The sequence below is a fragment of the Triticum urartu genome, chromosome 2 (assembly GCF_003073215.2).
Source record: "Triticum urartu cultivar G1812 chromosome 2, Tu2.1, whole genome shotgun sequence".
Classification (NCBI taxonomy): Eukaryota; Viridiplantae; Streptophyta; class Magnoliopsida; order Poales; family Poaceae; genus Triticum; species Triticum urartu.
Genome location: NC_053023.1, coordinates 690104533 through 690166432, shown reverse-complemented (window position 1 = coordinate 690166432; position 61900 = coordinate 690104533). Strand labels below are relative to the sequence as shown.

The 61900-nt window shown below is 48.3% G+C and overlaps 5 protein-coding genes across 5 annotated transcripts; 2 read left to right on the top strand and 3 right to left on the bottom strand.

Moving 5' to 3' along the window:
* Positions 1–13167: 13167 nt before the first annotated feature.
* On the bottom strand, positions 13168–14148 carry LOC125537918 (probable protein phosphatase 2C 48). Its single transcript, XM_048701241.1, has 2 exons — positions 13518–14148; positions 13168–13433 (listed from the first exon to the last, which is right to left on the bottom strand). Exons 1-2 carry the CDS (start codon positions 14146–14148, stop codon positions 13168–13170), a joined length of 897 nt encoding a protein of 298 aa, XP_048557198.1.
* Positions 14149–22197: 8049 nt separating this feature from the next.
* LOC125539777 (probable phospholipase A2 homolog 1) lies at positions 22198–24236 on the bottom strand. The gene is made up of 3 exons (XM_048703290.1): positions 24024–24236; positions 23804–23923; positions 22198–22635 (listed from the first exon to the last, which is right to left on the bottom strand). The coding sequence occupies exons 1-3, from the start codon at positions 24136–24138 to the stop codon at positions 22457–22459; spliced, it is 414 nt and encodes a 137-aa protein (XP_048559247.1). The 5' UTR covers positions 24139–24236; the 3' UTR covers positions 22198–22456.
* Positions 24237–24532: 296 nt separating this feature from the next.
* Positions 24533–26002, top strand: LOC125539775 (homoserine kinase). Its single transcript, XM_048703289.1, has one exon. It carries the CDS (start codon positions 24591–24593, stop codon positions 25722–25724), a length of 1134 nt encoding a protein of 377 aa, XP_048559246.1. The 5' UTR covers positions 24533–24590; the 3' UTR covers positions 25725–26002.
* Positions 26003–31262: 5260 nt separating this feature from the next.
* On the top strand, positions 31263–32633 carry LOC125534137 (26S proteasome regulatory subunit 6B homolog). The gene has a single exon (XM_048697429.1). The coding sequence runs from the start codon at positions 31263–31265 to the stop codon at positions 32631–32633; it is 1371 nt and encodes a 456-aa protein (XP_048553386.1).
* A 2372-nt stretch (positions 32634–35005) lies between these two features.
* On the bottom strand, positions 35006–36606 carry LOC125534136 (benzyl alcohol O-benzoyltransferase-like). The gene is made up of 2 exons (XM_048697428.1): positions 36134–36606; positions 35006–36047 (listed from the first exon to the last, which is right to left on the bottom strand). The coding sequence occupies exons 1-2, from the start codon at positions 36575–36577 to the stop codon at positions 35151–35153; spliced, it is 1341 nt and encodes a 446-aa protein (XP_048553385.1). The 5' UTR covers positions 36578–36606; the 3' UTR covers positions 35006–35150.
* Between the last annotated feature and the right edge of the window lie 25294 nt (positions 36607–61900).

Genomic DNA, 61900 nt, shown 5'->3' with positions numbered 1-61900 from the left:
ATAAAGACAACTCCTATGGCTCCTGCCGGTTGTCATACTCATCGACATGCAAGTCGTGATTCCTATTACAAGAACATGATCAATCTCATACATCACATATCATTCATCACATTCTTCTTGGCCATATCACATCACATAGCATACCCTGCAAAAACAAGTTAGACGTACTCTAATTGTTGTTTGCATGTTTTACGTGGCTGCTATGGGTTTCTAGCAAGAATGTTTCTTACCTACGCAAAAACCACAACGTGATATGCCAATTGCTATTTACCCTTCATAAGGACCCTTTTCATTGAATCCGATCCGACTAAAGTGGGAGAGACAGACACCCGCTAGCCACCTTATGCAACTAGTGCATGTCAGTCGGTGGAACCAGTCTCACGTAAGAGTATGTGTAAGGTCGGTCCGGGCCGCTTCATCCCACAATGCCACCGAATCAAGATTGGACTAGTAACAGTAAGAATATTGAACAAAATCAACGCCCACAACTACTTTGTGTTCTACTCGTGCATAGAAACTACGCATAGACCTAGCTCATGATGCCACTGTTGGGGAACGTAGCATAAATTCAAAATTTTCCTACGTGTCACTAAGATCTATCCATGGAGTCATCTAGCAATGAGGGAGGAGTGGATCTACATACCCTTGTAGATCGCGCGCGGAAGCGTTCAAGAGAACGGGGTTGATGGAGTCGTACTCGTCGTGATCCAAATCACCGATGATCCTAGCGCCGTACGGACGGCACCTCCGCGTTCAACACACGTACGAAGCAGCGACGTCTCCTCCTTCTTGATCCAGCAAGGGGGGAGAAGAGGTTGATGGAGATCCAGCAGCACGACGGCGTGGTGGTGGAAGTAGCGGGATTCCAACAGGGCTTCGCCAAGCGCTGCGGAAGGAGGGAGATGTGTCATGGGAGGGAGAGGGAGGCGCCAGGGCTTAGGTGGTGCTGCCCTCCCTTCCCCCCACTATATATAGGGCCAAGGGAGAGGGGGGGGGGCGCAGCCTTGGCCCTTCCTCCAAGGAAGGGTGCGGCCAGGGAGGAGTCCATCCTCCCCAAGGCACCTAGGAGGTGCCTTCCCCCTTTAGGACTCTTCCTTTCCCTTATCTCTTTGCGCATGGGCCTCTTGGGGCTGGTGTCCTTGGCCCATATAGGCCAAGGCGCACACCCCTACAGCCCATGTGGCCCCCCGGGGCAGGTGGACCCCCTTGGTGGACCCCCGGACCCCTTTCGGCACTCCCGGTACAATATCGATAACGCGCGAAACTTTTCCGGCGACCAAAACAAGACTTCCCATATATAAATCTTTACCTCCGGACCATTCCGGAACTCATCGTGACGTCCGGGATCTCATCCGGGACTCCGAACAACTTTCGGGTTACCGCATACTAATATCTCTATAACCCTAGCGTCACCGAACCTTAAGTGTGTAGACCCTACGGGTTCGGGAAACATGCAGACATGACCGAGATGACTCTCCGGTCAATAACCAACTGCGGGATCTGGATACCCATGTTGGCTCCCACATGTTCCATGATGATCTCATCGGATGAACCACGATGTCAAGGACTTAATCAATCCCGTATACAATTCCCTTTGTCTAGCGGTACGATACTTGCTCGAGATTCGATCGTCGGTATCCCGATACCTTGTTCAATCTCGTTACCGGCAAGTCTCTTTACTCGTTTCGTAACACATCATCCCGTGATCAACTCCTTGATCACATTGTGCACATTATGATGATGTCTTACCAAGTGGGCCCAGATATACCTCTCCGCTTACACGGAGTGACAAATCCCAGTCTCGATTCGTGCCAACCCAATAGACACTTTCGAAGATACCTGTAGTGTACCTTTATAGCCACCCAGTTATGTTGTGACGTTTGGCACACCCAAAGCATTTCTACGGTATCCGGGAGTTGCACAATCTCATGGTCTAAGAAAATGATACTTGACATTAGAAAAGCTTTAGCATACGAACTACATGATCTTGTGCTAGGCTTAGGATTGGGTCTTTGTCCATCACATCATTCTCCTAATGATGTGATCCCGTTATCAATGACATCAAATGTCCATGGTCAGGAAACCGTAACCATCTATTGATCAACGAGCTAGTCAACTAGAGGCTTACTAGGGACATGGTGTTGTCTATGTATCCACACATGTATCTGAGTTTCCTATCAATACAATTCTAGCATGGATAATAAACGATTATCATGAACAAGGAAATATAATAATAACTAACTTATTATTGCCTCTAGGGCATATTTCCAACAGTCTCCCACTTGCACTAGAGTCAATAATCCAGTTCACATCGATATGTGATTAACACTCAAGGTCACATCCCCATGTGACTAACACCCAAAGAGTTTACTAGAGTCAATAATCTAGTTCACATTACCATGTGATTAACACTCGATGAGTTCTGGGTTTGAACATGTTATGCTTGTGAGAGATGTTATAGTCAACGGGTCTGAATCTTTCAGATCCGTATGTACTTCGCAAATCTCTATGTCATCTTATAGATGCAGCTACTACGCTATATTTGGAGCCATTTCAAATAACTGTTCTACTTGGAACTATTCTAAATTGTTGCTCCATTATACGTATCCGGTATCTCTACTCAGAGCTATCCGGATAGGTGTTAAGCTTGCATCGACGTAACTCTTTACGTCGAACTCTTTATCACCTCCATAACCGAGAAACATATCCTTATTCCTCTAAGGATAATTTAGACCGCTATCTGGTGATCTACTCCTAGATTACCTTTGTACCCTCTTGCCAGATATGTGGCAAGGCACACATCATGTGCGGTACTCAGCATGGCATACCGTATAGAGCCTATGACAAAAGCATAGGGGACGACCTTCATCCTTCCTCTTTCTTCTGCCGTGGTCGTGGTCGAGCTTTAAGTCTTAACTTCATACCTTACAACTCAGGCAAGAACTCCTTCTTTGACTGATCCATCTTGAACACCTTCAAGATCATGTCAAGGTATGTGCTCATTTGAAAGTACCATTAAGCGTTTTGATCTATTCTATAGATCTTGATGCTCAATGTTCAAGTAGCTTAATCCAGGCTTTCCATTGAAAAACACTTTCCAAATAACCCTATATGCTTTCCAGAAATTCTACATCATTTCTGATCCAATATGTCAACAACATATACTCATCAGAAATTCTATAGTGCTCCCACTCACTTCTTTGGAAATACAAGTTTCTCATAAACTTTGTATAAACCCAAAATCTTTGATCATCTCATCAAAGCATACATTCCAACTCCGAGATGCTTACTCCAGTCCTTAGAAGGATTGATGGAGCTTTGCATACTTGTTAGCATCTTTCAGGATTGACAAAACCTTCCGGTTGTATCACATACAACCTTTCCTCAAGAAAACGTCGAGGAAACAATGTTTTGACATCCTATCTGCAAGATTTCATAAATAATGCAGTAATTGCTAATATAATTCCAACAGACTCTTAGCATCGCTACGAGTGAGAAAGTCTCACCGTAGTCAACTCCTTGAACTTGTCGGAAAACATCTTAACGACAAGTCGAGCTTTCTTAATGGTGACATTTACCATCATTGTCGTCTTCCTTTTAAAATCCATCTGCACTCAACAGCCTTACGACCATCGAGCTGTTCTGCCAAAGTCTACACTTTGTTTTCATACATGGATCCTCTCTCGGATTTTATGGCCTCGAGCCATTTATCGGAATCCGGGCCCACCATCGCTTCTCCATAGCTCGTAGGTTCATTGTTGTCTAGCAACATGACTTCCAAGACAGGATTACGTACCACTCTGAAGTAGTACGCATCCTTGTCATCCTCACGAGGTTTGGTAGTGACTTGATGAAGTTTCATGATCACTATCATAAGCTTCCACTTCAATTGGTGTAGGTGCCACAGGAACACTCCTGTGCTGTGCCCTGCCACACACTAGTTGAAGAGACGGTTTAATAACCTTATCAAGTTTCCACCATCCTCCCACTCAATTCTTTCGAGAGAAACTTTTCCTCGAGAAAGGACCCGATTCTAGAAACAATCCCTTATTGCTTTCGAATATGAGACAGGAGGTATACCCAACTGTTTTTGGGTGTCCTATGAAGATGCATTTATCCGCTTTGGGTTCGATCTTATCAGCCTGAAACTTTTTCACATAAGCGTCGCAGCCCCAAACTTTTAAGAAATGACAGCTTAGGTTTCTCTAAACCATAGTTCATACGGTGTCATCTCATCGGAATTAAGTGGTGCCCCTTTTAAAGTGAATGTGGTTTTCTCTAATGCCTAACCCATAAACTATTGTGGTAATTCGATAAGAGACATCATGGTATGCATCATATCCAATAGGGTGCAGTTATGATGTTCGGACACACCATCACACTATGGTGTTCCAGGCTGTATTAGTTGTGAAACAATTTCCACAATGTCTTAATTCTATGCCAAACTCGTAATTCAGATATTCATCTCTATGATCATATCATAGACATTTTATCCTCTTGTCACGACGATCTTTCAACTTCACCTTGAAATTACTTGAACCTTTCAGTAATTCAGACTCGTGATTCATCAAGTAAATATACTCAACATCTACTCAAATCATCTGTGAAATAAGAACATAACGATATCCACTACATGCCTCAGCACTCATTGGATTGCACACATCAAAATGTATTACTTCCAACAAGTTGCTTTCTAGTTCCATTTTACTGAAACCGAGGCTTTCAGTCATCTTACCCATGTGGTATGATTTGCATGTCTCAAGTGATTCAAAATCAAGTGAGTCAAAACGGTCCATTTGCATGGAGTTTCTTCATGCATATACACCAATAGACATGGTTCGCATGCCTCAAACTTTTCAAAAACGAGTGAGCCCAAAGATCCATCAGCATGGAGCTTCTTCATGCGTTTTATACCGATATGACTTAAGTGGCAGTGCCACAAGTAGGTGGTACTATCATTACTATCTTTTGGCATGAACATGTGTATCACTACGATCGAGATTCAATAAACCATTCATTTCAGGTGTAAGACCATTTGAAGGTATTATTCAAATAAACAGAGTAACCATTATTCTCTTTAAATGAATAACCGTATTGCGATAGACATAATCCAATCATGTCTATGCTCAACGCAAACACCAAATAACAATTATTTAGGTTTTAATACCAATCTCGATGGTAGAGGGAGCGTGCGATGCTTGATCATATCAACCTTGGAAACACTTCCAACACATATCGTCAGCTCACCTTTAGCTAGTCTCCGTTTATTCTGTAGCCTTTTGTTTCGAGTTACTAACACTTAGCAACCGAACCGGTATCTAATACCCTGGTGCTACTAGGAGTACTAGTAAAGTACACATCAACACAATGTATATCCAATATACTTCTATCGACCTTGCCAGCCTTCTCATCTACCAAGTATCTAGGGTAATTCTGCTCCAGTGGCTGTTCCCCTTATTACAGAAGCACTTAGTCTTGGGTTTGGATTCAACCTTGGGTTTCCTCACTAGAGCAGCAGCTGAATTGCCGTTTCATGAAGTATCCCTTTGTTCCCTTGCCCTTCTTGAAACTAGTGGTTTCACCAACCATCAACAATTGATGCTCCTTCTTGATTTCTAATTTTGCGGTGTCAAACATCGCGAATATCTCAAGGATCATCATATATGTCCCTGATATATCATAGTTCATCACGAAGCTCTAGCAGCTTGGTGGTAATGACTTCGGAGAACCATCACTATTTCATCTGGAAGATCAACTCCCACTTGATTCAAGCGATTGTTGTACTTAGACAATCTGAGCACAAGCTCAACAATTGAGCTTTTCTCCCTTAGTTTGTAGGCTAAGAAAATCGTCGGAGGTCTTATACCTTTTGACGTGGGCACGAGCCTGAAATCCCAATTTCAGCCCTCAAAACATCTCATATGTTTTGCGACGTTTCAAAAACGTCTTCGGTGCCTCAATTCTAAACCGTTTAACTGAACTATCATGTAGTTATCAAAATGTGTATGTCAGATGTTCGCAACATCCACAGACGACGTTCGAGGTTCAGCACACTGAGCGGTGCATTAAGGACATAAGCCTTCTATGAAGCAATGAGGACAATCCTCAGTTTACGGACCTAGTCCGCATAATTGCTACTATCAACTATCAACTAAACTTTCTCTAGGAACATATCTAAACAGTAGAACTGCAGCGCGAGCTATGACATAATTTGCAAAATCTTCTGACTATGTTCAGGATAATTAAGTTCATCTTATGAACTCCCACTCAGATAGACATCCCTCTAGTCATCTAAGTGATTACATGATCCGAGTCAACTAGGCCGTGTCCGATCATCACGTGAGACAGACTAGTCAACATCGGTGAACATCTTCATGTTGATCGTATCTTCTATACGACTCATGCTCGACCTTTCGGTCTTCTGTGTTCCGAGGCCATGTCTGTACATGCTAGGCTCGTCAAGTCAACCTAAGTGTTTGCATGTGTAAATCTGTCTTACACCCGTTGTATGTGAACGTTTGAATCAAACACCCGATCATCACGTGGTGCATTGAAACAACGAACTGTCGCAACGGTGCACCGTTAGGGGGAACACTTTCTTGAAATTTTAATGAGGGATCATCTTATTTACTACCGTCGTTCTAAGCAAATAAGATGTACAAACATGATAAACATCACATGCAATCAAATAGTGACATGATATGGCCAATATCATATTGCTCCTTTTGATCTCCATCTTCGGGGCTCCATGATCATCAACGTCACTGGCATGACACCATGATCTCCATCATCATGATCTCCATCATCGTGTCTTCTTGAAGTTGTCACGTCATCTATTACTTCTACTACTACAATAACGGTTAGCAATAAAGTAAAGTAATTACATGACGTTTATGTTGACACGCAGGTCATAAATAAATTAAGACAACTCCTATGGCTCCTGTCGGTTGTCATACCATCGACATGCAAGTCGTGATTCCTATTACAAGAACATGATCATCTCATACATCACATATATCATTCATCACATCCTTTGGCCATATCACATCACATAGCATACCCTGCAAAAACAAGTTAGACGTCCTCTAATTGTTGTTTGCATGTTTTACGTGGCTGCTATGGGTTTCTAGCAAGAACGTTTCTTACCTACGCAAAAACCACAACGTGATATGCCAATTGCTATTTACCCTTCATAAGGACCCTTTTCATCGAATCCGATCCGACTAAAGTGGGAGAGACAGACACCCGCTAGCCACCTTATGCAACTAGTGCATGTCAGTCGGTAGAATCAGTCTCACGTAAGAGTACGTGTAAGGTCAGTCCGGGCCGCTTCATCCCACAATGCCACCGAATCAAGATTGGACTAGTAACGGTAAGCATATTGAACAAAATCAATGCCCATAACTACTTTGTGTTCTACTCGTGCATAGAAACTACGCATAGACCTAGCTCATGATGCCACTGTTGGGAAACGTAGCAGAAATTCAAAATTTTCCTACGTGTCACCAAGATCTATCTATGGAGAAACCAGCAACGAGGGGAAGGAGAGTGCATCTACATACCCTTGTAGATCGCTAAGCGGAAGCGTTCAAGAGAACGGGGTTGATGGAGTCGTACTCGTCGTGATCCAAATCACCGATGACCAAGTGCCGAACGGACGGCACCTCCGCGTTCAACACACGTACAGCCCGGTGACGTCTCCCACGCCTTGATCCAGCAAGGAGAGAGGGAGAGGTTGAGGAAGACTCCATCCAGCAGCATCACAACGGCGTGGTGGTGATGGAGGAGCGTGGATGTCCTGCAGGGCTTCGCCAAGCACCACGGGAGAGGAGGAGGTGTTGGAGAAGGGAGAAGGAGGCAACCAAAGGCATGGATGAAAGAGCCCTCCTTCCCCCACTATATATAGGAGGGCCAAGGGGGGGCGCCGGCCCTAGGAGATCCAATCTCCTAGGGGGGTGGCGGCCAAGGGAGGTTTCCCTCCCCCCCAAGGCACCTAGGAGGTGGTGCCTTACCCCTTGGGACTCTTCCTTAGGGTTCCCCCCACCCTAGGCGCATGGGCCCTAGGGGGAAGTGGCGCCCCAGCCCACTTTGGGCTGGATCCCTTCCCAATTCAGCCCATGGGACCCTCCGGGATAGGTGGCCCCACCCGGTGGGCCCCGGGGACCCTTCCGGTGGTCCCGGTACAATACCGATGACCCCGAAACTCGTCCCGATGGCCGAAATAGGACTTCCTATATATAAATCTTTACCTCCGGACCATTCCGGAACTCCTCATGACGTCCGAGATCTCATCCGGGACTCCGAACAACATTCGGTAACCACATACAAACTTCCTTTACAACCCTAGCGTCATCGAACCTTAAGTGTGTAGACCCTACGGGTTCGGGAGACATGCAGACATGACCGAGACGTTCTCCGGTCAATAACCAACAGCAGGATCTGGATACCCATGTTGGCTCCCACATGTTCCACGATGATCTCATCGGATGAACCACGATGTCAAGGACTTAATCAATCCCGTATTCAATTCCCTTTGTCTAGCGGTATTGTACTTGCCCGAGATTCGATCGTCGGTATCCCTATACCTTGTTCAATCTCGTTACCGGCAAGTCTCTTTACTCGTTCCGTAACACATCATCCCGTGATCAACTCCTTGATCACATTGTGCACATTATGATGATATCCTACCGAGTGGGCCCAGAGATACCTCTCCGCTTACACGGAGTGACAAATCCCAGTCTCGATTCGTGCCAACCCAACAGACACTTTCGGAGATACCTGTAGTGCACCTTTATAGTCACCCAGTTACGTTGTGACGTTTGGTACACCCAAAGCATTCCTACGGTATCCGGGAGTTGCACAATCTCATGGTCTAAGGAAATGATACTTGACATTAGAAAAGCTTTAGCATACGAACTACACGATCTTTGTGCTAGGCTTAGGATTGGGTCTTGTCCATCACATCATTCTCCTAATGATGTGATCCCGTTATCAACGACATCCAATGTCCATGGTCAGGAAACCGTAACCATCTATTGATCAACGAGCTAGTCAACTAGAGGCTTACTAGGGACATGGTGTTGTCTATGTATCCACACATGTATCTGAGTTTCCTATCAATACAATTCTAGCATGGATAATAAACGATTATCATGAACAAGGAAATATAATAATAACCAATTTATTATTGCCTCTAGGGCATATTTCCAACAATATAAATAAATAAAAAATTATTAAGGTTGTCTTCGTGGACGCCCTTGATACCTCTAAACCCGCCACCAACTCTGGCGCTCGCGACTTTCCGCCTAGCCACACTTGAATATGTTAACCCCTGCCTCTCCTCCGTCGGCAATGACCCGATGTTATTGTTGTACTTTTTCCTCCTGCCACTCCTTTTTTTATCTACCCTGTAAAACCGCCCACCTCTCTTTGCCTAATCCCCAGCCTGCCACCCATAATTGAGAAGTGTTGATGCTCGTTGCTTCCCGGCCCGAGTCGCCGCCTACGCTACCCACAATTGAGGAGTCCTGATGCATCCCCCCTTGCCGCCCCTTGCCCAAGTCCCCGCCTACATCATGCATTGGTACGAGAGACAAAAATCGTCGATGATCGTCACATTGTCCACCTATTCTTGATGAATATGATCAATCCCAAGTCAATGAGTGGCGGAGCTTCACATGAATGCTTGGAGGGGCAAAAGACTTTTAGGATCCCATGCACATCAAGCGACATTGTAAATTTTGTTATCATTATATGACATTTTCTCCTTTCTTCCTTCTCCAAGTAACTAATTCTGGTTAAACATAGTAATTTACGAAATTTTATATGATTTGCAAGAATGCCAGTGACCGAGACATTCTAAGAATGCCACTTTCTGTGAATAATCTCAAGCAACTACTCCATCTGTCCCAGAAATCTTGTCTTAAATTTGTGGATACGGATATATCTAGACATGTTTTAGTGTTAGATTCATCCATATGTAGATAGATCTAAGACAAGATTTTTAGGACGGTGGTAATATAACTTTGTGAATTTAGTCCATGTACATAACCTTTTCAGCATGCATAGAGCAATGACACACATTACGCCACTAAACCTCAACCGGATCATCTTTGTGTGCATGTTGAACTTAGTATATATAGAGAGCTAACATGAATGATAACAAATATTTGCATACAAATAAGATGGATGTTTTAGTAGAACTGAAGTATACCCGACACGAAAAAGAGAACTGAAGTATACTAATGCCCATCAGGAAAAGCGCACTTCTATTTACTTGGCAGAAACTCCTAAATAGTTGTATCTTAACATAAGTAGGCAGAAGCACTAAATTGTACTACATAGGAGAGGAGAATGACACTTAAAAATTTGGATAGTCCCAAACCGCAGCTAATGAAAGCCCAGGTGCAGTGGAGAGTAAAAAAATGGAAGGATTTTTTCTCTAGCACACATTTCTTATCCTCTCTCTTTTGCTTTTTCTTTCTTTTACTCTCAACTTTTATTTGAGAGAATCTTTTATTCTCAACTTAACCACACCAAAACTGAACTGCAACTCTGCAAGCCCAAACTGCAAGCCCAATTTTCTATCTCACACAGGAGCAGGTCACGCAAGTCATCTTCGTTCTTTCATTGAACTGAACCATACCACAGACTGAACTGAGCCCCCAAAAAAAGACTGAACCACGCCAAAGTTTCTGTCTCACAAAAGAAGGTCACGCCGGTGCAGATAGTTCAGGGGAGGTGAGGCAGAAAGGAAGGCAGCAGAGGTTGGGCTAGCCTGCGAGCTGTGGCATAGAGATGGGGAGGAGCGAGAAGGATGGTAGAGAGCATGGCAGTTGGTGGTGAAGGTCCGTCAGAAGCGCAGACTTTGCACACTCTGCCGCTGTCCAATGTCGGCATCGCCCATGCGCCGATGCGGATGCAGTCTACCGCGGGTCCATTTTCTGATGGAGTCTTGCAATGCTTCTTCACTATGTACAAAAACACCATCTATTTAGAAACAGATGAAAGTACATACTGCATGATCAGTTGGTCACACACCTCAAGAATCAATACATCAGGTCACCAAAACATCAGAAAATTGTCTATTAAACATGCCGACAGGTGAAAATGCAACAATACATTGATCTTCTAAATTCTGCAACAAACTCTGAAATTGATTTTTTTTTCATTCTGAATCTGTAGAGAAAACAGGAAGCTCAGGCTACTTACCAAAACCTGACATTGAAGTCCATACCTATGCCAAGCTTATATACACCATCAGCATGAAGCACCTTCTCCCCCCGAGTCTGAATACAGAAAGATAGATATGGAAACAAATCAATTATCTCCATAGCTTTCTACCCCATTGGCTTTCTAACATTCATAAGACGTTTTCAGTACCGATTCTTTTAACTTGCAGCCCAGAACCGTCGCAAGTAACCGAAGCTGGGTAGAAAGAAGGCATCCAAATATGGATTGTTACTGAAAATAAAGAATCACAAGGGTACTTTTGGCTGTTGCAAACCCACATATACGAGGGAAAGAGAGAGGCTACCTAGCAGCTAGCTCAGCCAGCAATGGTAGCTGTCGCTGCTTCTTGCTCCTACTGGTCAATGCTAGTCACTGCTCCTGCCTCAAGCAGCTGCGCATGCAGCCAACAACAATTCAGAGATATAAGATGACAGATAACAAAGAACCAGAAAGCAGGATGACGACACAGAGAAAAACGTTCAGATTGCAATTCGTGTATACCAAGCTATGTTATGCATTTTGGCATAAGTTGGTGGAATCACGCACATATTTCCTTTCAAATAAAAGTAATACTCAAGGTCTGAATTCAGTTTCAGAGAACAAAGCACGCATACTGAAGTTCGATGACAGGTCGACGGAGGTTGTCCGTTTTCTAGCCTTCTCACACTGCATGATACGCGCCTTCTCCTCTGCGATTCAGATTCGAACGTGGGTGAGCAATGGCCGTGTCAGGTTGTCACTGCAGGGCACCTTGTCAGACAGCGATGAACTTGTTGCCGGTGATGCTAGGCACTGGGGGGACGGCATGAACAACAGCATCAGCGGGAACGGCCTGAGAAGCATTGTTAAAAGCATTCATACAAAATCTAATCTTCTAGATGATAAGAATAAAAAATACAAATGCAATAATCCACCAAATATAGGAAAGCATTGTTACAGAATATAAATTCTAATCCGTGATAAATAGAGATCTGAAACCATTGATCACATGCAAGAAAACAGGAGGAGGGGGTGCACAACTACATGTAGGGCATGTAGACGCCGCTGAACTCAAGATTTGTGGGCTCCTGTTGCTTCCGTCGATCTCGTCATCCCCAAAGTCAAGTATACTGTCATAACATCAATCATATATGTGTTGGCATATTACTGTATCTGTTATGACAGGGATGACCTTGCTTTAAATAGAGCATGTTCAAAGTGTGAGAGTTCAATCAAACTCGACAAACTCATTGATGATGTCCAATTTACCAGGAATTGGGTTCTCTCATCCAAAGCTGCCACAACTACTTAGTTTTACCTAAACAAGGAAGGCATGGTCAAACAATTTAATTCCACGCGTTGCACATTCGTAAATCACATGACAGATGTACCACACCTCATGAATACATGGGTTTCAGATGATGGTGCATGGATCTGATCCCAGCAATTACTACTCCATGTCTGTCAAAATATAAGGTGAATTAAATTTCCAAAAGTCAAAGTTTCCTATGTTCGATCAAATCTGTAACAAAATACATCTAACACCTACAATACTAAAGGCCTGTTCGGACTCACTCCCACTCCACAGCTCCGCTCCGGTGCGGAGTGGCATGCAACTATAATCTACGGAGTGGCCAGAAGGTCGCTCCGTCCGATCCGCTCCGGAGCGTGGAGGCTTTCTGAACAACCCCTAAATAATTCAAATATGGAAATATACTTCATCATGAATCTAATGATACTAATTTTCTATAGTAGATATTTATGTTTTATTCTACAAACTTGGTCAAAATTAGGTAAGTTTGAATTCTTTAAAAATTAGTACACCTTACAAGATCAAACTGAGGGGGAATTGAACATTTCTGTAAAGACATGACCTTTTCTTGAATTATCAAATGATGCATCATCCTAACCATTAGATCATATTATCAATGTACGGTCCATAATCATTTGGGCACATCATGAAAATACTTGGTGACTGTGCGAGAATCTGTCGCTTACCCCGTCGGTGGCCAGGATGACGAACTGGTCCCGGGCGGTGATCCTCCTCTGCGTCACCTCCGGCGCCGAGATGACACCGTAGTCCTTGACGCAGTAGTCGCCGAACGCACGCGACATGGCCAGCCCCGGCGCCTCCCGGTGGGGCACCCACACCCGGTGCACGCCGGGCTCGTCGTCGAGGCAGTGCACGCGGCCCTCGCACAGCATGATGCGTGCCTTCTCCTCTGCGATTCAGATTCGAACGTGGGTGAGCAATGGCCGTGTCAGGAATGGACTGTCCGTCTTCTAGTCTTGTCACGACGACTTACGGGGTAAGCCGGGCTTGAAGTCGATGGTGAGCTGGACGGCCGTGACGTCCCCGTCGTCCGACGTGGTCGCACGGACGGCCCACGAGTCGCCGACGTTCGCGACCACCATCAGGTCGCCCTGCTTCACGATGGACAGAGCCGTGCAGCCGCTGTTGAAGGCGTCGAGGCGCCGGCTCCGGTGGAGCTCCTCGTCCACGGCGGCGGCGGCGGCCAGGTAGGACTGCCTCAAGAGGTCAAACTGGCAGTTGCTGAGCCTCTTCTCGCCGTCGATGAGCGACGCCAGCGCGACGGCCTCCTGCCAGCGGCACAGAAGCGACTGCGGTAGCGACTCCCGGACGGCCTTGGCGGCGTAGTGGCCCGACTGGTCGTGCCCGTGCAAGACGCCGCAGAAGATGGTGTCGTCCTGGCACCCGTATCCCTGGACAGAGAAGAGAGCGACATGAGAAATTGAGAACAAACACGAATAACCCAATAACCAACTGTCTGTTTTTTGTCCAACAAAAAAATGGGTATTCACATGGAGTATGAAATACAATGATTTTTGCAGTCTGAAAACAATCAGCAAATCTGATCCTACTATGAAGATGTTGGAAATAACATTTTTGCGTACGTAATTCAAGTTTTCTCCCATCACAATCAGTAAGTTTTAGGCGTTTAACTGTCCAAAGCAACTTTGGATTCAGATACCAAGAAACCCAACACCTTTTTGCTCCGGCAAATCAAGAAACGTACCATCCCTTTTTTTGGCAGATACTACTCCTACGGACTGAAACCCCTACAGGAAAAAGGCAAGCGCCGTATCTAAGAAACTTGTAAGTCCGTCCGCTTTCACGCCGGCCACGGTGGTCAACCTCGCCCCGAGCATCGACTTCTTCAGATGCGCGATGGCAGATGCCTCGCTCCCCCTCGGAAACACCATGATGGACACAATCGACCTTGCCCTGCCCACCGGCATGGTCGCCATTGCAAGCATCACCTTCCCGTCTTGCCCGTGCTCGCCGACCGCCTCTCACACAACCCGCTCAACAACTACCCGGCTCCTGCTTCCATGAAAATGCAATATATTTCATAGTCACCAATAGGCAACAGAAGTAAGATCACCAATTAAATCCTAGTATGATGAACCATTTATGCCGAAATAGATACAAAGCAACTCATAGATTAAACTTAAATCTAGCAATATAGTACACGTGGCACCAGAGTAAACCCTAGATTAAACAATGTGGTAGATAGTGTTTACCTGAATGCTGACAGAGGTATACCAAGTAACAAAGCTAGTTACAGCCAAAGCTCGATGCCTCCAAACCAAAGTTTAACTCCTAACAGGAAATGTCTCCATATCAAGCTAGCTGCGGCCAAACTTTGGAACCTGAAAAAAATGGAGGGGAAAACGAAATCAGGAAAGGCAAGAGAAAGAAAGTCATATAGGATAGAATTATCTCACTGCTCCAAACATATACAGTACTGCTAAGAAATCTCCTTATTAGTTCTTCTATAGAATTAGCCCACTGATGAGAGAAGAGAGTAAATGTAATTATTTCTTACAACAATCTTTGGAAGATTAGTATTAAACATATACATCGGGAATTCGCAAAAAAAACATATACAACGGGAGAATAAGTGGTTTTTTTTCAGAGAACTAATTGAACAAAGAAACTACAATTAATAAAGTAGCACATAGTCCGTGATGTAATTCGTAGCAGTACAGGTTCGCTGATGTTACCACACAAACACAAATTACCTGAAGCCCTCCAATCAAATCGAGTACGGTACGTATTAAAAGAACTACTATGTGAGCTAAGGAAGCAGCATCGAGGACGCAAGGAAATACGATTGTCACTTGTCAATACATTCCCCTAATCTCCCCAATTATACGGTACATGCTCATACACTTATATTTTTTTCTAGGTCTGCTGGCTGTGAAAACTGAAGTATGTGGGTGTTTTTGACCTGTAAGTGCAGCTAGGGATGAATGTAATTCAGAAAACTAAAATACAAAGTAGATGTTTTCTGCTTGTAAGATAGATCTGCTACCAACCATTCACAAGGATTAAGCTAGATGCTGGCAAACCTTGTTCAGGAGGTTGCGATGGCTAAGACAGGTGACGAATTCTCATGTTTTTTTACTGGCTCCTTAGTTCTATGAAGAAACCACCCAGCTCTGCATCCAAAACTTTTTGCTGTAGCCAAAAAGAATCAATAGTTTTGTCCTTCAAGAAGTAATGCTAATCAAGCAACCAATGCTATATTCAGTAAGGCATTTAATACAGGCGAATCCTTCCATGAAAAATCATATCAAACTTTCTCCCAAAAAACGGTAACAATCTGACGGTGCATCACAATGGGATGTCGATCACGTTGAAATAGAGTTCAAATTCCTTGCAAAGAATAAGATTGCTGTGAGGAAATTGAAAAGAAAGTTACAATTCTCATAAATGGATTGGCTGAAGGCATGCAGTACCTGAACACAGCACACATGCACCTCCTTTTCCTACCTCCAGATTGCGATCTGCACGAGGTCACCACCCAGCCACGCCTGGCCACCCCCCGCGCTCTTGATTAGCGGCGACAGCGTTATCCATCTACATCAGCTAGCTGGAGAAACAAAGCCATATGCTACACTGAGAGTCAAATCGATGATCCCACAATTGTAACAATAGAACAAATAACCGAACCTTAAACCGGAAAGCTGCTACTTGGCTCCAGGCTCCATCTTCATGGCCATCGATCTGCTGATTATAGATCATCAACCCTCCTATATTAGCCGTGACCCTCGATTCTTGATACATCGGATGATAGGGGAGGGGGTGGGAAGACCATGGAAAAAAGGGTATATCAGATCGAACCTGCTCTGATCAGGTCGCCTGGGTCAGTCCTACGGCGTAGGATGGCGGAGCTTGGCCACAGACAGCCGTCTGGATCCTGCAGGTGCACAGGGCATCCACGGGACAAACACGCCCAACACAGCACACTCGCGTGCCCGCCATGGACAGATCACGTATGCCCACTCGCACGCACATGCAGAGACGCACGCCATCGATCCAACGGTTCAGCCATGCGCGCTGGAGAAGGGGGATGCAATGGAGGAGAGTGCACACGCAAAAAAGGAATGGGCGTTGATGCTGGGCTTTGGCCGCCCGACGTTGGTGCCGTCGTGGGAGGCTCTGACGGCCGCGGCGGCCGCCGCCGCCCCAAGTCATACGCGCGAGAGGTAAGCAATCTTATTCTTTTGGTGAGGCGAGATGTGCGCCCAAATTTCTTCGCCGGTCTGTTTCACGCAGGTGGGTCGGAATCGAGGGGCGGACGAAGATTGTGCAGGATGCGGTCAGTCTTGGCCGCGGGAGGCGAGCAGGGAGAGACAGAAGAGCGGCGGCGTGGTGGCGTGCTTCAATGACGGCGAGTCCCCGACAGCGGCAGGGTGCCCCTCCGATAGCGACGTAGCGCGGTCGATGGTGGGAAGGCGTGACCAGATCGACCTCTCGCGTAGCCGGCCGCCACCGCTCGCAGACAGAGAGAGATGTGAGAGGGGAGGGACTTCCATGGGAGAGAAGAGAGGATGCGTTGACCTGTGGAGCTCGCCGTCAGATGCGTCATGTGTGCCGCCGCCGCCGCAAGGGAGAGAGGTCATGGAGGAGATCGCGCGGGCGCGAGCGCCGTTGCGATGCGCGAGTTGTGGGAGAAGACCGGAGCGATGCAGGCGTGGTGGCGCGTGATCCGGCAGGTGGTCGGACGGGTGTGGCTGGAGGTGGGGGGAGGGAAGGGAAGGAGGAGGCCGAGCCGAGCGGTGGCGGCGCAACCTCTACGAACCCTAGCATGAGAGGGGATCGAGCGCATAGGAGAGGGAGGAGAGGAGCGTGTCCTGGGTGCGGGCTGAACGATAAAATAACTCTACGATGGTTAACCAACGAAATTGAGGACGAAAAAAAAACCGTCTCTGGTGGGACGAAAATTAACCGGCGAAGACTACCAACTGCTCCATTAGGAGTAGAGATTAACCAACGAAATTGAGGACGAAAAAAAACCGTCTCTGATGGGACGAAAATTAATCGGCGAAGACTACCAACTGCTCCATTAGGAGTAGAGATAAAGGAAAACATCAGTCCATCGAAGATGAACTCAACGAGCAATGAAACTAACACAAAATTAAGCAATAATTTTCTTAATTTGTTTTGTAAACACCGAGCGGCTCCGTGGTCTCCACATAGGCGAACGCCTCATAACTTATGTAAGAGCTGTCTTCACACAGCGCCATGTTTGCAACAAGTGTCCCCTTATCCCAATGGCCAACACGCACCGCCTCATTGCTCGTCGGTGTCCGGCCTAAAGACGACATGTGCTTATAATACAAGAGTCGTTCATATGTTAGGACGTACTTGCCATACACAAAGTGCCACCGTGGGATATCTTGCTTGAAGTTGTACCTGTGGCTCCACCGTTGTCCTTCCTCTAGAACCCATACATTAGGCCCGGCGACAAATCCCAGCCTTCCATGCACCTCCGCCAGGCGGTACTGATCACGTCGGACTGGCAACGGTATGGTGGTGGAGACGACACGCTCGTCGCTGAGGTCAAATGACATGATCTTTGCCGCGCCACCACCGGTAACCCTAACCCAGTATGTCATGCCATCGACGCTTATGATACCAGCGGCAAGCCTGGTAATCACGTCGCCAGGGTCGACCGGCACCTCCCTCCACGTGGGCTCCCCCAGCGTGAGCACATGAACGGCGTTGAACTCACAGATCCGGTCGTGGCTGGACGGGACGTGCACGACCTTGTATTGCCCCGTGGTCGGGTGGTACGCGAAGCTGTACGCGTAGCCCCATCCAATCGAGCGATGGGTCCCGATGATGAACGATTCTGCGCACGGCAGCGGCCGGACTGGATGCTCCTCGCCGGTGGCCGGGTTGAGCATGGTGATGGTGCCGCCTACCCCTTTGGTGTTATCGCACAGGCAGAGCAGCCCGTTGCAAGTGCCGACCAGCTGCAGAGCGTAGAGGGGGCGCTCAGGCTCGGAGTACCTCCACAGCTCGGTGCAGCTCCCTGTTGGCGATGGCGACGACAGGTCGCTGGAGACATAGACGATGGCCTTGTCGGCCCTCCAGAGGAGGAGCTTGGGACGGCTCTGCGACTCCGTGGTTCGCTCGTTGACGACGTCGCGCCAGAGTCGGCACACTAGGCGTGCCCGGCGCCTGGAGCTCGGCGGGAGACGCAGCAGGATCTCCGCCATCACGTCCCTGGGGAAGTCATGATCCATGGCCATAGCTCTGCGCTTCTTTCTTCTTCTTTTTTGACTTCCACCACGGCGGCTCGTGCGTTGATATCGCGTGTGCGTAACAGAACTCTTTTGCTTCCCAGGTTGTTTTTTTTTTTCCTTTTTAGCTGGTGGAACTTAACGTAGCTGTCAAGTTTATTGGAACGGGAGACCGTGGCGGATACAGAACAGTCTATTTAATCCGAAGAGATAGCGTTACAATTTACAAATGTTCCACCAATATAAACGACCATTTGCAATTACAAGAGTTTTTTAAGAGAAAAAAGACGCCAGCCGAGCCCAAGAAAAAATTAAACCTAGCCCGACTTTAAATTAACAAAGCGATTAATTGGTTTAGTTTTAAGCTCATAATCTAGCTAAGTGCTCTTGTAATCTAAGAGTAGGCCATCAACCAGTCAGGATTAAAAGGGCATCACAATACAGAGGAAATAAAACACAAAGCGGAAAAGCAAGAATACAAAGTGCTAAGGATGACAACTCAAAGGCAACAACAACAGTGAGCCACAGTACATAGCACCATTGCCGGCGACCAATGCTGCACCAACGCCAACTAACAAACTAAGGGCATCTCCAGCCGTTGGCCCCCCAGGAGAGGCAAAAAATCGCCCCCTAGGGGCGCACCGGCGCTAAACCGCGCACTGGGGGCGTGATGCCCCCCAGTCGCGGCCCCTCACAGGTTTTAAAAATGTTCAAATTCAGCGCAAACACAACGCAAACACGGGCGAGTTCGTTCAAATTTAAACATTCTCGGCATGTAGAACTGCGTGTAGTCACCGCCGCCGCCGCCGTCGTCGTCGTCATCGTCGCCCCCGCCTACGCCTCCGTCGTCCCTGCTGCATCCCTCCCCCGGTTGGCGCGGCGGGTTGGACGGTCCGGGGGCGGCGGCGTCGTCGCTATCGAGGACGACGACACCGTCCTCGTCCTCGCGCCCACTTTTGCAGGCGGCGATCTCCTCCAGGGCCCGGCACTGCCGGACCATCTCCTCGTGCAGGTAGTTGTCACGCGACCACCGCATGGCGTCCTCGTCGGAGAAGCCACGCCGGGCTATCTCCTCGTACTCCGGGGGGAGGCTGGACTCCACCTTGGGCTCGACGAGGGCGCCGGAGCTGCGGGTACGCGCGCTGACAGGCGTGTCCTAGGGCTCCGGCTTGACGGGGCGGAGGTGGAGGCAGGGAGAGCCGCTGGACGAGGAGGACACCCCGGTCTCCATGCGCCTCGGCGTCCAGGAGCTTCCCCGGCGGCGTGAGAAGGACGGGGAAGCGGGGTACTCGAGGTGCGGTGTGTTGCCGCCTTCGATGTACTCGAGGACGGACTCCAACGTGCGCCCGGGCACGCCCCACCACCGACGCCGGCCGTCGGCGTTGAACCTGCCGGAGGGCACGACGCCGTTGGTGGCCTCGAGCTGCTCGTCGTGCCGGCGGCGGAAGTACGGCTCCCAGATTGGGCTGTCGGGGACGTACCGGGGCCCTTCCCTCGCCGCATGCGGTAGGGACGAGTGGATGTGTGCGATCTCCGCACGCCGCGCCGCGCCGGTGGGTACCAGGGGCACCGGCACGCCGCCGGCGCTGATCGTCCACGCCTCGGGCACCCGCATGTCCGGCGGGACCGGGTACTCGGCCTCGAAAAGGAGGCGAGCCTCGTCCTTGTGCAGATGACGGCGCCCGAATCCGTTCGCCGCCGCAGCGTCGCCTAGGAAACGCTCGGCCATGCTTTCTCAACTGGTGACGGCTAGAGGAGGAAAGGGGGAGAAATGAGCGCGTCGTCGGTGGATGATCGGGATGAGTCTCTCCGGCGCGCTTGCAGTCGGCTTTTATAGGCGGAGACGCCGCGTGGTAGGCTTGGTCGGCGCGTTACGCGTGGCGCGATTGCGTGGTGGCCGAGGGACGCGTCGCCCAGCCTTCACTGCGCCGTCCGTGAGGCATCAATGGAGGCTGACCGGCGCGGCAGCGCGCTGCAGCTTTGGCATTGATTCGCCGCGGGAAACGAGGCGATGAGGACGACGAAGGGGCGAGAAGAGAGTAGAGTCACTGACGCGGCGGGCCCGCGGCTCTTCGCGCCAAAAACGATTCGCCCGGCGCCCCCGAGTGACCCCCAGCGCGCCGGGTTCGGGTTGGGTCCGCCGGCGCCAATTTCGGCCCGAACCGGCGAAAACTGAGCTCTTGGAAGCGCGACTGGACCGATTTTTTGACGCCGGAGGACAAAAAAACGCTTGGGGGGTCTTCTTGGGGGCGCGGCTGGAGATGCTCTAAGGTCTCGGGATGAAGGCACCACTGTGAGCATCATGCACCGACTGCATTTGAAGGGCCAAACATGACCAGCACACGGGTCTCCCTCGCCTCAAAGGGCCACAACCCTTTCACCCAAGCTCAACGGGTGCCGCCGTATAGAGTGGTTCCCAAAGAACCCACATTCAAGGTTCCCAAGCTGCCAAAGGAGAAGCAATAGGCCAGACCCACAGGCATGAATTACTGACCATACGAGCACGGTCGCTGGCAAGGGCAAGGCAAAGCGTTGGACGATAGCTATCGAACGAGGGTGCATATCCATGAAGAAGGCCGAAGAGGGCATCACCATGCATCGATCGAGAATAGCACCAGGAGCGAGGATTGTCGCAAAAGTAGCATCAACATATAATTGTTTTTTTTTGGTAATCAAAACCTACATTATGCTAGTGCGACTTGCCGATATATTCAATATATTGACCCTTGTGGTGCAATATATCATCTTGCAGGACTTACATAGGAGATGTAATAACTTTTAGATGAAAGATTTTGGAGCAGCTGATAGTATCTTGAACATCAAGCTTTTGAGAGGCGACGATGGTGAAATCACTTGGTTGCAGTCTCGCTATGAGGATGGACGGATCGGCCTCGACGCTGCGGCACGCGTGGTTCGACATCGACCCACCACTGGGATGGCATCAGCAGTACCGCAGCATGGTGTACCTCAAGGACGTCATGGAAACAGAAGGATGGGACAATGGCACCGATTGCGTCGACACGATGGTCCTGTTCACCGGCATGGAAGTGGTGCTACAAGGATCCAGGCTTGGAATGATCAAGCACAAATCCAAACGTCTTGACACCTACATAGACTCTATCCTCTAAAATGCAGTATATTTCTTGGTGGCATCATATACATGCGTTTTAATTCAGAGTACTAGCACCTCTTTTATCTATTTTTTTGGTGCAATAATTATCTGTCTGTTCCAAATGAGGGGACTAATAATAAATGTATGATTTATGAACACCTCCTCGATATAAATTTATCATTGTATCTCCAACTTGGCTATTTTAGCAATTCTTGTATCTGTGCTATCAACACATTCCTCCAATATTTCAATGGCCCAAGGAGCAGAGATATAACTAGAAAAACAATAATCGAAGCAGACCACAATTAGGCGGATACCATGAAGAAAGAGATATTCTCAAATTGGAGAATGATGAGATTTTGATTCAATTATATTGCAACTCTGTTTACAAAAATGCCCAGGCAGAAGATCTGATACTATATGCTGCAAGCAGCACCACAACCTAAAATTATCTCTATGGCTGCCCAAAAGAATGTGATTTTACCAATTGAAGTAAAATTACAGTATAATCATCAAAGGAAGTCAATATTCAATCAACGAAGCAATGCGCCAAGTACCTCTCCAAGGCCAAAGCTACAGTTCTAACTTCTGGCTGCCCAACTGGCTGAGCATGATCGCCATGTCCATACCCTGAGTCATCGTCGCCATAGCCATTTCATACGGGCATTTCTTGGAGAAGCCGACCTTGCCAGCCTTCTTCACTTTCCTCATGCAGTTTTTGAACTTCTCATGGCATTTGATACTCATCAGGCCTGATCAATTTACATTTATGCAAAGAAAAAGAACCATGAGATTGAGGATTCAGAGTACAGATCTTCAGATAAACAGCTCGAGCGCAAACTTTCTTTCACACCACAAGCATCATATATCCGTTGTGTTTCATGCATGCATACATGTCCCAGCGAAACTGGTTACTCATGGTGTAAGATAAACAAAGCAATATAATTATAGGAATGCGGGGAATGTACTGATTGATCTGGCGGGTGTCATCTGTCATTTGAAGGTAAAAAGAGGTTCCACCCATATGAAGTCCTCGATGCAATTTGTTCAACAATTGCCCCCCTTGTACCCAAACACCCATGCGACTCTTTAGCTGTACAATACTCAATGACACATGAAATTTAACAGGGAACTACAAAGCTGTGAAGACACAGCCGCAATTGACAAATACGGAGTATAATATAAAATTATTGACCAAAAACTGCGACTTGTCCCAATGCAGTATAACTATAGGATTGTGGAGATGTCATTAATCGATCTGGCGGGTGCCATATGTCGTTTGGAGGTAAAAAACTGTGACCCATGTCAACCTGATGCAATGTTGAACACCCCTTTCAATCCAAACCGCCTGTCATCTGTCGTTTGGAGGTAAAAAACTGTGAACCATGTCAACCTGATGCAATGTTGAACACCCCCCTTGAACCCAAACCGCCAACACATATCGCCCAATCCATGCGGCTGCACGACTTACTGTACATAACATGTGCAATTTAGAAGGGAATTGGTGGAAGCATAGCTGTATACTGACAGGAAACGGCTGACCAGATATGTAACTTGTCTGGCTGTCCCGATGCGTTCTGGTGTGCATACTACAAAGCTGTGCAGTTTATCTAGCAAATTAACCACACACAATTTATCACTGAACAACAGATGAGCGAAAACATCAGTTCATACAGGCAATTGTGAACCAAAACTACCACTGCATTGCCATTACTAAATGACAGAGCAGAGTAGAGCAAACAGCAATTGAAAGTCTGAATTCTGAAACTGTCTAGCCAATGCCCATCTTATCAACTGTCAGCACCTTCCGAATTCACATGTCCAAACAATACAGTGCAGCGTATGGTTGTTCATGGCGGCCTGGGTTGACCGATCCAGACGCCATTGTTTCTTTCTGAAGCTAGAAAGGGGATGACGTACCTTTCTTGCCGACGCAGTGGTCGTGGTCGCGGCAGCAGGCGTCGAGGTCGTCGCAGGGCTCCTCCCCCTCGCACCCGCTCCACCCCACGCCGCAGAACTTGCCGTACCGGATCCCCACCGCTGCCACCCATCCCATCCATTCCATGGTCAGAGCATGCTCAGATCAGAAAGAAATCGTCACACTCGATTGACCGGATCAGGGGAGGACGAGGAGGCTCACAGTCGCAGTTGAGCGTCGCGCACGACCGGCTGCACGGCGGCGGCGGCGGCGACGCGGCCGCGGAGCCCCCGGCCAGGAGGAGGAGGACGAGCAGGACGGCAATCGCCATCGCCATCGCCGGTTCGTGGTGGAGATTGTTCTTGGAGCCGCGGTGGTGGCGGGCCACGCCTGTCAGTACACTCTTCAGACTTCTGGTTGTTCCCAAAGGCAAAGCCCAAGCCCAAGGCCCTCTTTGATTCGCAGGATTTTCAAATCGTAGGAATAGGAAAAGTATAAGGTTAGAATAGCATGCACACATAAATCCTACAGGATTAGCATGAAGTGTTTGATGATAAAAAAAACAAAGAAATTGTAAATAAAAGTTGAAGTGAATGTTAGATTTTCTATAAAATATAGTACAAAAAATTTTATAGGAAAAATTTCTATAGAATCCAATCCTATAAATTAAAGGACCAACATAGAAAAAATTCTTAGAAATCCTATAGAATTCCTTTGAATCGAATCAAAGGAGCCCCAAATCTTTTCCCCAAACCCCACCCACCCACGCGCGCACCGGCCACCCCCGCAATGGCGGCGGCGGCGGCGGCGTCTCCGGCCACCGCGCAGTCCTCCTTCCCCTCCACCCGCAAGGCAACGCTGCTCTCCTTCCGCGTCTCGAGCAAGCTCAGAGTCTCCGCCGCGGCGGCATCGGCCGACCCGCCCCCGGCCTTCAGGTCCGTCACGGCGTTCGCTCCGGCCACGGTGGCAAACATGGGCCCGGGCTTCGATTTCCTGGGCTGCGCCGTCGCCGACGCCTCGCTCTCCCTCGGCGACACCGTGACCGCCACGCTCGACCCCACGCTGCCCGCCGGCACGGTCGCCATCTCGGGCATCACCTCCCCGTCCTTCCCGCGCCTCGCCGAACGCCTCTCCCGCGACCCGCTCCGCAACTGCGCCGGCATTGCCGCCGTCGCCGCGCTCAGCGCCCTCGGCGTCCGCTCGCACGGCGTCTCGCTCAGCCTCGCCAAGGGCCTGCCGCTCGGCTCCGGCCTGGGCTCCTCGGCCGCCTCCGCAGCCGCCGCCGCCAAGGCCGTGGACGCGCTCTTCGGCTCGCTGCTCCCCCGCGACGGCCTCGTGCTCGCCGGCCTCGAGTCCGAGAAGGCCGTCAGCGGCTTCCACGCCGACAACATCGCCCCGGCCATCCTCGGGGGCTTCGTCCTCGTGCGGAGCTATGAGCCTTTCCGCCTCGTCCAGCTCCCCTGCCCGCCCGCACTCCACCTCTGCTTCGTCCTCGTCACGCCTGAGTTCGAGGCGCCCACCAGCAGGATGCGCGCCGCCCTGCCCAAGAACGTCGCCCTCAGCCACCACACCCGCAATTCCAGCCAGGCTGCTGCGCTCGTCGCTGCCGTCCTGCAGGGTGACGCCGCCCTCATCGGTTCGGCAATGTCGTCTGACTTCATAGTCGAGCCCACCAGGGCGCCGCTGATTCCCGGCATGGCCTCGGTGAAGGCCGCCGCCCTGGAAGCCGGAGCGCTAGGATGCACCATCAGCGGAGCGGGCCCAACCGCCGTGGCTGTCATCGAGGGAGAGGAGAAGGGGGAGGAGGTCACGCGGAGGATGGTTGACGCCTTCCTTTCAGTGGGGAAACTGAAAGCCACCGCCACCATCGCGCAGCTTGATAGAGATGGCGCCAGGGTTATCTCCACCTCAAGTTTGGAGTAGGAAGGTACATTGTCTTGCTTGTCTGGTTTGTGTATGTGTATTACACTGACTGAACATGTTGTCGGTGATTTGGTGCGGTAGGTGTTTGGAAGTTCTCCCAAATTAGTGTATTATCACTCGGTTGTCAGTTCTAATTGTTTGTTAAATGTTCTTAATGAGTGGATCGATTTACCATTTAATTTGAAATTGTAATCGTATTATCAATCCCTGACCGAGTGGCACAACTTGTTGGACAGCAGCCTCAAAGCAACATGGCGGTGTATCATTCCCTCTGTTAACATTTTTTTCTTCCCTGTTTCATGGATAGTTTAAACATTTATGAATCTACTAAACCTGTGCATTTTTTTAGTCGTCCTTGTGTCTACTGTAACCATTTCAACATACTATTTATTAGTGATATTTTAGATTTCTGTTTTGTATTCACTGTGGAAGGAAAGGAGGCACACCTGTCAGATAGGTGTAAAACTGTCCTGTTTTGTATTCACTGTGGAATTGGGTTTAAGACAAAAAATGTTGCAAAAGAAAAATATGTTGGGATAGCAGCAGGTAACTGGAGTTGGGGAAATAAATAAACAATCTGCAAAAGATACCAGAATGTTGGATGGTGTGGAATGCTCAGATACTGACAGTGGAAACAGTGTCTCCAGTGCTAATAACCAGGGGCTCTCTCAGGATATGCTAGATGATCCTGACAGCTTTGCAGGAGGAATGGGGCTTAGTACACAGGTGATTGCAGAGGTAAACAGAGGACTTGATGAGGAGCAGGAGGCTATAGGATCACAACTGGTTGGAGGTGATTTTGGGGAGGAAAATTCAAATAGAGACCAGAACTTACAAGCAAAAAAAGTGGAGCTTGGAGGTGTGTTGAGAGATTTCAGCCAGGAAAAGGATAATATAGTGGATGAGAATTGGAGGAGGGCTAGCAGGAATGTGACAGATCAGCATGTAATGGAGAAAGCAATGGACAGGGCTAAAGTGAAGAATTTGGAGTTTTCCAATTGGTGAGTCTACTTCCTTAAATTTTCCTACAGTTTTAAATGCTGCACATGAAAAACTATTAAGTTCAGTTGCTACTGCGGGTGTTAAATTAGGTGGAAATGAGAAGGAAATTAAGCAATCTGAGAAGTTTTAAAGAAACTAGAAGAAGCTAGATGCAATTTATTTGAGGCTAGTCCTGGTAAGAGCAGTAAAGATTTGCTTTGTAGTGGCTCTAAGAAAATTAGTTTTAATGTAGCTAGAGGTATGGGGGAGGCTGATAAAGTAAAGTTTCTTAAAGAAACTATTGTAGAACATAATATTTTATTTGTACGTGTGCAGGAAACAAAGAAAACTAGTTATGGTGCTGATTGGTTAATTAATATTAGTGGTAGAAAGAATTTTTCCTGGGTATGTGTTCCATCAGTAGAACTGAGTGGTGGTATTATGTTAGGAGTGGATAGTGATTGTTTTGAAGTACTGGAAGCTGAATCGGGTGATTTTAATGCTGGAATGACAGTTAGAGAGAAAAGCTCTAATAAGAAATGGATTTTAGCTGCTGTGTATGGGGCTGCTCATGGTAGAGACAAGGGAGCCTGTTTGGTTGAGCTAGTGCATATTTTTTTATTGTAATGAGCTCCCTCTGTTAGTTGGAGGAGACTTTAATTTGATTAGGAAAATTAGTGATAGCAGTCGGGCTAGGAGATTAAATAAATGGTCTAATCTTTTAGTACTATTATTGAGCGTTGTGAGTGTAAGGAGGTGGAGATTGCAGGTGGTTGTTTTACTTGGTGTAATGACCATAGTTCTGCTTTATTTAAGAAATTGGACAAGATTATAATGGTAAATGGGTAGGAGCAAATGTTTCCTCTTGTACGTGTGAATACCTTGCCTAGACCTATCTCTGATCATTCGCCTTCAGTTGTTAATTTGGCATTAAATATCCCTAAAATTGTAAAGCCTTTTAAGTTTCTTAGAGAGGATCTAAGTGAGGTGGCCAGCAAAGTTTGGAATGCATTTCATTTTGATACAACTAAGTTAGATAAGTGGCAGAATAGAGCTAGAGTAGTGAGAAAAAAGTTGAAAGGATGGAACATTAACTATGAAAGTTTTTATAGAAAACAGAAGAAAATTTTGGAAACTGCTATTGATGATATAGACAAAGAGAGTGAAATTATGCTTTATCTGTAGACAAGTAGTATAACACTAGAAAAGATCTAGATGTGCAGTAACAACATATTAGAAAGGAGGAGCTGGTGAAGTGGTATCAGAGGTCAAAAGACACTGACCTGCTCCAGGGAAATTCTCTTACTAAATATTTTATGGCTAAAGCTAGCGGTAGAAAACGGAAGAAACATAAGATTTTATTATCTCTACAACAAGAGGAGGGTTTGATTGTAGGGGATGATAACATTCTACTTAAGCATGCCATTAAATACCCTAGAGAGCTCTTTGGTCCAGAGGCTAGTGTTATTAATGTCTCTTTAGATGTTCCTTCACAATGTGTGCTTGATGATATCGATAAGCAGTTGCTGATCAAACCTTTTACAGTTGAGGAAGTAAAACATGATGTTTTCCAGATGAAACATAATAAATCCCCAGGTCCTGATGGGTTTCCCAGAGTTTTTCCAGCATTTCTGGGACTTGAGTTGTGATGATTTGATGCCTCTGTTTCATGATTTTTTTGATGGAAAGTTGGATGTAGGAAGACTTAACTATGTCATTATTTATTTGTTGCCTAAAGGGAATGATGCTGACAGAATCCAAAGATATAGGCCTATATGTTTGCTAAATGTTCCTTTTAAGACTTTTACTGTGGTAAAAGTAGAGCCGTTGTTGTAGAAGATAAGATTATATCCCGTGTGCAGACGGCTTTTATGAGAAATATGTTTATTTTAGATGGTGTGGTATTGTTGCGTGAGATAATTCATGAGATTAGAGTTAGAGAAAAGAAGTGCTGTCAATTTCAAGATTGATTTTGAGAAAGGACAAAATTAACTAGGATTTTTAGAAAAGGTGATGGTTATGAAAGGGTTCCCAATTAAATTTGTAAAGTGAGTTATGACTTATGAGTACTGTTAATGATGGTAAGGTGGCTTTTATGGTCAGTGACAATATTCATACCTATTTTCCCACTAGAGAAGGTTTGAGGCAAGGGGACCCTCTGTACCCCATATTGTTCTCAGTACTTATTAATAGAGTTGTAGAACATGGTCTCATTGCTCCTATGGTCGATAATCTAGTAGAGGACGGAATTGCCATGTTACAGTATGCAGATGACACAATTTTCATATTTGAGGATGATTTGGATAGTGCAGTAAATTTAAAACTTATTCTGTGTATTTGTGAGCATTTATTTGGTTTGAAAATTAATTTTCATAAAGTGAGATAATTCTACTGGGTAAAGCTAAGGATACAGTTTTGGAGTATAGATCTATATTTACTTGTGTAGAAGGTGAGTTACCTTTGTGTGTGTGTGGGTGGGGGGTGGGGGGCTTGTTCGTAATACAAAGTTAAGAAATAGTGATTGGAAAGATTCAGAGGAAAAAGTAGAGAACAAAGCTGGAACTGGGTAAGGGAAACTGATGTGTTCTGGCGATAGATTATTATTACTTAGTCCCTCCATCCCACAATATAAGATGTTTTTGCAAGCTGTTTTAGCTTGCAAAAATGTCTTATATTATGTGACGGTGGGAGTAGATCTTGTGTTAGTAATGTGCGTTTATACATTTTATATATGTATGATCTGCCCATTGCTCCTGGGAAGAGAATGATTTTTTTTTATGAAAATAATGATTTGGCAGGAAGATGAGAATATTAAGAAGTACCATCTAGTTAATTGGCAGGAGATTTGTCAACCTAGAAAGCAGGGGTGTTAGACTTATCTGCTTAGTACTCCCTCCGTAAAGAAATATAAGAGCGTTTAGATTAGTACTTTAGTGATCTAAATGCTCTTATATTTTCTTATAGGCGGAGTAGATTACCGTGGAAGCTCGAAAACGAGGAGGGTTGATGGTAGGAATTAATTAGGATTAAATACCTTAGTAATGTTACTTTGTCTCGGTGTAAATTGAAACCTGTGCACTCCCACTTCTGGTTTGGATTAATGAAAGTAAAAGATGTCCTTTTAAAGTTTTGTAGGAAAACAAGTTCTTCAATGGTGAGAGAACCAGGTTTTGGGAAGATGTCTGGATCGGTGATGTTTGCTTAGCTATCCCAGATTGTATAATCTTTGTAGCGATAAGAATTGTAGAGTGAATATCCATTTCTGAGCCCATGCTCATCGACAACCGGTTAAGAGAAAATAATAATAAAAGCAACTACAAAATTTAAAAAAATGTTTTTTTGCATGGTAGATGATTTGGTGCGTTAGATCTGCTCCAAATTTTAGATCATTTGGACATATGAGGAACTCTCAGCAAAAAAAAAGACAAATTGGGTCGGAACAGTAAACTATTTCACAAACCCCAAATTTGCCTTCTTTGCCGAGAGATACTTAGATGCCAAAATAAGCTGAAATTTGGAGCGGACCTCACACACCTTGAGCGTCTTTCATGCAAAAAAAAAAATCATCGTTCATTGTGTTGACTCAGTGTCTTCACCTGTGTTCGCCAACGATGATTCACCTGTGTTTACAATGAACGATGATTCACCTGTGTTTACAATGAATAAAATCATCGTTCATTGTGTTGGCTACACCTGTGTTTACAACTGCATCTCTGCATCAACATGAAGCGTTTGCCAGAAAGAAAATTGCTACAACGCCTGCACTGTTGGCTTGTTGATGACGACCAACTCACACTTGATGGTGAAGCGGTCTCCTCGCAGCTTGGACTTGTGAGCCAGTCGGATATTGCCATAACCAATATTACCGTCGGACGTAAATTTTTGGATCAGCAACGGCCCAGCCGGGTGCACCTTGCCGCCTTTCTCCCGCAGGCTTAAGCGGTACCACGCCTTGACCCCCGTCTCCGCCGCCGGGCCGCCGCGGAGATGCAGGAAGGCCGCCACGTGGTCAGGCGCCCGGCGGTCGCCGTCAGGGTAGAAGTAGATGTTCCAGTCGTAGCCCCCGACGCTGAAGGTGCTGGAGCTGACGTACTCGTCGGCGCCCGATCCCACGAGCAGCGAGTAGTTCTTGACGACGAACTTGTGCGCCGCCGTGGTGGCCTCCGTCGTGCACACCGACGACGTCCTGCACACCGGCGAGTGCTCTGCCCAGCAAGAGTAGAAGTTCCCCATTGCTTTAGGTACGTCTTGACTCTTGACTGCTCTCGCTCTCCTCCTGGGTGTGTCTAGACTCTAGGGTGGTATGAAGTTTGACGAAGGAAAGCATACCCACAGTCGGAGTAGCGCCAAATCTGAAAAATAACTGAATTCAACTTCCTGTTTACTTCGGACTGGACCTCCGAGCCGGCCGGCTGGTTTTCATCGAGTGCCTATAAAAGAAGGGCTCTCCCTTCCGATTTTCATCGAGTGCCTGCAGCGACTAGAGACAATCTATTTCCATCGATCGTGTCATGAGCCAGCGACCTAGTACGACGATCAGGAACTTGTAGTACGCCGATGGCCGCGTCAGCCAAATCGCTCCACCCGACACCGTCGGACCTCACCGTGCAGCAGTGCCACTATCCCTGCCCCTGCGACGTCGAGTATGATGATTCGGTGGAACTGTCCTTGCCTCCGCGACCGCCGATCCCCAGGGAGCTCATGGACGATTTGGGCATACGTTTGGACACCGGCGACGTCGGCGAGAACGCGGACCTGTTCAGGCAGTTCATGGCCCTGGAGAAGGAGCTCGACCTGCTTGAGTGCGAGGAGGAGGACCTGCGGATCGAGATCGCGGACCTGCTGCCCATGGTTCGGCTCATGGAGGCAGAGCACGAGTACCAGCACAAGACCAAGTGCGGCGGCGCCCTAATCGTCGGCCACGTCGTCGAGGTTGTCGACGAGGGCCACGCTGTCGTGACCACCAGCGCCAGGCCCTTCGCCTTCTGCGTGCCCGTCCTCGGCGACGTGGACCGCGCGCTCCTCAAGCCATCGGCCAACGTCGCGCTGTCAATGTCGAACCTCGCGGTCGTCCAAGTGCTGCCGGCGGACTCCGGCTGGACCGTGCCCCTCGTCAATGCCACCGAGAGGCCGAGCGTCACCTACGCGGACGTGGTCGGGTGCGAAGAGCAGAAGCGGGAGGTGCTCGAGGCCGTGGAGCTGCCGCTGACGCACCCGGAGCTGTTCGCCCGTGCCGGCGTGGAGGCGCCGCGCGGCGTGCTCCTGCACGGCCCGCCGGGCACCGGCAAGACCATGCTGGCCAAAGCCGTCGCGCATCACACGTCGGCGGCCTTCATCCGCGTGAGCGGCTCGGAGTTCGTGAACAGGCACCCGGGCGAGGGGCCCAGGATGGTCCGCGAGGTGTTCCAGGCCGCCCGCGAGAACGCGCCGGCCATCATCTTCTTCGACGAGGTGGACGCGATCGCGGCGGCGCGGACCGACTCCGACGACGCCTCGGCCGCCGACCGCGAGGTGTACAGGGTGCTGCTGGAGCTGCTCGCGCAGATGGACGGCTTCGACCAGTGCCCCGACGTGCGGGTGATCATGGCGACCAACCGCGCCGACGCGCTGGACCCGGCGCTGCTGCGGCCGGGGCGCCTGGACCGCAGGGTGGAGTTCCCGCTGCCGGGGAGGGCGCAGAAGCGGCGGCTGTTCCAGGCGTGCACGGCGGGGATGCCCCTTGACGGCGGCGTCGACCTGGAGGACCTGGTGGCCCGGCACGAGGAGATGAGCGCCGCGGACATCGACGCCGTGTGCCGCGAGGCTGGCATGCGGGCCGTGCGCGACCGCCGGTGCGTGGTGACGCGCGAGGACTTGGAGGAGGGCTACCACGCCGTGGCCAAGCATATCGACCGCGGTGCTGACCAGTTCGCGTTCTACAGCTTATAGTAGAAAAACTTGTTCCGTCGTGGTCATTTTTGTTCAGCTTCTCAGACCAAACGGGAGTCATGTATTCACGTTTACACCTGTTGAGCTGTAGAGACATGCTTGCTCGCTGTAGGTTGGGTGTTCGATTATACATCTATACTCGGTCCTCCTCTCATATTTTAGGTCAAATTTTGGTCATGTATATAACGAAATTGCTAAATTTCGACTTCTCAGTCCATTGAGACTTAAGTGTCGATGCTTTATTCATGAATTCTTACGTGAAGATCTGTGTAATTTTTTGTAAAAAAAGTCCATTGAAACTCATATTTTTTATAATTTTTTGGAAGATCACGCCCTTTCGTTCCCATCACATCTTTTATGTTTTGCGTTTCGACCTGAATAAAATGACCGATGCCGAAGCTCCCCGGCTCGCCGCCCTCGTTCCCAGGCAGCCACACTGACCGTCGCTTGTAGTTGTAGCAAAACGTGCAACCGGTTTTAGCTCTTTGTCGCCGGCCGGCGGGGTCTCGTTCTTCAACTCCTGTGTCGCCCTAGGTTGCAGCATACGTCGTTTACGGTTGTTGCTCCCGCCGTGGACGCTTCTAGCTTGCTGCACCCCCATGGTCCCGCTTCTGGTCTTCAAGCTCTGACAAAAATGCCGCCCGTGGCCGCCGTGGCCGTTTGTAGCACCGTTGATGCCGTTCTAGCAAACAACTTGTTGCACCAAAAATTGCCACCTCGTAGTAGCACCGAGTTCCAGCCGGTTCCAGCATCCGCTCGCCATGATTCCAGCATTTTGCCACCGTGGTTGCAGCAAACGTTGGCGTGGTCACCGTCGGGAGTTGTGGCTTCCAGCATCTCCCGCCCATGGTTCCAACGTCTGCGCCATGGATCTAGTATCCGCACTCCACGGTTGCAGCACTGTTGTCCCCTTGTGGTTACCATGGAAGCTCGGACACTACTCATGGTCACGGGAATTGCCAGATGCAGTTCCAGCATCTGGGCATGGCAGTGCCAACATGTTAGGTGCATGGTTGCAGCACGTGGACCGTGCGAAGATGCAGCTGTAGATGGCCCTTGGCGTCAATGGTGGAAAGAGGGGAAAAGAGGAAAGGCTTGCCAAAGAGGTAGAAGAGTAGCAAAGGGGATTTGCCAGTGGTGGGGCTCATCGGAGCTTGGATGTGGCGGCGCAAGCAAGAGGTGAGGAGGCGAGGCAAGAGGACGAGCGCTCTTGGGGAAAAGAAAGCAAGTTGAAGAAATCGGTAAGTATGTGCGTGAATTGTGTCGATGAGTGGTACATGGATAAGAACGTGCGTGGTGCGCGTGCAACCCACAAACGCAGCGTGTGTGTGCATGTCTGCGAGAGAAAAAGAGAGAGTGCCACCGGACGATTGAAACGTTTCCCAATTTTTTTTGAACTAATTATCTCTCTTCGTTATTGGTCTCCCCTAGCTACAAGGGCGTGACTAGGTCTCGGTTAACTAAGACTTAACCAAGTGTCAGTCAAGTGATATAACATGTAAAAAAATCAGAGAAGAAAAGTTTACACCGATGTCAATGTAAGATCTCACGAATATAGTATCGACTAAGACATAACCAAGTCCCAGCTGAATAAGATTTAGCAACACTATTACAACAATGCATCAACCTCCACCGCGCTCCGCTGCATCCTTTTATTTTTGAGAAAATACGTTATATAACATTGTTTTAAATACTGTTTCCTTATTTGACACTGCAAAACTTTTAATTCCTTATCTAACATTGTGTCTAAATTTTATGTTTTTTATGACACGTCCGTCCATTTTGAGCCTTAACGGTGTCAAATGATACCTGAAAAGACCCATTTGCCCCTCATTGGTTTGTGACCAAAATTTTGGGTGGTAGTTTTGCTTTAGCATGTGACTCTATCTGGATGGTGTCCGACGCAAGTTTGTACCAAAGAGATATTAATTACTGAAATTTTTTCTTGAATGCGGAATATACAGGGAAGGAAAGTTGCCTCAGTACATGCATCCAATGGTCAGCCGAGGCCGAGGCACAACCTTGAGCCTGGTGTTCATCAATGTGGTCGACTGCATGAACTCTGGCCCGCCAGCCACCATCATGACCAACCGCGGCGCTCCGCACAAGCTGTCTGAAAGTGTTTGTTCCCTGTATGGCTGAATACACGTAAAATTGTGGCCATATATCACATGAGGGGCTAATAGTCTTTTTCAGATGTCATTTAACACTGTTAAGGCTGTAAATGGATGGAAGTGTTACAAAAAAAATTAGTGTTAAATAAGACAACAAATTTTAAGACAATGTTAAATAAGAAATTCTCTCTTTATTTTTCATCGGGGCTTATTGTTTCGAAAAAGAGGGACAAGAAACCTGGCTTATTTTTCAGTTTAGGAATTTTCTAGGGCTGTTTAATACTATAGTTTGTTTAATTCATATATAGATGTTTTCTAAAAATGTTACATCTAATCTCCCACAAATAACGTAGCAACAAGGAATAAAAAGAAATTGAGACAAAAAAAACAAACATAGTGAACATCATATTAGATATGTCACATCTATACTCTCTTTGAGCAAGCTCTGGATCTCCGCCGCGAACTTCTCCATGGCCATGGTTGGCAGTGCGACCGGCACTGCCACCGCATCCGCCCCGTCGCTGTTCTTGACTGCCACAAAGAAGGCGCTCCCGAACTTGATGCCAGAGGGCCCGCCGTACACCGGCTCGCCCCACCCGAAGTCCACACGTTGGAACCCAACGTGCCGGAGGTCAGACAGAAGGAACATATTTGCCCTGGCCAAAGGCGGCCGCCCACGGAGCACCAGAAGGTCCGCCGTGGAGCGCATATACTCGGGGGTGACCGACGCCTTGGCCTCCCGCACCTGCTCCACCACCTCCGCCAACGAGCAGCTGAGCAGCGTGCCGGCGGCCATCACCACGGTGACGTACGCGCAAGCGAAGCCGTAGTAGCCGGCGGGGAGGCGCAGGGCGGTGCTGTGCCTCCTCACGCTGACGACGGTCACCAGCCGTGCCTCCTCGTCGGACCAGAGCGTCCTCAACGCCGCCGTGCGGGCGCGCCACAGCACCGCCGCGAGCACCTCGAAGCTCGTTGCCCTGTCTCGGAGGTGAGGCGGCATGACTTTCTCGATCGCGGCGACTTCCGAAGGGCCGAACACGAAGGCGCGCCTTACAATGTCATCCTCGGTTGGTGTCTGCGTCCGAGGCACTGGATCGTACTCGCGGTGCGGGAATGCAGGCGTTGGGGGGCTTCGCGCGTCAAGAACCTCGCGAGACCAGGCAGGTGCGACGGTCGGCGCAGGAAGGCCTCGAGCGAGCTCGGCGACGGCGTTCAGGAACTGGATGAACCCCGCGGCGTCGCACATGGTGTGGTTGAAGCTATGCCACACGGCGAAGCCGCCGCACAGGAGCCGCGTCACCTGACCATCGGCAAGAAAAGTTGTTAGCCTCTAACTGTGCGTGGATAATGTGTGTGCTCACGTGCAAATATGAAATGCTTAATTACCTGAATGATCACCAGGGGGCAGTTGAGCAGAGCGCTGGAGCCGTCCACCTCGAAGCAGAGCTCCTCAATCCACGGGAATGGCGGCATCAGCCCGGGCACGTCGGCCTCGAGATCCGCCAGTCGCACGTCGGCGTCCGCCTTGACGAACGTCACCCCTTGGACGGTGCAGTCGACGACCAGTTTCCGGTTTCCCACCTCGCGCAGCCGTCCGGCGAGTGGGTAGTAGTGCACCAGCGCCTCGGACAAGGCTCGGCGGATGATGTCCACGGGGTCGTCGCGCGCGAGCCTGCCGCGGCGGTAGAAGAAGATGCCGCGGATGTGCGACCGCAGCTCGTCTTGGTCGTCGACGTCGGAGAGGCGCTTCTTCTCGCGCGGTGTCCTCGGCGAGCCTGGGCCGACGAGCACGGGCTCTCTCCAGAGCACGGTGAAGCTGAGCGTGGACATGACAGGGTGTTCTAATTTTGTTCCGTTGTTTCTGCATGGAAAAGGTATCAAGTGTCCGGAGTCTTGTGCCAATGTACTGTTACACACGCGCCGTTCGTTCCTAATCCATTACTGTACTGTTACACCTTTGCCAAATGCCTCGGACCAATCGTTCCTAATCCATGTACTGTACTGTTACACCCCTTCACCCTTGGGCACGTGTAGGCTCAGGTCATGGGTGCTGTAATCATCGAAACATTCTCATCAAGATAACAAATAACAATAATGCTACACCTACGGAGAATATATAAATGATTTACTTGATTTTTCAAACTAAATTCTCTCTCTCCCACCTAAATTCAACGGAAAAACTAATGCCCACACGTGTGGGCATTTGCACATCGCCCACACGTGTGGGCGTTTGCACATCGCCCACACGTCTCCATCACCACTCATTTTCCCACGTATGAACAGATGACATCAATAAATTTTTTTTGTTTTCGGTTTAAAAATGTTTTATCTCCTAATTAAAAAAGCGAATTAAAAATTTGTTTTCATCATTAAATCCGTCTCGACGAGATCTTCAAAACTAGACCCCATGTTGATGGCAACTCCAGTACTTTGACCATGAAAATATTTTTTTTGTATAAACCATGGCAATTTTTTAAGTGCATGTATCATGGCAATTTTAGTTTATGGTGCATGACAAGTCTAGTTTCTTAATTCCCTGTTTTATAATATGTCAAAATTTACTTTTAAATATAGAAAAAAATAGATGAAACATATCATGGCAACTTCAGTGTAAACATAATGGCAATTCATGTGCAATAGACACGGCAACTTTTAACCAAAAAAAATTTCGTCGAAATATATTGATATGAGATCTAGTTTTGAAGATCTCATCGCGAGGGATTTTCAATCGGATTTTTCATTTACGAGATAAAACATTTTAAAGACAGAAAATCCAAAAAAAAATCCACATACACGCATGCGGTGACATGGCGCAGTCTATGTGTTATAGGACGTGTGGGCGGGTTTGACTCCCAACACACGTGTGGGCGTTAGCGTTGTCTAAAATTCAACTGAAGTGGGCTCCTTCCCCTTATTACCTAATCATAACTTCACATCAACTTGCCTGTTAAAAATTTGACTAATATTTTGTAGATGTAGCATTACTCTAATGGATAATCATGTTCATTGGCTCCATGTAAATAAGCGGATCAAATCGACCCCAATAACTGGCGGATGCTCTTTGCGGATCATGTGGGTGGCAGATTTAATGTAGAGGGGTGGCAACTTAAGTTGTAGGGGTTTGCTGTTTTTGTTTCTAAAAGATATTCTTCACAAAAAGTGCCATCGTTCGATTGCGATCAAGCCGCCGTGCGGGCGTTCGCCAGGGCCTCCTTCCAGCAAGCATTCGTCAATTAACATTATCGTATCTCAAACTATGTACAGCTGAGGGTGATGGTTGATGTTATTGTTATGTGTAGTTGAGCGCTACAACATGACTGTTGATTGTCTTGTTTCATTTTACTACTTATTAATAATTTGATTATTTGCATCATTGATATCTCTTTGGCACTATATTTTTACAGATACCATGTTGATATTAATATATCGAAAATGATATTTGGCTGACGTTCCCTCGCAACATCAGCCCAGCAAACGACCTTTCAACTGCCCATTCCTTTGCATGAATCTCGGACCAGAGGAGAGGAACCACATTAGTTTTTTTTACTCGTTTGTTACAAACTAAGCTGCAGTGCCAAGTTTGTTTACATATAGTGGCTTGCTAGCGACCATTTGAATTGCAGCAAATATTTTGGATCACATCCAATATTTTGGTAACCTGTTCTGGTTCTTTGTATGCGAGCTGGCAAATTTTGGCGATGAATTCCCTCGTCAATATTTTGGCACGCCCCCATTTTGATTAGGTTTGTTTGGGCACCATTGAAAAAATGTGTTAGATCATCTCTAACTGACCCCCATAAATGCATTATAGGAGTAAAATTTTGGTCTTTCTTCTCTAAACCGCAACTAACCGATCTCCTATACGCATTAGAGTAAAAAAAAACTTCGTGGCCACCCGAACTCTTAAATATACTCGACTCCACACCGCTGGAGTAAAAATTTCTCCCCACCACCGTTCGACCTCATCCATTCCAGCGCCACCCAAGCACCTCGCATCCCCGCCGTCGCGCCCCCGCATCCACTCCGCTGCAGCCCCGCTACCTAAATGGTCGGATCCAGCTAGCACTGGCCCCCATCGCCAATCAGAAGCATCGATCCACGCCGCCACGTGCAGCCGTCCTGAGCCTACCGCGGTAATTCCTCCTAAAGCAGCGTGTCCTCATCTTGGTTCCCTGACCTGCCATCACCGCCGGTGCCACGGAGGGGGCAGTGGCGGAGCAAGGTTTACGAAAATGGGTGTACAGAGTGCAAGATTCTACAAATTTTCTAGATTTTTTTCAATATATACTTATTTTATCTACTTAGTTTGTTCTGTCTTTCCAGAATTAATGGGTGTACAAATGTACACCCATGTACCCTTTTGACTCCGCCCATGGGAGGAGGTACCTCGGTGTGCGGCATCAGTCATGGGGGTGTGAGTGGCCAAGATCACGCACCACGAAACCCACCGATGCATCTAGATTGGCTCCTGTCAATCTGCAGCGTAGGCAAAGTGTGTGGTGCGTACGCCATCCAGTAGGTGCGCCTCCATGGCGCGGGGGCATGGCTCAACTTCCCCTTCAGACCCGCCATGTCAGTGTTGGAAATATGCCCTAGAGGCAATAATAAAATGGTTATTATTATATTTCCTTGTTCATGATAATTGTCTATTGTTCATGCTATAATTGTGTTATCCGGAAATCATAATACATGTGTGAATACATAGACCACAACATGTCCCTAGTGAGCCTCTAATTGACTAGGTCGTTGATCAATAGATGGTTACGGTTTCCTAACCATGGACATTGGATGTCATTGATAACGGGATCATGTCATTAGGAGAATGATGTGATGGACAAGACCCAATCCTAAGCACAGCACAAGATCGTGTAGTTCATCTGCTAAAGCTTTTCTAATGTCAAGTATCATTTCCTTAGACCATGAGATTGTGCAACTCCCGGACACCGTAGGAATGCTTTGGGTGTGCCAAACGTCACAACGTAACTGGGTGGCTATAAAGGTGCACTACGGGTATCTCCGAAAGTGTCTGTTGGGTTGGCACGAATCGAGACTGGGATTTGTCACTCCGTATGACGGAGAGGTATCTCTGGGCCCACTCGGTAAGACATCATCATAATGAGCTCAATGTGACCAAGGAGTTGATCACGGAATGATGTGTTACAGAAGGAGTAAAGAGACTTGCCGGTAACGAGATTGAACATGGTATAGGGATACCGACGATCGAATCTCGGGCAAGTATCATACCGGTAGACAAAGGGAATTGTGTACGGGATTGATTGAATCCCAGACATCGTGGTTCATCCGATGAGATCATCGTGGAACATGTGGGAGCCAACATGGGTATCCAGATCCCGCTGTTGGTTATTGGCCGGAGAGATGTCTCGGTCATGTCTGCATGATTCCCGAACCCGTAGGGTCTACACACTTAAGGATCGGTGACACTAGAGTTGTTATGAGAAATAGTATGTAGTTACCGAATGTTGTTCGGAGTCCCGGATGAGATCCTAGACGTCACAAGGAATTCTGGAATGGCCCGGAGGTGAAGATTTATATATGGGAAGTCAGCATACGGTCACCGGAAGTGTTCGGGGGTTTATCGGTATTTTACCGGGACCACCGAAGGGGTTCCGAGGGTCCACCGAGAGGGTCCACCTTCCCCGGAGGGCCCTATGGGCTGTATGTGGAAGGGAACCAGCCCCTAAGTGGGCTGGGCACCATCCCCGCTAGGGCCCATGCGCCTAGGGTTGGGGGGGGGACCCTAAAGGGGGCGCCCCCTTGGCCGCCCCCTCTAGATCCATGTGGAGGGGGCCGACCCCTTGCCCTATCGCCCTATAAATAGAGGGGTGGAGGGAGGGCAGCAACACTACATCCAAGGCGCATCCCTCCCCCTCTCCAATACCCCTCCTCCTTCGTTGAGCTTGGCGAAGCCCTGCCGGAGAACTGCAAGCTCCATCACCACGCCGTCATGCTGCCGGAGCTCTTCCCCAACTTCTCCTTCCCCCTTGCTGGATAAAGAAGGAGGAGACGTCCCCCGGCTGTACGTGTGTTGAACGCGGAGACGCCGTTGTTCGGCGCTTAGACCGGAATCAACCGCGATCTGAATCGCTACGAGTACGACTCCTTCATCCGCATTCTTGTAACGCTTCCGCATCGCGATCTTCAAGGGTATGAAGATGCACTCCCCTCTCTCTCATTGCTAGTCTCTCCATAGATTGATCTTGGTGATACGTAGAAATTTTTTAATTTCTGCAAAAATCCCCAGCAGTGGCATCATGAGCTAGGTCTATGCGTAGTTTCTATGCACGAGTAGAACACAAGTTGTTGTGGGCATCGATTTTATCAATTTACTTGCCGTTCCTAGTCTTATCTTGATTCGGCGGCATCATGGGATGAAGTGGCCCGGACCAACCTTACATGTACGCTTACATGAGACAGGTTCCACCGACTAACATGCATTAGTTGCATAAGGTGGCTAGCGGGTGACAGTACCTCCCACTTTAGTCAGATCGGATTCGATGAAAAGGGTCCTTATGAAGGGTAAATAGAAATTGGCATATCACGTTGTGGTTTTGGCGTAGGTAAGAAACGTTCTTGCTAGAAACCTATAGCAGCCACGTAAAAACTTGCAACAACAATTAGAGGACGTCTTACTTGTTCTTGCAGCATATGCCATGTGATGTGATATGGCCAAAAGGATGTGATGAATGATATATGTGATGTATGAGATTGATCATGTTCTTGTAATAGGAATCACGACTTGCATGTCGATGAGTATGACAACCGGCAGGAGCCATAGGAGTTGTCTTTATTTATTTTATGACCTGCGTGTCACTAAAAACGCCATGTAATTACTTTACTTTATTGCTAACCATTAGCCATAGTAGTAGAAGTAATAGTTGGCGAGACAACTTCATGAAGACACGATGATGGAGATCATGATGATGGAGATCATGGTGTCATGCCGGTGACGATGATGATCATGGCGCCCCGAAGATGGAGATCAAAAGGAGCAAAATGATATTGGCCATATCATGTCACTATTTGATTGCATGTGATGTTTATCATGTTTTACATCTTATTTTCTTAGAACGACGGTAGCTTAAATAAGATGATCCCTCGCAATAATTTCAAGAAAGTGTTCCCCATAACTGTGCACCGTTGCGAAGGTTCACTGTTTCGAAGCACCACGTGATGATCGGGTGTGATAGATTCTAACGTTCGAATACAACGGGTGTAAGCCAGATTTACACACGCAATACACTTAGGTTGACTTGACGAGCCTAGCATGTACAGACATGGCCTCGGAACACGAAATACCGAAAGGTCGAACATGAGTCGTATAGACGATACGATCAACATCAAGATGTTCACCGATGATGACTAGTCCGTCTCACGTGATGATCGGACACGGCCTAGTTGACTCGGATCATGTATCACTTAGATGACTAGAGGGATGTCTGTCTGAGTGGGAGTTCATTAAATAATTTGATTAGATGAACTTAATTTTCATGAACATAGTCTAAAACTTTGCAATATGTCTTGTAGATCAAATGGCCCACGCTAATGTTGCCCTCAACTTCAGCGCGTTCCTAGAGAAAATCAAGCTGAAAGACGATGGTAGCAACTACACGGACTGGGTCCGTAACCTGAGGATTATCCTCATAGCTGCCAAGAAAGCATATGTCCTTGAAGCACCGCTAGGTGATGCACCTGTTCTCCCAGCAACTCAAGACGTTATGAACGCCTAGCAGTCGCGTAGTGATGATTACTCCTTGGTTCAGTGCGGCATGCTTTACAGCTTAGAACCGGAGCTCCAAAAGCGTTTTGAGCAGCACGGAGGATATGAGATGTCCCAAGAGCTGAAAATGGTTTTCCAAGCTCATGCCCGTGTCGAGAGATATGAAGTCTCCGACAAGTTCTACAGTTGTAAGATGGAGGAGAATAGTTCTGTCAGCGAGCACATACTCAAAATGTCTGGGTTGCACAACCTCTTGTCTCAGCTGGGAGTTAATCTCCTGGATGACGCGGTCGTTGACAGAATCCTTCAGTCACTCCCACCTAGCTACAAGAGCTTTGTGATGAATTTCAATATGCAGGGGATGGAGAAAACTATTCCTGAGGTATATTCAATGCTGAAATCAGCAGAGGTGGAGATCAAAAAGGAACATCAAGTGTTGATGGTCAATAAAACCACTAGTTTCAAGAAAGGCAAGGGTAAGAAGAACTTCAAGAAGGACGGCAAGGGAGTTGCCGTGCCCGGTAAGCCAGTTGCCGGGAAGAAGCCAAAGAATGGACCCAAACCTGAGACTGAGTGCTTTTATTGCAAGGGAAATGGTCACTGGAAGTGGAACTGCCCCAAGTACTTAGTGGATAAGAAGGCCGGCAATACCAAAGGTATATATAATATACATGTTATTGATGTGTACCTTACCAGCACTAGTAGTAGCTCCTGGGTATTTGATACCGGTGCGGTTGTTCATATTTGTAACTCAAAACATGAGCTGCGGAATAAGCGGAGACTGGCGAAGGACGAGGTGACGATGCGCGTCGGGAATTGTTCCAAGGTCGATGTGATCGCCGTCGGCACGCTACCTCTACATTTACCTACGGGATTAGTTTTAAACCTCAATAATTGTTATTTAGTGCCATCTTTGAGTATGAACATTGTATCTGGATCTTGTTTAATGCGAGATGGCTACTCATTTAAATCTGAGAAGAATGGTTGTTCTATTTATTTGAGAGATATGTTTTATAGTCATGCCCCGCTGGTCAATGGTTTATTCTTATTGAATCTCGAACGTGATGTTACACATATTCATAGTGTGAATGCCAAAAAATATAAGGTTGATAATGATAGTCCCACATACTTGTGGCACTGCCGCCTTGGTCACATTGGTGTCAAACGCATGAAGAAACTCCATGCAGATGGATTTTTGGAGTCTCTTGATTATGAATCATTTGACACGTGCAAACCATGCCTCATGGGCAAAATGACCAACACTCCATTCTCCGGAACAATGGAGCGAGCAACCAACTTATTGGAAATCATACATACTGATGTGTGCGGTCCAATGAGCGTCGAGGCTCGCAGTGGTTATCGTTATGTTCTCACCCTCACTTATGACTTAAGTAGATATGGGTATGTCTATTTAATGAAACACAAGTCTGAGACCTTTGAAAAGTTCAAGGAATTTCAGAGTGAGGTTGAGAATCAACGTGATAGGAAAATAAAGTTCTTACGATCAGATCGTGGAGGGGAATATTTGAGTCACGGATTTGGCACACACTTAAGGAAATGTAGAATTCTTTCACAACTCACGCCACCTAGAACACCTCAGTGTGATGGTGTGTCCGAACATCGTAACCGCACTCTGTTGGACATGGTGCGATCTATGATGTCTCTTACCGACCTACCGCTATCATTTTGGGGATATGCTTTAGAGACTACCGCATTCACTTTAAATAGGGCTCCGTCGAAATCCGTTGAGACGACACCGTATGAATTATGGTTTGGGAAGAAACCTAAGCCGTCGTTTCTGAAAGTTTGGGGATGCGATGCTTATGTCAAGAAACTTCAACCTGAAAAGCTCGAACCCAAGTCGGAAAAATGCGTCTTCATAGGATACCCTAAGGAAACTATTGGGTGTACCTTCTACCTCAGATCCGAAGGCAAGATCTTTGTTGCCAAAAATAGATCCTTTTTGGAGAAAGAGTTTCTCTCGAAAGAAGTAAGTGGGAGGAAAGTGGAACTTGATGAAGTACTGCCTCTTGAACTGGAAAGTAGCGCAGCTCAAGAAAATGTTTCTGTGGTGCCTGCACCGACTAGAGAGGAAGTTAATGATGATGATCAAGGAACTTCGGATCAAGTTACTACTGAACTTCGTAGGTCCACAAGGACACGTTCCACTCCAGAATGGTATGGCAACCCTGTCCTAGAAATAATGTTGTTAGACAACAGTGAACCTCCGAACTATGAAGAAGCGATGGCGGGTCCAGATTCCAACAAATGGCTTGAAGCCATGAAATCCGAGATAGGATCCATGTATGAAAACAAAGTATGGACTTTGAAAGACTTGCCCGATGATCGACGAGCCATACAAAATAAATGGATCTTTAAGAAGAAGACGGACGCGGATGGCAATGTGACCACCTATAAAGCTCGGCTTGTCACTAAGGGTTATCGACAAGTTCAAGGGGTTGACTACGATGAGTCCTTCTCACCCGTAGCGAAGCTGAAGTCCGTCCGAATCATGTTAGCAATTGCTACATTCTATGATTATGAGATATGGCAAATGGACGTCAAAACAGCATTCCTTAATGGTTTCCTTAAAGAGGAATTGTATATGATGCAGCCGGAAGGTTTTGTCGATCCTAAGAATGCTGACAAGGTATGCAAGCTCCAACGCTCAATCTATGGGCTGGTGCAAGCATCTCGGAGTTGGAACATTCGCTTTGATGAGATGATCAAAGTGTTTGGGTTTACGCAGATTTATGGAGAAGCCTGTGTTTACAAGAAAGTGAGTGGGAGCTCTGTAGCATTTCTCATATTATATGTGGATGACATACTATTGATGGGAAATGCTATAGAACTCTTGGAAATCATAAAGGCCTACTTGAATACGTGTTTTTCAATGAAGGACCTTGGAGTAGCTGCTTATATATTAGGCATCAAGATCTATAGAGATAGATCGAGATGCCTCATTGGTCTTTCGCAAAGCACATACCTTGACAATATATTGAAGAAGTTCAATATGGATCAGTCCAAGAAGGGGTTCTTGCCTGTATTGCAAGGTGTGAGATTGAGCACGGCTCAATGCCCGACCACGGCAGAAGATAGAGAAAAGATGAGTGTCATCCCCTATGCCTCGGCCATAGGGTCTATTATGTATGCCATGCTGTGTACCAGACCTGATGCAAACCTTGTCGTAAGTTTGGTAGGAAGGTACCAAAGTAAGCCCGGCATGGAACACTGGACAATAGTTAAAAATATCCCGAAGTACCTGAAAAGGACTAAGGATATGTTTCTCGTTTATGGAGGTGACGAAGAGCTCGTCGTAAAGGGTTACGTCGATGCTAGCTTCGACACAGATCTGGATGACTCCAAGTCACGAACCGGATACGTGTATATTTTGAATGGTGGGGTAGTCAGCTGGTGCAGTTGCAAGCAAAGCGTCGTGGCGGGATCTACATGTGAAGCAGAGTACATGGCAGCCTCGGAGGCAGCACATGAAGCAATCTGGATGAAGGAGTTCATTACTGACCTAGGAGTTATCCCCAATGCGTCGGGCCCGATGGCTCTCTTCTGTGACAACACTGGAGCTATTGCCCTTGCCAAGGAGCCCAGGTTTCACAAGAAGACCAGGCATACCAAGCGTCGCTTCAACTCCATTCGTGAACATGTTCAAGATGGTTACATAGATTTTTGTAAAGTGCATACGGATCTGAATGTCGCAGATCCATTGGCTAAACCTCTTCCACAAGCAAAACATGATCAACACCAGAACTGTATGGGTGTTCGATTCATCACAATGTAACTAGATTATTGACTCCAGTGCAAGTGGGAGACTGTTGGAAATATGCCCTAGAGGCAATAATAAAATAGTTATTATTATATTTCCTTGTTCATGATAATTGTCTATTGTTCATGCTATAATTGTGTTATCCGGAAATCGTAATACATGTGTGAATACATAGACCACAACATGTCCCTAGTGAGCCTCTAGTTGACTAGCTCGTTGATCAATATATGGTTACGGTTTCCTAACCATGGACATTGGATGTCATTGATAACGGGATCACATCATTAGGAGAATGATGTTATGGACAAGACCCAATCCTAAGCATAACACAAGATCGTGTAGTTCATCTGCTAAAGCTTTTCTAATGTCAAGTATCATTTCCTTAGACCATGAGATTGTGCAACTCCCGGACACCGTAGGAATGATTTGGGTGTGCCAAACGCCACAACGTAACTGGGTGGCTATAAAGGTGCACTATGGGTATCTCTAAAAGTGTCTGTTGGGTTGGCACAAATCGAGACTGGGATTTGCCACTCCGTATGACGAAGAGGTATCTCTAGGCCCACTCGGTAAGACATCATCATAATGAGCTCAATGTGACCAAGGAGTTGATCACGGGATGATGTGTTACGGAACAAGTAAAGATACTTGACGGTAACGAGATTGAACAAGGTATAGGGATACCGACGATCGAATCTCGGGCAAGTATCATACCGGTAGACAAAGGGAATTGTGTATGGGATTGATTGAATCCCCATCATCGTGGTGTTGGGGAACGTAGCAGAATTTTAAAATTTTCTACGCATCACCAAGATCAATCTATGGAGTCATCTAGCAACGAGGGAGAGGGGAGTGCATCTACATACCCTTGTAGATCGCGTGCAGAAGCGTTCAAGAGAACGGGGTTGATGGAGTCGTACTCGTCGTGATCCAAATCACCGATGACCTAGCGCCGAACGGACGTCACCTCCGCGTTCAACACACGTACGGTTGGGAATACGTCTCCTCCAACTTGATCTAGCAAGGGGGAAGGAGAGGTTGATGAAGATCCAGCAGCACGACGGCGTGGTGGTGGAAGCAACGGTGATCTCGGCAGGGCTTCGCCAAGCTCAGGGAGAGGGAGGCGCCAGGGGCTAGGGTGCGGCTGCCCTCCCTCTCCCCCACTATATATAGGGTCCCTAGGGGGGGCGACCCTAGGAGATCCAATCTCCAAGGGGGGGCGGCGGCCAAGGGGGTGGCTTGCCCCCAAGCCAAGTGGGGCGCCCCCACCCCTAGGGTTTCCAACCCTAGGCGCAGGGGGAGGCCCAAGGGGGGCGCACCAGCCCACTAGGGGCTGGTTCCCCTCCCACTTCAGCCGATGAGGCCCTCTGGGATAGGTGGCCCCACCAGGTGGACCCCCGGGACCCTTCCGGTGGTCCCGGTGCAATACCGATTACCCCCGAAACATTCCCGATGGCCAAAACTTGACTTCCTATATATAAATCTTCACCTCCAGGCCATTCCGGAACTCCTCGTGACGTCCGGGATCTCATCCAGGACTCCGAACAACTTTCGGGTTACCGTATACTAATATCTCAACAACCCTAGCGTCACCGAACCTTAAGTGTGTAGACCCTACGGGTTCGGGAGACACGCAGACATGACCGAGATGACTCTCCGGTCAATAACCAACAGCGGGATCTGGATACCCATGTTGGCTCCCACATGCTCCTCGATGATCTCATCGGATGAACCACGATGTCGAGGATTCAATCAATCCGTATACAATTCCCTTTGTCAATCGGTACGTTACTTGCCCGAGACTCGATCATCGGTATCCCAATACCTCGTTCAATCTCGTTACCGGCAAGTCACTTTACTCGTACCGTAATGCATGATCCCGTGATCAACCACTTGGTCACATTGAGCTCATTATGATGATGCATTACCGAGTGGGCCCAGAGATACCTCTCCGTCATACGGAGTGACAAATCCCAGTCTCGATTCGTGCCAACCCAACAGACACTTTCGGAGATACTTGTAGTGTACCTTTATAGTCACCCAGTTACGTTGTGACGTTTGGCACACCCAAAGCACTCCTACGGTATCCGGGAGTTGCACAATCTCATGGTCTAAGGAAATGATACTTGACATTCGGAAAAGCTATAGCAAACGAACTACACGATCTTTGAGCTATGCTTAAGATTGGGTCTTGTCCATCACATCATTCTCCTAATGATGTGATCCCGTTATCAATGACATCCAATGTCCTTAGTCAGGAAACCATGACTATCATTTGATCAACGAGCTAGTCAACTAGAGGCTCACTAGGGACGTGTTGTGGTCTATGTATTCACACATGTATTACGATTTCCGGATAACACAATTATAGCATGAACAAAGAAATATAATAATAACCATTTTATTATTGCCTCTAGGGAATATTTCCAACAGTCTCCCACTTGCACTAGAGTCAATAGTCTAGTTACATTGTGATGAATCGAACACCCATGCAGTTCTGGTGTGATCATGTTTTGCTCTAGGGAGAGGTTTAGTCAACGGATCCGCCACATTCAGGTCCATATGTACTTTACAAATATCTATGTCTCCATTTTGAACACTTTCACGAATGGAGTTGAAGCGACGCTTGATATGCCTGGTCTTCTTGTGAAACCTGGGCTCCTTGGCAAGGGCAATAGCTCCAGTGTTGTCACAGAAGAGAGTCATCGGGCCCGACGCATTGGGTATGACTCCTAGGTCGGTAATGAACTCCTTCACCCAGATTGCCTCTTGTGCTGCCTCCGAGGCTGCCATGTACTCCGCTTCACATGTAGATCCCGCCACAACGCTTTGCTTGCAACTGCACCAGCTTACTGCCCCACCATTCAAAATATACACGTATCCGGTTTGTGACTTAGAGTCATCCAGATCTATGTCAAAGCTAGCATCGACGTAACCCTTTACGACGAGCTCTTCGTCACCTCCATAAACGAGAAACATATCCTTAGTCCTCTTCAGGTACTTCAGGATATTCTTGACCGCTGTCCAGTGTTCCATGCCAGGATTACTTTGGTACCTTCCTACCAAACTTACGGCAAGGTTTACATCAGGTCTGGTACACAGCATAGCATACATGATAGACCCTATGGCCGAGGCATAGGGGACGACACCCATCTTTTCTCTATCTTCTGCCGTGGTCGGGCATTGAGCTGTGCTCAATCTCGTACCTTGCAATACAGGCAAGAACCCCTTCTTTGACTGATCCATTTTGAACTTCTTCAATATCTTGTCAAGGTACGTACTCTGTGAAAGACCAATGAGGCGTCTCGATCTATCTCTATAGATCTTGATGCCTAATATATAAGCAGCTTCTCCAAGATCCTTCATTGAAAAACACTTGTTCAAGTAGGCCTTTAGGCTTTCCAAGAATTCTGTATCATTTTCCATCAACAGTATGTCATCCACATACAATATGAGAAATGCTACAGAGCTCCCACTCACTTTCTTGTAAACACAGGCTTCTCCATAAGTCTGCGTAAACCCAAACGCTTTGATCATCTCATCAAAACGAATGTTCCAACTCCGAGATGCTTGCACCAGCCCATAAATCGAGCGTTGGAGCTTGCACACCTTGTCAGCATTCTTAGGATCGACAAAACCTTCCGGCTGCATCATATACAATTCTTCCTTAAGGAAACCATTAAGGAATGCCGTTTTGACGTCCATTTGCCATATCTCATAATCATAGAATGCGGCAATTGCTAACATGATTCGGACGGACTTCAGCTTCGCTACGGGTGAGAAAGTCCCATCGTAGTCAACCCCTTGAACTTGTCGATAACCCTTAGCGACAAGCCGAGCTTTATAGCTGGTTACATTACCATCCGCGTCTGTCTTCTTCTTAAAGATCCATTTATTTTCTATGGCTCGCCGATCATCGGGCAAGTCAGTCAAAGTCCATACTTCGTTTTCATACATGGATCCTATCTCGGATTTCATGGCTTCCAGCCATTTGTCGGAATCTGGGCCCGCCATCGCTTCTTCATAGTTCGAAGGTTCACCGTTGTCTAACAACATGATTTCCAAGACAGGGTTGCCGTACCACTCTGGTGCGGAACGTGTCCTTGTGGACCTACGAAGTTCAGTAGCAACTTGATCTGAAGTTTCATGATCATCATCATTAACTTCCTCTCTAGTCGGTGCAGGCATCTTAGGAACATTTTCTTGAGCTGCGCTACTTACCGGTTCAAGAGGTAATACTTCATCAAGTTCTACTTTCCTCCCACTTATTTCTTTCGAGACAAACTCTTTCTCTAGAAAGGGTCCATTCTTGGCAACAAAGATCTTGCCTTCGGATCTGAGGTAGAAGGTATACCCAATAGTTTCTTTAGGGTATCCTATGAAGACACATTTTTCCAATTTGGGTTCGAGCTTTTCAGGTTGAAGTTTCTTGACATAAGCATCGCATCCCCAAACTTTTAGAAACGACAGCTTAGGTTTCTTCCCAAACCATAATTCATACGGTGTCATCTCAACGTATTTCGACGGAGCCCTATTTAAAGTGAATGCGGCAGTCTCTAAAGCATAGCCCCAAAATGACAGTGGTAGATCGGTAAGAGACATCATAGATCGCACCATATCCAATAGAGTGCGATTACGACGTTCGGACACACCATTACGCTGAGGTGTTCCAGGCGGCGTGAGTTGTGAAACTATTCCACATTTTCTTAAGTGTGTGCCAAATTCGTGACTCAAGTATTCTCCCCCACGATTTGATCGCAAGAACTTGATTTTCCTGTCACGTTGATTCTCAACCTCACTCTGAAATTCCTTGAACTTTTCAAAGGTCTCAGACTTGTGTTTCATTAAGTAGACATACCCATATCTACTCAAGTCATCAGTGAGGGTGAGAACATAACGATAGCCACCGCGAGCCTCAACACTCATTGGACCGCACACATCAGTATGTATGATTTCCAATAAGTTGGTTGCTCGCTCCATTGTTCCTAAGAACGCAGTCTTGGTCATTTTACCCATGAGGCATGGTTCACACGTGTCAAATGATTCGTAATCAAGAGACTCCAAAAGTCCATCTGCATGGCGGTAGTGCCACAAGTATGTGGGACTATCATTATCAACCTTACATCTTTTGGTATTCACGCTATGAATATGTGTAACATTACGCTCGAGATTCATTAAGAATAAACCATTCACCAGCGGAGCATGACCATAAAACATATCTCTCATATAAATAGAACAACCATTATTCGGATTTAAATGAGTAGCCATCTCAAATTAAACGAGATCCTGATACAATGTTCATGCTCAAAGCTGGCACTAAATAACAATTATTGAGGTTTAAAACTAATCCCGTAGGTAAATGTAGAGGCAGCGTGCCGACGGCGATCACATCGACCTTGGAACCATTCCCGACGCGCATCGTCACCTCGTCCTTCGCCAGTCTCCGCTTATTCCGCAGCTCCTGCTTTGAGTTACAAATGTGAGCAACCGCACCGGTATCAAATACCCAGGAGCGAGTACTGGTAAGGTACACATCAATTACATGTATATCACATATACCTTTAGTGTTGCCGGCCTTCTTGTCCGCTAAGTATTTGGGGCAGTTCCGCTTCCAGTGACCACTTCCCTTGCAATAAAAACACTCAGTCTCAGGCTTGGGTCCATTCTTTGACTTCTTCCCGGTAGCTTACTTACCGGACGCGGCAACTCCCTTGCCATCCTTCTTGAAGTTCTTCTTACCCTTGCCTTTCTTGAACTTAGTGGTTTTATTCACCATCAACACTTGATGTTCCTTTTTTATTACAACCTCTGCTGATTTCAGCATTGAATATACCTCAGGAATGGTCTTTTCCATCCCCTGCATATTGAAGTTCATCACAAAGCTCTTGTAGCTCGGTGGAAGCGACTGAAGGATTCTGTCAATGACCGCGTCATCCGGGAGATTAACTCCCAGCTGAGTCAAGCGGTTATGCAACCCAGAAATTTTGAGTATGTGCTCACTGACAGAACTATTTTCCTCCATCTTACAGCTGAAGAGCTTGTCGGAGACTTCATATCTCTCGACCCGGGCATGAGCTTGGAAAACCATTTTCAGCTCTTCGAACATCTCATATGCTCTGTGTCTCTCAAAACGCTTTTGGAGCCCCGGTTCTAAGCTGTAAAGCATGACGCACTGAACGAGGGAGTAATCATCAGCACGTGACTGCCAAGCGTTCATAACGTCTTGGTTCTCTGGGATGGGTGCGTCACCTAGCGGTGCTTCTAGGACATAATCTTTCTTGGCAGCTATGAGGATGATCCTCAGGTTCCGGACCCAGTCCGTATAGTTGCTGCCATCATCTTTCAGCTTGGTTTTCTCCAGGAACGCGTTGAAGTTGAGGGTAACATTAGCGTGGGCCATTTGATCTACAAGACATAGTCTAAAGATTTTAGACTAAGTTCATGATAATTAAGTTCATCTAATCAAATTATTCAATGAACTCCCACTCAGATAGACATCCCTCTAGTCATCTAAGTGAAACATGATCCGAGTCAACTAGGCCGTGTCCGATCATCACGTGAGACGGACTAGTCAACATCGGTGAACATCTTCATGTTGATCGTATCTTCTATACGACTCATGCTCGACCTTTCGGTCTTCTGTGTTCCGAGGCCATGTCTATACATGCTAGGCTCGTCAAGTCAACCTAAGTGTATTGCGTGTGTAAATCTGGCTTACACCCGTTGTATTCGAACGTTAGAATCTATCACACCCGATCATCACGTGGTGCTTCGAAACAACGAACCTTCGCAACGGTGCACAGTTAGGGGGAACACTTTCTTGAAATTATTACGAGGGATCATCTTATTTAAGATACCGTCGTTCTAAGCAAATAAGATGTAAAACATGATAAACATCACATGCAATCAAATAATGACATGATATGGCCAATATCATTTGCTCCTTTTGATCTCCATCTTCGGGGCTCCATGATCATCGTTGTCACCGGCATGACACCATGATCTCCATCATCATGATCTCCCTCATCATGTCTTCTTGAAGTTGTCTCGTCATCTATTACTTCTACTACTATGGCTAACGCTTTAGCAATAAAGTAAAGTAATTACATGACATTTATGTTGACACGCAGGTCATAAATAAATAAAGACAACTCCTATGGCTCCTACCGGTTGTCATACTCATCGACATGCAAGTCGTGATTCCTTATTACAAGAACATGATCAATCTCATACATCACATATATCATTCATCACATCCTTTTGGCCATATCACATCACACGACACATGCTGCAAAAACAAGTTAGACGTCCTCTAATTGTTGTTGCAAATTTTTACGTGGCTGCTATAGGTTTCTAGCAAGAACGTTTCTTACCTACGCCAAAACCACAACGTGATATGCCAATTTCTATTTACCCTTCATAAGGACCCTTTTCATCGAATCCGATCCGACTAAAGTGGGAGAGACAGACACCCGCCAGCCACCTTACACAAATAGTGCATGTCAATCGGTGGAACCAGTCTCACGTAAGCGTACGTGTAAGGTCGGTCCGGGCCGCTTCATCCCACGATGCCGTCGAATCAAGATAATACTAGTAACGGCAAGCAAATTGACAATATCGACGCCCAAAACTGCTTTGTGTTCCACTCATGCATAGAAACTACGCATAGACCTAGCTCTGATTCCACTATTGGGGAACGTAGCAGAATTTTAAAATTTTCTACGCATCACCAAGATCAATCTATGGAGTCATCTAGCAACGAGGGAGAGGGGAGTGCATCTACATACCCTTGTAGATCGCGCGTGGAAGCGTTCAAGAGAACGGGGTTGATGGAGTCGTACTCGTCGTGATCCAAATCACCGATGACCTAGGCCGAACGGACGTCACCTCCGCGTTCAACACACGTACGGTTGGGAAGACGTCTCCTCCAACTTGATCCAGCAAGGGGGAAGGAGAGGTTGATGAAGATCCAGCAGCACGACGGCGTGATGGTGGAAGCAACGGTGATCTCGGCAGGGCTTCGCCAAGCTCAGGGAGAGGGAGGAGTGTCACGGGAGGGAGAGGGAGGCGCCAGGGGCTACGGTGCGGCTGCCCTCCCTCTCCCCCACCATATATAGGGTCCCTAGGGGGGGGGCGACCCTAGGAGATCCAATCTCCAAGGGGGGCGGCGGCCAAGGGGGTGGCTTGCCCCCCAAGCCAAGTGGGGCGCCCCCCACCCCTAGGGTTTCCAACCCTAGGCACAGGGGGAGGCCCAAGGGGGGCGCAACAGCCCAGTAGGGGCTGGTTCCCCTCCCACTTCAGCCCATGAGGCCCTCCGAGATAGGTGGCCTCACCCGGTGGACCCCCGGGACCCTTCCGGTGGTCCCGGTACAATACCGATTACCCCCGGAACTTTCCCTATGGCCGAAACTTGACTTCCTATATATAAATCTTCACCTCCGGACCATTCCGGAACTCCTCGTGACGTCTGGGATCTCATCCGGGACTCCGAACAACTTCCGGGTTACCGTATACTAATATCTCAACAACCCTAGCGTCACCGAACCTTAAGTGTCTAGACCCTACGAGTTCGGGAGACACACAGACATGATCGAGACGACTCTCCGGTCAATAACCAACAGCGGGATCTAGATACCCATGTTGGCTCCCACATGCTCCTCGATGATCTCATCGGATGAACCACGATGTCGAGGATTCAATCAATCCGTATACAATTCCCTTTGTCAATCGGTACGTTACTTGCCCGAGACTCGATCGTCGGTATCCCAATACCTCGTTCAATCTCGTTACCGGCAAGTCACTTTACTTGTACCGTAATGCATGATCCCGTGATCAACCACTTGGTCACATTGAGCTCATTATGATGATGCATTACCGAGTGGGCCCAGAGATACCTCTCCATCATACGGAGTGACAAATCCCAGTCTCGATTCGTGCCAACCCAACAGACACTTTCGGAGATACCTGTAGTGTACCTTTATAGTCACCCAGTTACGTTGTGACGTTTGGCACACCCAAAGCACTCCTACGGTATCCGGGAGTTGCACAATCTCATGGTCTAAGGAAATGATACTTGACATTCGAAAAAGGTATAGCAAACGAACTACACGATCTTTGAGCTAGGCTTAAGATTGGGTCTTGTCCATCACATCATTCTCCTAATGATGTGATCCCGTTATCAATGACATCCAATGTCCATAGTCAGGAAACCATGACTATCATTTGATCAACGAGCTAGTCAACTAGAGGTTCACTAGGGACGTGTTGTGGTCTATGTATTCACACATGTATTACGATTTCCGGATAACACAATTATAGCATGAACAATAGACAATTATCATGAACAAAGAAATATAATAATAACCATTTTATTATTGCCTCCAGGGCATATTTCCAACACGTGGTTCATCCGATGAGATCATCATGGAACATGTGGGAGCCAACATGGGTATCCAGATCCCGCTGTTGGTTATTGGCCAGAGAGATGTCTCGGTCATGTCTGCATGATTTCCGAACCCGTAGGGTCTACACACTTAAGGTTCGGTGACGCTAGAGTTGTTATGGGAAATATTATGCAGTTACCGAATGTTGTTCGGAGTCCCGGATGAGAAGCCAGACGTCACGAGGAGTTCCTGAATGGTCCGGAGGTGAAGATTTATATATGGAAAGTCATCATACGGTCACCGGAAGTGTTCGGGGATTTATCGGTATTGTACCGGGACCACCGAAGGGGTTCCGGGGGTCCACCGGGAGGGTCCACCTGCCCCGGAGGGCCCTATGGGCTGTATATGGAAGGGAACCAGCCGCTAAGTGGGCTGGGCACCATCCCCCCTAGGGTTGGGGGGAACCCTAAAGGGGGCGCCCCCTTGGGTTTGGGCGCAAGCCCCCTCCCCCTTGGCCGCCCCCCTCTAGTTCCATGTGGAGGGGGCCGACCCCTTCCCCCTTCGCCCTATAAATAGAGGGTGGAGGGAGGGCAGCAGCACTACATCCAAGGCGCAGCCCTCCCCCTCTCCAACACCCCTCCTCCTCCGTTGAGCTTGGCGAAGCCCTGCCGGAGAACTGCAAGCTCCACCACCACGCCGTCGTGCTGCCGGAGCTCTTCCCCAACTTCTCCTTCCCCCCTTGCTGGATCAAGAAGGAGGAGACGTCCCCGGGTTGTACGTGTGTTGAACGCGGAGGCGCCGTTGTTCGGCGCTTAGATCAGAATCAACCGCGATCTGAATCACTGCGAGTATGACTCCTTTATCCGCGTTCTTGTAACGCTTCCGCATCGCGATCTTCAAGGGTATGAAGATGCACTCCCCTCTCTCTCGTTGCTAGTCTCTCCATAGATTGATCTTGGTGATGCGTAGAAATGTTTTAATTTCTGCAACGATCCCCAGCAGTCGGATCTGGTCCCCGTCAACTCCGAATGGCCTTCCCACGCGAGCTGTGGGAGGACCGGGAGGCTTGAGAGTGCCTCGAGGCAGAGCACGCAGACGAGGAGTACATAGCGGAGGTCCATCGCCGATATCTGGAGCGCGTCGAGGAGGAGCGCTGGCAGTTCAAGCTCTACAAGTTGGGGAGACTGATGGAGCCGGGTCGTCCATTGCGACGGTCATCGACCTTTGTTCTGGCGATGGCGACGGCTCTGGGTTTGACAGCGGCGGCAATGATAAGGACGTCAACGGCGAGCCAAATTGGGAGAAACTCATGGCCGAGGCCGACTAGATTTCTTTCGTTTTTATGCAATTTTAGTTTAGATTTAGTTTAAATTTATGTAAAAAAGTTTATGCTACTAGTTTCAATCGTGTCCGATGGACTAGTTTGAATCAAATTTGCATGAATTTGTGTTAATTTTTTAGGGGGTTAAGCTTTAGGGGTAGGGTTAGAAACCGCAATTTTATAGAGGAACAAATTTGAGGTTAAAGAGGCTGTTTGCTCCTCTAAATTTCAAAGAATCTGTTAGACAGGCTCTAGTTGTTCGCCTTTGGAAAAAAAAATTGGGGGGGGGGGGGGGGGGGGGGTTAATTTGCTGACTGGGTGTCCACTTGAATTGCAGCTAAAGTTTTGGACTGCACCCAATATTTTGGTCACCCGTTCTGATTATCTCTACGCGTGCTGGTGAGTTTTCTGTCGGCGAATTCCCTCCCTAATATTTTGGCACGCCACCGTTTTGATCAGGCTGGGGCGGGCACCATCCAAACAGCCTCCTCAAACTCAAACTCCTGTACCATGTACCAAAAGTCCAGATGACAAAGCACTTTTCGCTTTGTGAATCACTGTTTTCAGTTTTGGTCGTTAACAATTCTGTTTTTTAGAAAGTCGATAACGATCCTACTCGTTATCCTATATTATGTCAAACAAACTGTCAAAGGACCCTTAATCTCAGGCACGCACACAAAAGGGCCACGTTTCCTTGGGGAGAGACCAACCCACGCACGCCCGCAGGCCGTGTTGCGCTTGCATGCCATGGGGAACAACATCACCACTTGTCTGGGCAAGCCGCCCGTGCCGCCGGCCGAGACGTCGTCGAGGTGCGTGACGCCGACGGCCACCACGGCGCACAACTTCGTGGTGGACAACTACTCGCTGCTCAACGGCACCATTGGCGTCGACAAGTTTGTGAGCTCGACGACGTTCAGCGCCGGCGGCCGCAACTGGAACATCAGGTTCTACCCCGACGGTGACAGCCGGGGACCTGGCTACGCGGCGGCGTTCCTGCATCTCGTAGGAGGGGCAAAGGCGACGAGCGTGAAGGCCAAGTTCACTCTGAGCATGCTGGGGAGAGACGGCAAAGTGCTCGGAGATTCGAAACCTGTGAGCATAGCGCAAATCTTCGAGTCGGAGGGTCTCAAGAGTTGTTGGGGCTCTATCAAGTTTGTCGAGCAAACCACGCTGCAAGATGCAGGCTGCTTCACGGTCAGGTGCGATTTGACTGTCGTCAAGGATGCCGTCGTGCACAAGATTATTAATAATTAGCTTATTCACGATGACCATTAATTTGCTTGTAAACGATGCTATTTTCCAAGTACTCCTCAATCCTAACATATAGTGCATATTACATTTGTCCTATGTCAAACTTTGTGAGGTTTGACCAACTATGAGAGAATGTATGAATATTTACAAATAACAAATATATATATGAGATGAACATAATTTTCATTGTAAATCTTTTTTTGGTTAGGTTTCGTCAAGTTGTAGTTTTCGTGATAAATCTAATGATATAGATTTGGTACTAGAAGGAAACGTGCACCTTACCGCGCCATTTTTCTCTTTATCGTTGCAAAAATGGTTCTATATATAGGAAATCGATCTAATTTATAGAACAGTGCTCCCTATCTTCAGCTTGCAATGCCCCTATTCAGGAAGTCAAAACGTCACATATATAACTATACTTACCAAAAATAAAAGTAGCATGTCGGTGGGAAACGACACCTATGGGATCACAAGAATCCCTACTGCGGTTGCGGGGCGCGGGGTTGAGAGAAGAGCGGATCTAACAGAGAGCATGCGGTTCGTTTATCCAGATTCGGGCCGCGAGGATGCGTAAAACCCTAGTCCTGCTTTGGTGGATGTATTCTGAGTTTTTGAATTAGCTACGGAGTGTAACGAGCTCCAAAAAGCCGAATCCTTCTCCCGTGTGCCATGGGCCTCCTTTTATAGGCGAAAGGGGCTGCCACAGTGGTACACAGGAGGTGGAAAGTGCTACAGCGTCATGAGCTTATCGCTGATATTACAGGACAAAGCGCATTTAATGCGAGGCTTAGGTGTCCCTTAACTTTATCAGGGACGGGGGCGAGGCCCGTCCCGTCCGTCGCCGCTCCTCCAAGCTTCGACACTTGCCCTGGCCAGCGATGCATGCGGTGCCACGTAGGCGGGCAAGCAGCTGAGGTGGCGTGGTGGTGGAGCCTCCACGAAGGGCTGCATGTTGCCACGCAGGTGCCTGCCCAGCTGGTTGGGTCGGCAGCTGCATGCGAACGGTGGCGGAGACTTGGCTGGTGCGGGCCTGGCGGTGGCCCTGCTGGTGCGCTTGGCGAGGGCCTTGCCAGGTGGCCCGGCAAGGTTCTTGCCATGGCGCACAGGCGTCCCCGGCAAGGATCTTGCCGGGGTCTTGTGGGTTTCTTTGGTGAGGATGGCTGCCTTCCTATCCTCATTTGATTTTGACTATTCTTTGTCTTCACAAAGATCTACATGCCACCACAGAGGTGCCTCCCGAGCCCTGTCCCAATGCATTTGTCGAGTGTTGGTGGGCTCGAGGGTGGCTCGCTCGGCTGGCGTGGGCGAGTTGCCCGGCTAGGGTCCTTGCCGGGGAAACCTGCTTCGTCCATCTGATCTTTGTGGCCTTGGTCCTTGTCGTTGCTTTGCTTCGTCATGTGCCTTCGGCTTCTCTCCGGCTCCCCTTTCCCTACCCTGTTATGCGCGGCCGTGGCGGGAGGCTCTGACTGCCCGTGCACAAGTAAAGGGGTCAAAAGGAGAGGCCCTACTTTTGTACACCGACAGGAGCCCTCGGGCCTGGGCCACACATAATCGCAGCACGTTGTTCGGCCAGGCTCAGAACGGTGCGCGGGCAGTTGGGGCGGATTTTACCGCGGTAACTGCTCCGTCCGCTGCGCTTCTCCACGACCCACGTTGAACGCGCGACGTGAGGGTCGTGCGCGCGCATGACGGAAGCATGCTGACGTCATCCCGTGGTGGACAGTAAAGAGGCGGCTTGCGTGTCTCTTTGAGACCGCAGGGCCGCTTCCCATTTACTGCCCTCGCTTGGGAACCGTCCCTCCACGCGTCCCACTGCGCCCGCCTCCTGCGCCACGTTCACTGCATGCATAATGTAGAGCGAATGACAGGCGCGCGGGATGTGAGAAGTTGTGCCCCTGCGTGGGTCGATTCCCACGCGCCTTCAATGGAGCGGGAGGGCGGTCGACGGCCCCGCTTGTGGTCACTTCAATAAGTCGGATTGGCCGAGAGGGGGCAGCTGAGCCCCGCCCCCGCCCCTTTATAAAGAGGGGAGCGAGAGGAACCGTGCCTCTCAACGTTTCGTCATCTGCCTCTCCCCATTCCTGCTTCCTTTCTTCTTCTGCCATGGCGAGGGGGCGTGGCGATGCCTCATCGGTGGCGGTGAGGGTTTCGGCCAGACAGCGCATCGCTCCTCCCCAAGAACTCATAGTGGCGGGGACGACCGCTATAGGAAGGGCGAGGGGGTGAGGTCGAGGCCATCGTGGTGCTCGAGGGAGAGGAGGACGGGGCGACAGATCAGCCTCTCCTCCGCCAGCAGCTCCTCCTCCGATGGAGGGCCATGCCGGGGACAACCCCTGTGAATTCTTCGTCAGGCTGCGCCAACCACCGCGCCGTTGCCTTCGCCTCCCGACTCCATTCGCGCGGGAGATGGAGCTGGATCCACCGCAGGCGTTGCGGCTGCATATGAGGGGCTGCGGGAACAGCGGCACATGGGCCGACGTCGAGTTCCCCGTCCCTCACGTCATGTATCTCCACCGAGGGTGGAAGACCTTCGCTCGCCTCCACAGCTTGACGGATGAGCTCACTCTCCATTTCAAACTAATGGAGGGTGGCCTCCTCTCCGTCAAGATCTTCGGGCACTTCGGGACTCGCGCAAGGTGCTGCGTGGAGAGCTCTTCTGACGACGAAGATTCCTCCTCGAGCGAGAGTGGCAAGGAAGACAACGGCAGTGATGACGAGGCTAGCGGGCGGCAGGATGACGGGTCCGACTAGGCGTCGGGCGCCGCTCCGAGCGGCATCGGCGACCCCATCATTCGTGTCGCCGGCTCCTTGAACTTCTCGGGGTCGTCTCCTTGGGCGGCTGGCGTTGGGAGGCTGCGGAAGAGGAAGAGGGCGGGCGGCAAGGCCGTCAAGTCGGAGTATGCGGGCACCGACGCCTTCGTCGCGTACCGACGTCCTGCCGCCTCGTCTTCGAGCTCTGCCTCCAGCGCCGCCATCACCATCCAGCCCTTGGACGGCCACCAAGATGTTCACTTGGTGTCGTCTGCCACTCGTAGCTTGCCTAGGCGCCCCTTTTGCCCTTTTGTTTTCTTGTTCCATTTCCTGAGGAGAGGGACAAGAAAGGGACTACGGGCACCTTATCTCTTTTTAGTCTTGTAAGCCTTCGGGCCTTTGTTAACTTTAGAACTTGTAATCCCCTTGTTCATGTTTTTCATTTCGTATGAACTGTACCTGTACGGGATGTTTTTTTAATGAAAAATGGATGTTTGCCGGGTTTTTCGTTCGCAGGTAAAACTCACGACAAGGAGTAAATCCTTGTTACCTTTAAGATAAACGTTTTCTCGCCTGACAACAGGCCTTGCCGTCCCCCCACTTTGCTCGACCTTTCTCACGCCCTTGGCGGAGGCAGGGATGAGGTGGGCTTAGGCTCCTCGTTTCATTTCCTTGCTGCCGCGACTACAACCAAACTCGGTCCCAGGAAACGAGCCCTAGGGTCCGGAATGAGGGGAGCACGGTAGCCTAAGGATAAAACGAGATTTCACATACCTCAGTCCATAACGAAACGCATGATAAGGGATAGAAAACTTATCTGAATCAGCAGCCCCCGGCAACCTTGGCTTGCCGCGGGTGGATCTTTGCTCTTGTAGCCCCCGGCAATACTTGCTTGCCGAGGCCCGGACGCCGGTCTGTCCCCTTT

Bases quoted from the DNA above. Each gene is read 5' to 3' on its own strand.
- LOC125534137 (XM_048697429.1), top strand. From the start codon at position 31,263: ATGGCCGCGTCAGCCAAATCGCTCCACCCGACACCGTCGGACCTCACC.
- LOC125537918 (XM_048701241.1), bottom strand. From the start codon at position 14,148: ATGGGAGAAAACTTGAATTACGTACGCAAAAATGTTATTTCCAACATC. The intron at 13,434-13,517 runs GTAAGTCGTCGT...TCTGAATCGCAG, and splicing joins CTTCAAGCCCGGCTTACCCC to AGGAGAAGGCACGCATCATG.
- LOC125534136 (XM_048697428.1), bottom strand. From the start codon at position 36,577: ATGTCCACGCTCAGCTTCACCGTGCTCTGGAGAGAGCCCGTGCTCGTC. The intron at 36,048-36,133 runs GTAATTAAGCAT...GCCGATGGTCAG, and splicing joins GCCCCCTGGTGATCATTCAG to GTGACGCGGCTCCTGTGCGG.
- LOC125539777 (XM_048703290.1), bottom strand. From the start codon at position 24,138: ATGGCGATGGCGATTGCCGTCCTGCTCGTCCTCCTCCTCCTGGCCGGG. The intron at 23,924-24,023 runs GTGAGCCTCCTC...GATGGGTGGCAG, and splicing joins CGCGACGCTCAACTGCGACT to CGGTGGGGATCCGGTACGGC. The intron at 22,636-23,803 runs GTACGTCATCCC...TAAATTGATCAG, and splicing joins CCACTGCGTCGGCAAGAAAG to GCCTGATGAGTATCAAATGC.
- LOC125539775 (XM_048703289.1), top strand. From the start codon at position 24,591: ATGGCGGCGGCGGCGGCGGCGTCTCCGGCCACCGCGCAGTCCTCCTTC.